At 37.2% G+C, this 72,089-nt stretch overlaps 1 protein-coding gene, 1 long non-coding RNA gene and 2 pseudogenes across 5 annotated transcripts; 1 reads left to right on the top strand and 3 right to left on the bottom strand.

The window, feature by feature from the left end:
* Positions 1–30,503: 30,503 nt before the first annotated feature.
* Positions 30,504–34,495, bottom strand: LOC103411836 (uncharacterized; annotated as a pseudogene).
* An 8,232-nt stretch (positions 34,496–42,727) lies between these two features.
* On the bottom strand, positions 42,728–48,253 carry LOC103410971 (pentatricopeptide repeat-containing protein At5g18950-like). 4 transcript variants are annotated; one of them, XR_011573920.1, is made up of 5 exons: positions 47,954–48,253; positions 47,759–47,851; positions 43,656–45,690; positions 43,483–43,586; positions 42,728–43,394 (listed from the first exon to the last, which is right to left on the bottom strand). XR_011573920.1 is itself a non-coding variant. In XM_070809539.1 (4 exons), the coding sequence occupies exon 3, from the start codon at positions 45,448–45,450 to the stop codon at positions 43,693–43,695; it is 1,758 nt and encodes a 585-aa protein (XP_070665640.1). In that variant the 5' UTR covers positions 45,451–45,690; positions 47,759–47,851; positions 47,954–48,253; the 3' UTR covers positions 42,728–43,394; positions 43,656–43,692. The 4 variants fall into 4 exon arrangements, 1 of the variants encoding a protein (XP_070665640.1); XR_011573919.1 differs by having other exon boundaries at positions 43,483–43,559; XR_011573921.1 differs by having other exon boundaries at positions 43,483–43,554.
* Positions 48,254–52,292: 4,039 nt separating this feature from the next.
* On the top strand, positions 52,293–54,710 carry LOC103413663 (guanylate kinase 3, chloroplastic-like; annotated as a pseudogene).
* Positions 54,711–64,934: 10,224 nt separating this feature from the next.
* LOC139190242 (uncharacterized) lies at positions 64,935–67,395 on the bottom strand. Its single transcript, XR_011574335.1, has 5 exons — positions 67,223–67,395; positions 66,981–67,140; positions 66,807–66,875; positions 66,049–66,107; positions 64,935–65,106 (listed from the first exon to the last, which is right to left on the bottom strand). It is a non-coding gene; the product is annotated as an uncharacterized lncRNA (long non-coding RNA).
* Positions 67,396–72,089: the final 4,694 nt, after the last annotated feature.

Below are 72,089 nucleotides of genomic sequence, written 5' to 3'. Positions count from 1 at the left end.
ATGGTACTTTGAAGGATAGCATAGGGGTTTTTCACACCTGGAAAACTGACAGAGGATTTAATAGTTGCATTTCCAGTACCATGCGTGAAAAATGCCCAATGTGAGGACTTGAGAAATGAAAAATAAGTGAACGACCATCAGTGGTCTGCTAAAAACCAACGACCTTTGATTTGGTGGTAACTATTCACCAGTCAAAGTGGCATAGCCTGCTGCAGCAGCTTCTGATATGTTATGGCTAGAAAGGTTAGGAAAGAAAGAACCTCCAATTACAACTACGGGTGATAACCTATAAAGGTGTTATAATTCACCTATAAATCAAGCAATGAGTGGAAACATATAATACGTTAAGAATAATGCTTTTACGGAAGCCATTGAAGGGGTAAACAATGAAAGTTTGATGTCTATACTATACAGGATTTGTCTAAGAATCATGCCTGGAGAAGATTTCAACATATGCTAACCTAATGTGTCCACCACCTAAGTTTATCACGTTGAGACCTCAAAGCTACACCATACCCTTCTTTCCACAATTTCTGCACTGTGTAAGGCAATGTCATAAAATGAAACCAATAAATGTAAAGTTCAATAATTGAGGTAGTAAATCTCAATGTAGGTATGCCTTGGAAATATCGATCATCATGAAGTGAAATTTTTGTAGATACCATTTGTAATGTTAAATGTCAATCAAATTTAATGCATGCCATACTTGAACAATCTATTTTCCATGCTGTGGATGTTGATTTAACAAGTCAGGGTACTTTTGTCGCAGCACTTTGTGGATGCTAAGTTTTACTGCAGATAGTATTTGGGAGCTTTTCAACAGACGGACTTCGTAGTATACCTGACAAATTGAGAGGTGTAGCCGCAATAGCACCTATTTTTATATGTTTGTTGGCTTTACTTTTTTTTAAGAAATAAGTAACAAAAGCATATCGCTACTTATAGAAAAAAAAAATAATGGGTAAAAGAAATGGAAGGTGAAATGGACGAAGCAAATAAAACAGGAACTGATTTCTAGTCGACATATTGCATGCCAAAGAGATGCCAAACTAGAACGAAGCACCAGTCTAGCTTGTTAGTGTGTAAATTGTGATCTGATATGGCAGTGGTAGTTCTAGCTTATATTGCTAGAATATTTAGCTGAAATGTTAATTTGGTGTAGCTTTCTTATTTAAGTCTCATAGGTCTTAAGTAAGTAAGTTGCCTAGTGTCTACATCTCATAGGGTGTAAGATGGAGGTTGAGATTGACTTTGATGTATTTTGAACACTACCAGAAGTGTGTAACCTTTGGAATTGAAGGTATATTCTTGCTCTCTCTCTCTCTCTAGCGGATGTAATGAGGAGAAAGTGTGAATGAATGAATTTACAGAGTCATATTCTCTATTGCTTCTCTCTCTTCTCTCTTCTCTCACACATCATTACCTTCCATCTTTGTTCTAAAATTACTCTAAATTCCTTATGGATCTATGAAGTCATAGCTCACAGTGTACTGATTTCTTCCATACTCTAACATGGCCTCAAAGCCAAGTTCAGTTTGAAAATTCTTGGCGTCGTTTCTGTGAGTGTTCATTCTCACAACATCTTGTTGCAGAGAAATCAATGAGAGAGAAAGTGTGATCTTAGTCTAATATGGCTGGGCTGCTAGAGGGAAGCTTCGAGCTCTAATATTCAACAGAGAAAATTTTGATTTCTGGAAAATTCAAATGAAAACAATCTTCCGATCTCATGAGCTATGCAGTATTGTTAAGACGAGTTTTTCCTCTCCAGCGAAAAGGGGGAAGAGACATCAGAGGCAGAGATGAAGTTGTATCGTGAAAATTTGGTCAAGGATGCAAGAGCTCTTGGAATCATTCAAGGAGCTGTATTGAATCAATTATTTCCACACATTGCAACTCTGGAAACTGCAAAAGCGACATGGGATATCCTGAAGCAAGAGTTCGTAAGAGACAAAGAGGTACGATTTGTGAAATTACAAGGTCTTTGTCGTGATTTTGAGTATACTCGTATGATTGAAGGTGAATCTCTAGCTGCATATTTATCTAGGTTGTTTGATTTGATAAATCAGATGAAATGTTATGGAGAAGATCTTAGTAATCAAATAATTATGCAAAAGTTGTTGATCAGTTTACCTAAAATATGATAGTATTGCTTATGTTATACAAAATACTAAAGATATTGATGTGATTGATGCACAAGATGTGGTTGCCATATTGAAAGGGTATGAACTGAAGTTAACTAGACATGGAAAAAGTAGCACTGAGCGTGCATTTGCTAGTTTGGATATTTCATCTAAGAATAGTAAATTTGGTTATCAAAATACCAATACTAGTGGAACAAAATTTCAGAAGAATTTCAAGTTCAAAGGGAAGTAGTGGAATAACAAGTCCACTCTATGTGGAATGAAACTAGCAACACTGATGGTGCTTGCAAATATTGTGATAGGCTACGCTATGGAAAATGTTGGCTGAAAAGGAAGATTAAATGTCACAAGTGTGCTAAACTTGGTCATACTACTAGAGTTTGCAATCTCAATAAGAATGTTCAGCAAGGGAACTTTGCAAACAAAGTGGGAGAACCTGGAAATCTTTTCCTAGTTAAGCAAACAACTGAAGTGAAAGCTGTGAATGATATCTGGTATATAGATAGTGGGTGTAGTAATCATATGACCTCCAGAGAGGATCTACTTGTGGACATTGACATAAGTATTAAAGTAAAAGTACAAGTTGGCACAGGGGTTCTAGTTGATGTGAAAGGCAAAGGAACTCTTGTTATTGATATTGAGAAGGGAAAAAGGTATATAAGAGAAGTCATGTTAGTACCTAGACTCGCAGATAATTTACTCAATGTTGGACAGATGACAGAACATGGGTATTTTCTGTGTTTGGTGATTATAAGGTGGATATTTTTTATGATAGAACATTGACAAACTTGGTGGTTAGTGTGAAGCAAAAGGGGAATAGATGTTTTCCACTTGTGTTCAAATCCAATGATCAATTGGTATTAAAGGCTAATGTGCATCAGTGTGCTACAATGTGGCATAAAAGGTTTGGACACCTAAATTATAGAAGTCTGAAGCAATTGCATGAGCATGATATGGTTCTTGGATTAGCTGTGATGCATGACAGTGAAGGTGTGTGTTAAGGATATGCATTGGGAAAGAATCACAAGGAGTAATTTCCAAAAGAATCAACTTGGAGAGCAAGTATGCCACTATAGCTAATACATTCAGATGTGTGTGGCCCTAAGCAAACACCAACAATGAGTGGAAATAGATACTTTGTTACATTCATTGATGACTATTTAAAGATGTGCTGGATCTATTTCTTGAGACACAAGTTAGAGGTCTTCCATGTATTCAAGAAATTTAAGGCTAAGGTGAAACTTCAAAGTGGCTACTTTGTGAAGAAATTGAGAATAGATAGGGGAGGATAGTTCATTTCAAGTGAGTTTGAGAAGTTCTATGAATCCTTGGGGTTGGAGAGGCAACTCATTATTGCATATTCTTCACAATAGAATGGAGTTGCAGAGAGGAAAAACAGAACTGTAGTGGAAATGGCTAAATGTATGCTGCATGAGAAAGGTTTTCCCTATAATTTTTGGGGTGAAGCAGTGAACACATCTATGTACTTACTAAATAGATGCCCTAAAAAAGCATTGGAAAATGTGACACCCCTTGAGAAGTTCAATGGAAGAAAACCTAGAATTAAGCACCTAAGTGTTTGGCTCAGTGTGTGACTCCTTTATTCTAGGAAATCTGAGACATAAATTGGAAGAACCTAGTGTCATTGGTATTTTCATTGGATATGGCACTTGTCACATCCTGGCCCGGGCCCCTACCACATTCCTAGCTCGACTCCGCCGTAGCACGATATTGTTCGCTTTGGGCCCCGACCATGCCCTCACGGTTTTGTTTATGGGAACTCACACGAGAACTTCCCAGTGGGTCACCCATCATGGGATTGCTCTCGCATGAACTTGCTTACCTTCGGAGTTCCGATGGAACCCGAAGCCAGTGAGCTCCCAAAAAGCCTCGTGCTAGGTAGAGATGGGAATATACATATAAGGCATACATGATCTACTCCCCTTAACGATGTGGGATGTTACAATCCACCCACTTAAAAACTAGACGTCCTCGTCAGCACACTTCTGGCTAGGGATTGGCTCTGATACCAAATTGTCACATCCCGGCCCGGGCCCCCACCACATCCTGAGCTCGACTCCACCGTAGCACTATATTGTCCGCTTTGGGCCCTAACCATGCCTTCACAGTTTTGTTTCTGGGAACTCACCCAAGAACTTCCCAGTGGGTCACCCATCATGGGATTGCTTTCGTGCGAACTCGCTTAACTTCAGAGTTTCGATGGAACCCGAAGGCAGTGAGCTCCCAAAAGGCCTCGTGCTAGGTAAAGATGGGAATATACATATAAGGCTTACAAGATCCACTCTCCTAGTTGATGTGGGATGTTACAACACTTGTGAGAAAGGGTATACAATGCTTAATCCTGAAACACATAAGGTGATACTACCAAAGGATGTGATTTTTCATGAGAATGGCAAATAGAACTGGGAGAAACATAAAGTCAAGGAAGTGTGCATTCCATTTTCTGCAAGTGAATCTCTGGAAATGAAAGAAGTTGATGAAGGTTTAGATTCCATGGAACAAGTTATATATGGAGGTTCTTAGATTCAAGTTGAAGACTCTCCAACTCTGTCTCTGGTGAATCAAGCAGTTTAATTTCTACATTTCAAATTGATGATAGTCCACTGAGATATAGAAACTTGAGTGAGATTTATGAGAGATATCATGTGTGTATTATTGAACCAGAGTGTTATAATGAAGCTACACAAGATGAAGCATGGAAAAAGGCAATGGAAGATGCAATCGGCAAGATTGAGAAGAATCAGACTTAGGAACTGGTAAGAAGACCATCTGATAAGCCTGTGATTAGGGTGAAATGGGTTTACAAAACGAAGTTAAACTTAGATGGCTTAGGTCAAAAGAACAAAGCCAAGCTTGTTGCAAAAGGCTATGCACAAAAGCCTGGTGTAGACTACAATGAAACCTTTGTACCTGTTGCAAGGTTAGACACAATTAGGACCCTGATTGCACTGGCTGCAAAGAACAAATGGAAGTTGTTTCAACTGGATGTGAAATCAGCATTCTTGAATGGTGTGTTAGAGGAGGAGGTGTACGTAGATTAGCCAAATGGGTTCATTGTGAAAAAAGATGAGGATAAAGTTTACAAATTGCACAAAGCCTTGTATGGTTTGAAGAAGACACCTAGGGCCTGGTATGGAGAGATAGACTCATACTTTACACTTTGTGGTTTCAAAAAGAGCACCAGTGAGGCAACTTTGTATACCAAGTGTAGGGGAGACTTAGGGATTATTATAGTATCCATTTATGTTGATGATATAATATACACTGGAAGTTGTCAAGAGTTAATGGATGAATTCAAAGCAGATATGATGAGATGATTGATTTAGTACTTCTACATCATTTCCTTGGTATGGGATTAATGCAAACTGAAGAATGCATTTTCTTACATCAGAGAAAGTATGCCTCATCTTTGTTAAAGAAATTTAGTCTCTAAGATTGTAAACCTATGAGCAATCATTTGGTATCAAATGATAAATTAAGGAAAGAAGATGAAAGTAAAGCTACAGATGAAGCTCAGTATAGAAAAATTGTAGGTAGTTTGTTGTATCTCACAGCAACTAGACCTGATATAATGTATGTTGCATGTTTGTTGGCAAGGTTCACGCATTGTCCTACTAATAAGCATTATGGGACAACAAAGAGAGTTCTAAGATATGTTCAAGGGACTCTTGATTTTGGCTTGGTGTACAAGAAAGGTGAAAAAGTAATTTTGATAGGATTCTGTGATAGTGATTAGAGTGGTTCAAAAGAGGATATGAAAAGCACATCTGGGTATACCTTTACCTTTGGTAGTGGAGTTTTCTCCTGGGCTTCAATCAAGCAACAATGTGTTGCTTTATCCACAGTCGAAGCAAAGTATATTAGTGCATCTAAGGCAACAACACAAGCTACTTGGCTAAGGTTTGTTTTGGAAGACTTTGGTAAAGTGCAAACTGTTGCAACACCAATGAACTGTGATAATACCTCAACCATAGCTATTACTAAGAATCCTATCTTTCATCAGAAAACCAAGCATATAAACAGAAGGTACCATTTCATAAAGGAAGCATTGCAGCAATGAGTAGAGGTGGGCACGGTTTGGTTCGGTGCGGTTTTGAGTGAAACCAAAACCGAAACTGAAATTTGTTGAGGTTCGGTTCGGTGCGGTTTTGAAGCCAAAACCGAAATGAAGCCAAACCGTTTAGTTCGGTTCGGTGCGGTTTCAAACGGTTTTAGTTTGGTTTTTAAGAAAAAAATGTACAATTTGCAATTTAACATATTAATAAGCATTTCCCAGTAGCAATAGGAAAAAGACATTTGTTATATAAACAATTAGCATGTTGCATGCAGTTGTGATGTTAAAACATGTTTGTGAAATAAAAGGGTGTCCCGTACAAGGTATAACATAATACAAGTTGAATAACTTTGAATTCATTAAACGTGAGCGAAACATTCATACTAGAATATGTGATATCATGCTTCAAATGAGTGGACTTCATTAGATCATTGTTCGACTCTTGATAACAAGATCAGTCCACCCTTGTAAATATGTGTGTGTGTGTGTGTGTGTGTGTGTGTGTGTGTGTGTGTGTGATGGTATAAAATGACAAAGGTCCTTCAAGTTAATGAACGAAAGAAAGTGATGAATGATAATATTCTAGTGTGGTTGAGTCCATACTAAGTGCATGGATTCTAACAAACAACCAATTTAAACATGAAATTTAATATGGACATTTAATTAAATGTTTATTAATATTTTCGGTGTGGTTCGGTTTCAGTACGGTTTTCAAAAGACAAAACCGAAACCAAACCGTTTTCTATGTTGCGGTTCGGTTTCAAAACCGAAACAGTTCCAAAACCGCAAAACCAAACCGTTCGGTGTGGTTCAATTTGGTTCGTGTTTCAGTTTTGGTTTTCGGTTCTAAGTGCCCACCCCTAGCAATGAGTGATTTATTTGATTCACTGTCCTACAAAGGAGTAAGTTGCCGATATCTTCACAAAGACATTAGCAAGGAAGCAATTCACCTAGCTTAGAGAACTTCTTGGAGTAAAGTCAGTTCACAATTTAAAGGGGGCTATTAATGTGCAGATTGTGATCTGATATAGCAGTGGTAGTTCTAGCTCATATTGCTAGAATATTTAGCTAAAATGTTAAATCGGTGTAACTTTCTTATTTGAGTCTCATAGGTCTTAAGTAAGTAAGTTGCCAAGTATCTACATCTCATAAGATGGATGATTGAGATTATCTTTGATGTATTTTGAATACTACCAAAAGTGTGTAACCGTTGGAATTGAGGGTATATTCATGCTCTCTCTTTCTCTCTCTAGCGAATGTAATGAGGAGAATGTGTGAATGAATGAATTTATAGAGTTATATTTTCTGTTTCTTCTCTTTTTTTCTCTTCTCTCACACATCATTACCTTCCATCTTTGTACTGGAATTGCTCTAAATTCCTTGTGGATCTATGAAGTCATAGCTCACAGTGTACTGATTTCTTCCATACTATAACATAGCTAGCATTTGCATAATAAAATCATCAAGCACTCACATGAAACCTTCTGAAACCAACAACTGTCTCTAATGAGCAACATGACATTGTAAGATTTAAGTCAGGTCTTTAATAAAACTCTGTTTGCATATGACACCATGTATGCAGTCCATGACTTAAGGATAAGTAAGTAGCAGGTACTGACCTTCTTCTTCCTCCCTTATGTATGGAAAAAGCCATCTAAACCTTCCTATGGGTAAAGTGCACTTTTAAATCTTCTATGTTTTTTATGTCTCCCTCAGAAATGTCAAATTCTTCAACCACTGAACATTAAACTAAAATAAATAAATAAATTTTAGGATTACGATAGATTATCACCTTCTTCAAGAGTTTCTATAAACATAGTTATGAAACGACCAGATTCAAAACATAACATTTAGACTCTCCGATTGACTTCAAAAAGGATATAAACAAGTTTTCATTGTGAGACATACCATACTTCAAGTCACCAAAAAGTTGATCACAAATGGTGGGGCATGTAGCAGCTGAAAGTGTGTCCCATTGCGAATATGTAATAATAAAAAATAATAAAGTACCATGACATCAGTGAAAATCACGTATACTGAAAAATAGGTATATCACAAATCATCAATAAAATCAAATATGGTATGTTGCGCTCATCAGACAATGTAGGCACAAAAGCTCATGTAAAGATATTATGACATGAAACACACTGGGTGTATAAAGTTTACGTTATAGTGCTACATACATGTATAGCTGGCAACATCCCATTTTTTCTTCCTTGTAACATGACGCAGTAACATGACATGTGCCTGATCATTTGATCAGTATTTTGAAATAATTTCTCAAATTAATTAAAAATAAACTTTTGTGCCACTCTAGCTGATACTTGTGACAGATTGGTACATGATGTGGCTCACAAGTTTTATGGTGCGTTTGTACCCAAGTAGTTCAAAGTCATCTTGTCTGGTTCTATTTGTTAACTAGAAACTTAACAGAGTTAAACATCTTGATTATGTATGGTGGTGCAGGATGGACAAGCGATAATGGCTCTTCATCTTCAGATATGATTAGCTTTGAATTCGCGAATGGCAGTCTTTGTGGGCCCCATGTTCCAACCACAATGGACAACGATCGATAAGTAGAATACCAGCTTGATGAACTGGAAGGTTTTGCAAGTGATGTTGATGAGGAAGAAAATGTGAGTCATATAGTTGACCTAGATGAGTTCTAGATTCAAGGCCTTTTTGAATGATTGCTGAATTTAAATTAACATTTAACTTGTCCAAATTACCAGATGTTCATGGAAGCAATGATGTTATGACTAAAAGACTTAGAAATGAGAGGCCCTCAGGCAGAGGAACAACCGCCCTGGGATACCCCTGGTTCTTTAAATTTGTAGCAAAAAGATGACTAGCCAGATGATGCATCTACTGTAGAGAAGCGAGAGCTGTTGGAGACACAATCTAATTCCACTTCAGTTGGGCACTTGGGATCCTTGAAAACCGAGTCTATTTCTACTTTAGTAAGTAAATCCCATGATTCGAGACCTAAAGATCAAACTCGTACAAGGGTTCCATCGACAGAACCTGCATCACAAACGCCTCTATCCATAATGGATGGGAGCGCCGGGCGATCTAGCCAAAATGATACTTCAGAAAGCACCCAAGGAACATCAGATAATGACTTGTCAGCCAAGACGACAGCCATAGTAACAATGGTAAAAAACCTGCAAGCAATGTCATGGATGGTTTGATACATCATTGGGATTTTAACTTCTCTAGAAGCAACCACAGTTGATAAGTGACTCTTTTCCTTCCTTAATTTTTTTCGTTTTCTCCGTAGACAATATGATTGTATTTGTTTGTAACTAAGTGCTAGGGTTCATGATTTGTGAAATGCTCATTGGAAAAGGAAAAACAATAGAAAGATTGCTATGAAAAATTGTATTGATTTTAGTTGTAACATAAAAAAAATGGTTTCTTCTGGTTCCAAGTTCTTATTCAGTGTCTACAACACAAATGAATATATTATTTTGTTTTTCTTGGTGTTCTGATGTGGAAATTATCTTTCAATATCTTCATGTCACATGTACCACGTATAATTTTAAACAACCTATGGCTGGTGAACGGAACTGGGACTTCAGGTGTAAGGGTGAATGCTCTTGATAATATCGTGACGGAAGCCAACAACTTCCTTAATTAAGTAGAAATTTGAATGTTGATAATTCGTGCAAATATAATCACATTTACAGTTTAATTTACAGTACAAGAACTTTCTCCAAAAAATTTAACATAAATTTAATTGTGTTTAAGTGAATTTGATGAACTTAAAAGGCAAACTTGTTTACAAGATTATTTTGATTTCCATGTCTGTAATTTGATGAATACTGCATTATGCTGCTTCATTCCATCCTTCAGCTGTCAACCCCAAAGCAGTCTTTACCAGCGAATGGATTTTCGTGCTGTGCCAACTCATTCCTACGGTACCAAAGAAAATGTTGAAGATTTCAAGTTCTACGGTTGTCTTTATCACAAAATCCAGCTCCTTTTCCATCCCCAAATCCCTAAAAACTCGGACATTTTCCAATTTGTCTCTCATCATACAGATTGCCAGCTCTATGGAAAACCTCTTTATTTTTGAAACTTTGATCGGTGGATGCTTGTACTTCTTTAGAATCTGGACTAGTTCATTTGTCACTTCTCCCTCGGTGATTCCGGCTTTCTTAAACATGAGGCATGATTCTTCGGGAGACAAGAATGCTAAAACCGATGCTGCTAGTCTTACCAATGCTTCCTGCTGTTTGTGTTCTTCTGAAGTGATTACCCGAAGCACCTGCACCTGAAGCCAAATGCATAAGAAATGAGTCTCTAGTGCAGAAAAAAAAAACCTATAGCGCCTTTAGTCACAAGTTATACTCGATTTGTCAAACTTATATATATATATATATATATATATATATATATATCTGATTCTTCGACAAGAAAACATTACTCGTACTTAACATATGTTAGTATCGAATAAAAGTAGAGGTAGGTAATGTAGCAAGGAAGAACTTATTTAGGTGCTACATTCATAATTCCCTTCAGCTGATGGAAACAGTTTGAGCTGGTTTAGGTAAACAGATTCCTAAGAATCCTAGCAGCATTCACATGAAGCAATTAAACCTCAAGAGCTTCAACGAGGTTTTCAAGTACTCCCAATTTTAATATCCGCAGACAATTATTCTTGCTCTCTAACACCAGTATAGCCAACGCTTCTCCAGCTTTTGTCCTCACATGTTTATTATTCCTCAACATTCCCTTATTGAAGAAAATGTTAAACAACTCCTTAAGAGCTCCACCTATTCCATCTACTCTCTCAGTTGCATCAGCTTCCAACGCCAAACTCGTTAAGATTTCAATTCCCAATTGTTGCAGCATTGGATGTTTCTATCCATATCTCAAAATATATCTGATATTGTTGATCGTGAAAACTATCTTCGAAAGATTTCACCTTAGGTTCTTTCCTGTGTTTCCGGTCGTGCTTGCAAGCCTCTTCACCAATTGGAGTGATCGTTTCAGCGTCAGTATTTGATCGTTTGGCATATCAGTCACTTCTTTAGAAGCCTTTCGTCAACATTTGTAAAGTCTATGATCTTGGGCATAAGGCCTCTAATGTTTCCAATCATCCTACAGTTGTCGTGAACACGCGCAAGTTTCTTCAAAATAAGTAATCCCAAGTGGTTGAATGTCAAGAATTTGTAGTTTGGGTGTCAGAAATGATCATTTTTTCACTGATCTCATCAGTTGCACCACTTGAGCTGCTGCAGGTTTGAAGCAGAGATAAGATTGCTTCTATTGCATCGGGAACTCCCCCTACTTGAATGGAGTTCTAATTTTTGCTAGCCAATTTTGACAAAATTTGTGCTGCCGACTGTCTGATCTCATCCTTCTCTTGATCTGTCCAATTCAAAATCTCAACCAATCTTCTGCAATGTATCATCTAAGTAACATGAGTTCATTGAAAACTGCTGAAGAATTCTCGCTCCAACGAGTTTCTCATCAGGGGACTTTGAACCCAACAAGTTTATTCCAAAAGTAACCATATCCATCTTCAAGCCATCAAAAATGCTTCCATCAACACACCTCGAATACGCATCATAAAAAAACCTCCTAACCAAAACCAACCTCGAATGCCCCAAATCACACTCCTTGTTCACCTCATCCAACAATTTAAAATAGCTTATCATAAACTCACTGTAAGATTTCTCTATAAGAAACAACAGAGCTTATGCTAATGGTAACGAATAAAAAATACTAAGAGGAGATTGCTTGTTCCTCTTGTTAGTGTCCCAATTTGCGACCTCTTTATAGTTGTGCTTCACAAGCTTCAGTAGTGAAAGAATCATGCATGATGAGGCGGACAGGAGCTAGAGCCAATAGAGTAGCTTACTTATATGCTTGGCGTGAAAAATCCATTGTGCATAAGGCATGAGAGGGACTTCCAAGCTAGTCCAAGTCTGGACTATCTTCCTTTGACAATCAGAGTTTTGCGATAACTCCAAATTTCCATTAGTCCTCGTAATGTCTCTGTTGCATTGACTTTGTTTCCTGACTGCAAGTTTATGCATATTCCTGAAAAATGCTCTGATGATGTGGATCACGCACTTGAGCTGATTCGCAGCTTGTGAAAGCTGTTGATACCAGCGTCGGTTATGGACCATGTGGCCCAGTGCTACCACTCCAGCTCATGGCTCCCGCTGAAAATTCTTTGTCCCTTCTATCAGCAAAATGATTGTGATGAACCGAAAGTCGGTCTGGTCTAATACAATGGTGAAACCGCCTAGCAAAACCACTATTGCCCAAATGAAACTGAGGGTTCCTGGGCCGGTTACTGTCTTTTCGAGCACTGCTAGTCGTAGCGCAAAAAGGGTCAACTTTTTCTTTGGTGTTGGAACCGATTATGTAATTGGATGACCAACGGAAGTTGATGTGCTACTGTCTATCTTCTCAATGTCGTTCTAAGGCACAAACACTATGTTGGTCGTGGCGCTGCTTATTTCATTGAGGCGGCGATGAAGAGGCTTCTCAATTTGCAAATGAATGCTTCATTTGCCTTCTCCTGAGTTATTGTGCTCCACCATGTTGCTTTTTCTCCCTCTTTGGTTTTTCAAAAGTAAACAAAGGATTAAGCAAGATTAGCTCGTCTGGACAACGCGGAACACTCTTGACCCTCAATTTCGATTCTCTTTATCTCATTGTCTTAATTTTCAATCAAATGTGATTGTGTTGCAGAAGTAGATGATGGAATTTTGATCTGGTCAAAGGATGAGGGAATGGATTTATGAATAGAGAGGGAGGAAAATGAGCTTGGGGATCACATTTATTCTATGGAAAGGGAGAGGAAAACGTGAACGTCATATTCTGCTTTTGTATTTTTCCTCCTTATTTAACTCCTAAGTTTATAGGACGGCAATAAGGTCAGTAATGTTTTATGGCACGGAATGTTAGGCAGTGAAGCATCAACACATACATAAAATGGGTGTAGCAGAGATGAGAATGCTTCATTGGATGTGTAGGCACACGAGAAAGAATAAGATTAGGAATAAGGATATCAAGGTAAAGTAGGAGTAGCCGAAATTGAAGGAAAGATGAGAGAAAATAGATTACGGTGGTTTGAACATGTGAAACGAAAGCCTACTAACACTCCGGTTAGAAGATGGGATTACGAGACAGAAGTTTAGGACCAAAGGGGTAGAGGAAGACCTAGGTAGACTTTGGAAGAGACTCTAAGAAAAGACTTAGAGTACTTGGATCTAACAGAGGACGTGACAAAGAACCGAGCGGAATAGTGTTCTAAGATTCATATAGCCAACCCCACCTAGTGGGAAAAGGCTTTGTTGTTGTTGTTCATGTTGTTGAATTTAACTCCTAAGTTTATTATGTTTTGTTGGAAAATCAATTTTTGCTCTTCTTGCCTTGGATTCAACGTCTCTTTCTTGTTTCCACTAATTAGTTTATTGATTACCGGGGTAGTGAAATTAGTTAGAGCAGTATTTTCCTTCAAATGAGATTCATTCTCAACACATCCTTTTATATTTCAGAAATTTTCAAATTTAGCTCATGGATAACATAAATGGGTGACGTGGAGCACATGTTGTCGTTGATACTATATTAACTACATTGAAATATTTGAGAATTAAAGAGAAAACAAAGAATAAAAGATGAACAGTGAGAGATAAATCTGAATATCCAAAGTTAGAGAATGACTTTCATATCATGACGATGTTGTTGCTTTGGCGTCTTGTACCAATCACGTAATATTTCTACATAAATTTTGTATACATGATGTTATTATTAGAATAAAATTGATAAAAAGCAACAGAAAAACACAAAAGCATACCTATTTCAATAAGCAAAAGTGTCTTTTACATATAACTTTTCACTTTATCTGAAACAAAACCAATAAGAAAGAAAGGGTGGTGCCTGCTCAAGAAATTGCTTGGTGTTTTTCTCTCAACTTTCCACTTTACCATGTCTCGTAGCTTGAAGATTGACTTCTACTTTTTCCTTGATTTCCAAAAACATTATGTTCTAAAAAAGTCGTTTCGGCAAATCACAGTATAATCCATGTACAAAAATAATTTAGTAACCACAAAAGAAATTTTATGCACATTAAACGTCTGTAAATAATGAGCTAAGCATTTTCCCTTTGTTATGACGATTCTTAGAGATATTCGCATCTGTCTTTTTTATATAATATTAGCTCCTAATCAATCATTTCCTCCTAGTCTTCCTCTTACAAAATAAACTTTCCAATTAAATGCTATATTAATTTACTGAAAATATGAGTACACCCCCTTGAAATTCAATTTTCTTTAATTAAAACCCATCATGATAAATTTCTCTAACAAAAACCCAATGACTAGGCTCCAACTAAGCAATATCCATAATTAAGTTTGACTTGGCAAAATTTTTATTTTTGGATGTCTAAATTACCCCTAATAACACTTACTTTGGGCCTCTCACTTATTATCTCCATTTATTTTACATTATTTTATTCAATTAAATGTTCAAATATTTACATGATACCAATGTTCCTTATATAGTTGTTTTCACATGATGCTAACAGGTAAATTAGTATATCCTACAAATATAAAAGAAGTTAATTTATTCAAAATTATCAATATTTTAAATGTAACATAGGTAAATTATTTTGCACAACATATATAACAATATAAGTTCCTAGTAAATTATGTAATGATATATGTAAAATAATTTACCTACAAAATAAATAAATATTTTTTATTCAAAATTAATTAAATACCAATATTTTGCAAAAAAAAAATATATAAAACAATTTGCCTACATGCAAAATAATTTACCTACAAAATAAAAGAATGTCAATTGATTGCACACTCTATATAATAATAACAAAATGTGGCTAGTACATATGTAATATCACATGAAAAATAATTTACCTACAAAATAAATAAATGTTTTTTGCCAATTGATCCAAATTAATTAATTACATATTATTTTACATAAAAATATAGATAAATTATTTGTATGCATATATATAATTTTAACAAAATGTGTCTAATACATACATACAAAATAATTTACCTACAATGATTGTCAAACAAATAAAAGAAACGAAATATATGATGGTAAGAGAAGTATAAAGTAGATAATTTTATAATAATAAGGCACTTATTTCTCACAATTATGGTGGATAATTAAATTCATTAACATAATTAGAGTGTTGTGGCACAATTGTAAATAGTTTGAAAATAATAAGTATTTATTTGTTTATATGGCAGTCTACTTTAAATTTGGATTTTATTTGGATGTTTAAAATAAAATGGGTTTTTGTCAAAAAAATAAATGTTGCATGGACTTATATCTAAAGAACCCCGGAACAACACTTAAAGCAAAACAAATCAACATGAACATCAGAATCAAAGACAAGAGTGATGTATTTATAAGAAATATCACATAAATATAATATATAACAATTAAAAGGTCGTACCCAGTGCACAAGGCTCCCGCTTTACGCAGGGTCTGGGAGATAATATATAACAATTATAAATTTAAAATATCCTCCACTTCTTCCTTAATTTACCCAAATGTTTATAGTTTTTTCTTGCACATGATTGTTTCAATTATAATCTTTTTTATCTATCCACTCTCTGTGTCACATTCAGCTTATTTGTAACTCATTGTTCTAAATGTATTTCTCTTCTTTTCCCTATAGTAAGGAAGAAGTCAGAATCACATAATGGGTTGATGTTGCAAGAAATTTTGTCTCCATGTTAGTGGAGAATTTAACACTATCAGTCATTGTTTCTATCACAAGCTTGAAAGTAAAGCAATTCTAGGTATTCAATTAAAATTTACCTAAACATTACTAACAGTTGCTATTGAACAATCATAATCTTATTTTGTCATTCTAGAATACCCATGAAGTATTGTACTAAACAGTGGATCATTGTTATTCTTCATAAATTCGAACATTCCAGAATTAAGTGCATATACAATACAACGTATGTACATTTGCTTAAAAAAAATTATATTACATTTAAAAAAACAAATTTATATTTATTCTTGTTAACTTTAATAGTTTAATGCACTATCATTTTATAAACAACATTACACAACTTTTCCAATTCGACACAAGGTGTGAAAATATTGCCTCATTCCTCAAAACAATTCCAGGATTCTGAATAACTAGAAACAGTTAACAAAGTGAGCATTGAAGAGTTGGCCTCTAGATCCATATTTATACAAGGTAAAACTCCAATTTCATTCCTTAAATTTTAGTTAATTGATTTTCATTCTTCATTTGAGCATGAAAATCTCAAATTATTTTCAAAATATACGGGAGGGACCCTTTCGCATTGTTTTAGAAGTAAATGAATGTAATATTTTCAAATTTGGCATCTAATAGCCAGGATCAATGGATCGTAATATCTATGTTTATAAATTTTGTTATTGAGCATGAAAATTCCAAATTATTTTCTAAATAGAGGGGATCCCCTTTTGCATTGTTTTAGAGGTAAATGAATGTGATATTTTCAAATTTGGTATCTAGTAGCCAGGATCAATGAATCCCTTTAAATTTCGTTATTAATTTGAGCATGAAAAGAACAAATTATTTTCTAAATATAGGGGGAGCATTTTTGCTCACCACCATTTAGTGTGGTGTATGCTTACTGATAAGATTTTTAACGTCTATGCAAATAGGATCAAAAATCACATGAAATACTTGCAAGAATACAAGGATATTGTAGTATAGATGCTCATGCAAGGTCGTTTTCCTCAAGGACTATTTGGATAATTTATGTAGAAACAATTCCTATTCAAAATACTTAGAATTAAAACTTGAGAAAATAGAGTTTGAGATTGGGTAAATTAAAAACGAATTGTAATTAAAAACTAATATAATCGAAGAAAAGATTTTTAAATACCAATTTATAAAGGCACTAGGGTTCCACCATCACCTAGCAATCCTATGAATTTCTACCAATTACTTACGATTTACACATGCTACTTCGAAGGTTAGGTTTTCCTAATATATATTCTCCTCGTGATATTCAAGCAAGAACATATATCTAACATGCAATCCGTCTGTGATATTTAGATCAAATATGAACATGCAAGACTCATTAAGTTTTATGAAAACCTTTTGAAGAACCATGCAACCCCTAAGAACGTGATATTCGCCTTAGATGGAATTACAATTATCAATAATAAGAAGCAATACTCAATCCTCCGGTGATATTCCGACCGAATTGCATCCAATTACTTGTCTAAACATCCTAATGGTGGCCAATCATCAAGATAATTAGATAGTTTAAAACAGTGATCAATAATTCAAAGTGTGCATGCAATCAATCATAAGCAATTAAATAAAAATTACATATTCATGCTAATGCCCAAGGTTTCGCCCTAGCAAACGGAATTAGTTATGCATATTCATATTTGGAATCATAGAAAATATTATTACGAAGAAAAGGGATGAAAACACCTTAAAGTATAAAATCTCCAAGAACCCTAGCCAAGTTCTTTGTCTCTGACGTTGAATAATAATAAACGCACCGAAAAATTGTAGACGGCCAAAGCAATATATTTGCTCAGCCCTCACAAACCCTAAGACATAGGTTTCTTATACCAACTAGGAAACTAAGAAAAATAATAAAATATCTTAGAAAATAAAACCCTAATTAAACTAGGAGAATCTGCCAAGTACTTGTCCAGTCACGTTTTAGCCTCAGATCTCCTCCAAAACCGGCCCAAGATAGCTTGTTTTAAAGATAAGGACCTTGCGAACACATCTCCAGAAGGCCACGAAACCATCCAAGGTCATCTTGGGCTCCAAAAACGCAATTTAAGTCCAGAAACGTCATTTTCCAGCACCGCGCATCGCTCCTTTATTTTATCGCCAGAAAATAACCGCTTAATGGAAAATTCCCAAATTTTGATACGACCAAGATAAGTGACTCACGAACGTCCTCCAACTAGAATTACTCCAAAATTCGTCCATTTGTCTATGTTTTGCTCCAGAGGAAGTTGAAAGTCCTATATTGAAAATACAATTCAAATATCAAAATTCTTCCAAAATATTAACCAAAATATACTAAGAATAGGGTTAAATATATAATATAAAATTCACTTATCACTTACCATCCTATTTATCACCGTTAGATGAGTTTCAATTTCGAGATTCGTGTAGTGGATAGGAACAAATCTCAAAATTAAAACTCATCTAACGGTGATAAATAAAGTGGTGAACATACATCACACTAAATGGTGGTGAGCAAAAATGTACTCAAATATAGGCAAGGGACCTTTTGCATTGTTTTAAAGGTAAATGAATGTGTTATTTTCCAATATTGCATCTGATAGCCAGGGTCAATGGATCCCTTTAATTTCGTTATTGATTCGAGCACCAAAATTCCAAATTATTGTCTAAATATAGACGAGGGACCCTTTTTCATTGTGTGTTTTAAATTTTAATATATTGATCTAGAAAGAAGAGTTATAAAGAAAAATGGCCGCTGCTGTATCTTTAAAGAAATTTCAAGTTGGTTTGCAAATGCATTCTTTACAAGTTTTAGAAAATCAAGTGCTACATTTGCCCAAAATCATGGGTTTGAATGAGCTAAAAGAGAAAAGGAAAATATTCTTACTAAAATATCGTCAGATATCATATAGTCTAACTGAAAGATTATATCTATATTTCAACAAGGCGCATAGGGAAAACAACAATGCTACCCATCCTTCCAACTTCTTTAGAAGATTATTAGGTTTCATGTATAAGTGAATTTTGTACTCTAATGGATTTTATCTCCATACTAATCTTTTTCTACACATCTTGCAGAGCGATACTTTTTTTCGGCAGAGCATTTACAAGCAGTTTCGATATAAGTTATAGATGGTGGTATAGTGCTTGCCCAATTTGTGTTAAACAAATGCGCAAGGACAAAACAAACGGTCAATTAATTCGCCAAACCCATCCTAATCAGTTTCCAATTCCTTGGTGGTTCTATTGAATTTATCACCTTTTCATAATAGTCATGGAATTAGGGTTTGTGAGTGAAAGAATTGCAGGAAGCAGAGAGTTGTATAGGTAAAAGAATAGCAGTTGAAGGTTTCTATTTCCCATTAAAATTGTAATGAAAATAGTACATTTTACTATTTATTGTAGTTACAATATCATCCTTATCTGATAACTACCAAGCTTACAAAGTAAGCAACCTCTTATACTAATGACGCTTGGCACTATCTCAATCGTACACATGGCAATTCTGTTACAAGCCTCTGTTACTACCACCCTTCAAGCTTAACCTTGATCAACAAGGTTAAGATACAAAGCTTAACCTTGATCAACAAGGTTAAGGTACAATATTGTATGAAAACTGGGCTATGAAGACCCTTGGTGAGAACATCAGCAACCTGAGCCTTAGTAGACACATAGTGAACCAAAGGATCTCCTTGTTGAACTTTCTCTCGAACGAAATGGAAATCAGTATCAAGATGTTTGATACGAAAATAAAAAACAGGATTAGTACTAAGAGCCAATGAAGAAACATTATCATAATTCAAACTGGGAGGTGAAGGAACAAAGACATGAAGATCTCTAAGAACATTGTGAATCCAACAAACATCAGCTGCACAATGAGCAGGAGATTTGTACTCAGCTTCAGTAGAGCTGCGAGATACCGAAGATTGTTTCTTTGATTGCCAAGAGATAGGATTGTACCCTATATAAACTACATAACCAGTTATATATCGCCTTGTATTGATATTGACGGCTCAATCAGCATCAGAATATGCAGAAATGTTGGTATCAGATGAAGTAAGAATCCATAGTTGACAGTAACGTGAAGATATCGCAAAATTCTTTTAACCAAGAAAAGATGAGTTTCAGTAGGATTTTGCATACATTGACACACAATACTAACATAATAAGCTATATCAAGATATGTAAATGTCAAGTATTGTATAGCACCCACAATGCTTGTGTAAAATATAGGATCTTCAAGTGGAGTACCTTCTGCAACAAGTAGTTAAGTGTGGGGTTTGGATGGAGTGGGGGCAGCTTTACAATGTTCCATCCTAGCCTTTTTATTTAGGTCTTTAATGTACTTGGACTGATGAACAAATAGATCACCATTATCTTTATACTGAATTTGAAGACCAAGGAAGTAAGTTAGTTGTCCAATATCCTTTAATTCAAACAATTTTGCAAGTTTATCAACAACTTGTTGCACTTGAGCAATGTCAGAACCTATAAGAATTATGTCATCGATAAAGAAGGAGAATCACCACATTGGTGCCATCAGACTTGACAAGCAAACTAGTGTCTGATTGAGAAGAAACAAATCCCAGAATTGGTAAAACTCCTGTGAATTTGGAGTGCCAAGCTCGAGGAGCTTGCTTTAAACCATATAAAGATTTAACCAACTTGCAAACATAAGTAGGATTCTGAGAATCAACAAAGCCCTGAGGTTGATGCATGTACACTTCTTCTTGTAAATCACCATGCAAAAATGCGTTTTTAATGTCTAATTGTCGAAGTTGCCAACAATTACTAGTAGCTAAAGCAATAACAAGTCTCACAGTAGAGTGTCGAACAACCGGCCTAAAAGTCTCAGAATAGTCAATGCCATGCTCTTAAGTAAAGCCTTGAGCTAGAAGTCTAGCTTTATATCGAGCTACGCTGCCATCTGGATTCTTTTTAAGTTTATAAACCCATTTGCAACCCATAACAGACCTATGAGAAGGAGAAGGAACCAAATATCAAGTGCCTTGAGACTTCAAAGCATCAAACTCTTCCTGCATGGCCTTTTGCCAATGAATATTGGAAGAAGCACTTCTAAAGTTCTTAGGTTCATCTAAATCAAAGACTTGTGCTAATAAAGAATACCCAGAAAAGCAATAAGATTCAGGTTGAATGTGCAAAGATTGCAACTCGGGCAAAGAAGCAAGATAAGCATAGTCTTTCTTTGTAATTCTGCCAGTTTGTAACCTTGTTTGAATAACAGGTCTACATATAGTAGAATTAGAAACCTCATATCAAAAGATGATGAAGATGAGGAAAAATGAAGGACTACATGAATTGGTGCAGAACTATGGATAGGTAACATGAATTAGAAACCTCATATCAAACCTTTGTATCCAACTGCATAACCAAGAAATACACACAGTGTGGACCTGGATTGCAGCTTATTCTTGTTATTGTCTGATATAAGGATATATAGCAGTACCAAAAATTCTCAAATGATGCAACTCATGTGGTTTCTTGTATAATGCAGAAAATGGAGAATTCATATGCAAAGATTTGCAAGACATTCTATTTATAAGATAGACTCCATGCGCACAAGCATGAAACCAAAACTCTTGAGAAAGACCTGCCGTAGAAAGTTGGGTGATGGCTGTCTCAATAATATGCCTGTTTCTTCTTTCCATAAAACCATTATGTTGAGGTGTATAGGGACAAGTGACTCTGTGGAACATCTCTTTTGAATCCAAAAAAGCCTTAAATTTCTTATTAATGAATTCACCACCCTCATCAGATTGAAAGCATTTGATACGAATACCAAACTGTATTAAAATAAAATTGTAAAACTTCACAAACACTGAAAACACATCTGATTTATTGCGAAGAGGAAAAATCCATCTTGTATTGTCATCCACGAAAGTTACATAATATCGATATCCTTCAATGGACTTAGTTGGAGAAGGACCCCAAATATCAGAATGAATTTTCTCAAAAGGAAACAAACTCCTATTAGATTTAGTAGGAAATGGCAACCTAGACATTTTACCACAATTACAATCTGAACACAGATGATATACGTCATCTACTACATGTGAAATCTTAGACCTATCCAACATAGAAGACAAGACTTCATTGGTAGGAGGACCCTACTTCTGATGCCAAAGTGAAGACTTGATATGTTGTCCTAGATAAGCTGAAGTTACAGAAGATTGTGAAGGAAAATGTATTGACTTGACAATAAGAATTTGAAACAACTCATGTGGCCGACTCTTGCCTTTGTAAAGGATCTCCCTAGTTACCTTGTCCTGCACATAAAACCAAACATCATCACAAATAAACCAACATTTATTATCCATGCACAACTGCTTAACAGAGAGCAAATCTTCAGTTATTTGTGGAACATGAAGAACATTAGACAATTTAAGTATACTAGAAGGAGTTTTAAGTGTTGCAAAACCAAAATGTTGAATAGGCAAACCTTGACCATTGCCTATCTTAATCTTGTTAGATCCTTCAAATGGAATAGCTTGTGTAAGATTATTGATATTAGAGGTCATATTGTGGAGCCTAAAATAATCCCAAAAATTCTAGAGGCGACACGTGGGTTTTTATTCAAGAAAGACAAGATTGCCCTCAATAAATGGGTAGACTTCTCAGATACTCCCACACGCAGCTCACATCCCTGAAAGTTCAAGTAGCTGAATACGACTGCCCACAGCTCACCTACCCTTGGCAAGGAAAAGTCAAAGTATTAAAGATAAGGATTAATTACCCAAATCCTATCTTTAATAGATAGACTCCAATCAAGTAAGAAATCCCAATTTAAATAAATAAAGGATAATTACACCATTATCTCAAGATATTATTTCCTAATTAATATCTTGAGAATATTTTGAGAATATTTCTCCATATACACCTTGGCCAATAGGATGCCGCCACTTGTGGGGTAAAACCCTAACATTGTGGCCGGCCCTATCCCTATAAATACCCCATATTCTACCAAATTTTAAGAGCTTTTGCTACCTTTAAAAAGCACAAAACACTTTACTCTCTCAGAGAAACTGACTTAGGCATCAGAAATCCATTGGCCTAACCCCCCCACCCCACCTCATGGGCGCGTAAGGCTTAGATCTTTGATCAAAGGTGTTGATTGTTTTGCAGGTGCATTTTCATCAAGATTGAAGACGGCGGAAATTTGCATCGACAAATTGGTGCTTTCATTGAGAGCTGATTCAAATACTTGAAGAAGCTTCTTGCATTTGTTTCTTGAATTTTTTGTACGTTGAATTTCTCACGCATCGTATCAATTAATTTTTCTTAGAAAAGTTTCTTGATCAATCCCTAGAGAAATGATACAATGGTAGGAAATTTAAAAACTACGACGAACAGAACTCGTACGTATAAGGATTTGGACCAGAGAGTGGAGATGAGGACGTAGCCCCACAACAATGGTCCTCAAGGTTAAATGCAACGGCAGGAGGAACCATACCGCCATAAAGCTACACCATCACTGATGTGTCAAGGCCACTAGGCCACAACACCACTTCCACCATTGCTGCCCTTACAGTGTCGGCCACACCCAACCAAACCCTGGGCAGGAGGCCCAGGTCCATTTCCAAGCCCATGGGCAGGAGGCCTAAAACCTGGCGGCTACCATAGCAAGCCTGGGGTAGGAGACCCAGCCTACTACAGCAGTATGCCTTGCCTTAGCCCAGAACGTCGCAGTTGCTGCTAGCCAGGCAGCTCAATGAGCCCAAGCTACCTAGCCAGCAGGCCACGATATGACAACCTAACTGCCAAGATGGCCCACAGCCATATGGGCTTAAGGCTAATAGGTGCCGGTTCAATACGCCTCATGACTCGTTCCGACAATCTGGCCCGCAGCCACATCCAGCAATCCAGATTTTGACCATTGGTCCCGCGATTGACTCTGGGTTATTTCCATCCCACTTATGCAGGAATGCCCGTTTTAGGCTTAGGTTTTGTACCTGCAGTCCACACATGGAGATGCCCATTTCCCAGACTCTTCCAATCCAAATGGCGAGCACCATCTGCCCTAGCAGGTCATTAATTTAATGAGCGCCCTTGCGTAGTAGACTACCTTGGTGAACCATCTCCTGGAGTGCATCAAGGTGCAGCACGCCCCAGACGAGGTGTCTCAAAGCAGGACAAGGGTGGAAAAACGTGACTCATTCTAGCGACGTTTAGGCAAAGAGCCGCTCAGCTCACCATGAACCATGCGTTCGAGTAGTGTGCACTTTCGTTTGGGCCATCGGGGAAATGTTTTCTCCCATCTAGATGTGCATAGGAGCATTATTTCCCGACTCGGCTTACGAATCAATGCGTATTTACGGTTGGGTCTACATTCCGACGAACACTTAGAACATTCCAGGGGGAGCATCCACACGAGGGTAGGCCCACAAGGAGATCATTCTCTGAAGCACCAGAGTAGGCAACCGCATGACAAACATAGAAGAACACGAGAGCAATCTAGCTCAAGTTCCACTAGCAGCCCTCACCAAGCGCAACAGTGAGCAGCACAGAACGAACCATGTGTGCTGCAGCTATGGCACATACAAGCATGACATGCCAAAAAGCAATGTGGATCAGCAAGTCAACATCAGGGCCAGCTGAAAGCTCTGCTGCCTTACCAGGCACAAATCTAAGAAGAAGTACAAAGGCTCGTAGCAAAGTAGTTGTGCGGATTCCAGCGTATTGACACTATCGATGATACCTTTCGTAGAGACATAGCCAACCTGAGCAGGTCATCTTTTAAAGACGAGATCGAGTAGATGGAGCCACCGCGGAAATTCAGCCTTCCATATTTCACTTTGTTCAAAGGAGATGAAGACCCGGACAAGCACCTAATGCACTACTGAAGCACCATGACCCTCTACGCCAATAACGATGCTCTCATGTGCAAAATCTTTACCGCGATGCTCTAAGGCGAGGCACAAGAGTGGTTCCACACCCTGCCCCCGCACTCAATCTGGAACATCAATGAACTTTCCTTGGTTTCATCAAGGAATATTCGTCCTACCGCTCGATTAAAAAGAAGTCTGCCCACATCTTCAACATGAAAAAGGAACTGAATGAATCACTTCGCACATCGTCAGATGCGATGACAGCATCGCATGTTCAACTTTCTGAAAAGGGTTCCCAGCAGATCACCATTTTTTTTCGAACAATTGATCATGGGCAGGGAGCTGATCCTGGTAACTTCATATGCTTTGGCAGATAAGCACGCACTGTGGGATGAGGCGAAGCAGTCCGACGGGAACAAGCAAAAAAATAAGCACATGGACTGTTCCCCAAACAGGGATGATGCAATACATAAGGCGTTCACCAAGTTCACAGTTCTAATTGGCCAGATTCTTCGTAAGCTTAAGAATGAACCATGGTTCGAATTGCCACCAACCATGAAGGGTGATCTTACCAAGCTGTATTAGACAGGGTTGGGTCACACTACCAACGGCTGCCTAAATTGGAAACAGTACCTCGAGGAGTTGACGAAGGAAAACTGGTGCGATGAGTACCTCGATAAGCCAACTGCACGGCCTATGCAAGCAACAAAAGTTGACACTGAACCCCTATTGAAGATGATGCAGATTAATGGCATATTTGCCAAGTCAAAACACTTTTAGTCCACATTTAGCAATGTGAAGGAATGCTTGGGGAAATCTCCCATCATCTCTTGAACTCTGTTTAGGCCTATCCAAATAAGTTCGAAGTTTCAAGCAGTTCGGCGAACAAGACCTCAAATGCCGTGGATTATCCCAGTTGTTATGCAGTTTCTACCTTTTAGCATAGTTAATGCGTTTCTTTATTCTTAATAAAGATTCAAGAAGTTATTCACAAACCTGGCTTAACTGCTACTTACAACAACTGCTCAAAGCCCCATTTAAGTAAGCTTTCCCGAGCGAGAAAGTAAACTAATTCCTTGAAACCCATATGGGTAAACTCTCCAACACAAAAGGGTAAACTAATCACTCGACACCCATCTGGGTAAGCTTTCAAGAGCGAGAAGGTAAACTAATCCCCCAACACCCAACTGGGTAAGCTCTCCAGCGTAAAAGGGTAACTAATTGCCTGACACCCATCAGGGTTAGCTCTCCAGTGCGAGAGGGTAAACTAATCCCCCGACACCTATCTGGGTAAACTCTTCAGCCCGACACCCATCAAGTTTAGCTCTTCAGCGCGAGAGGGTAAACTAATCCCCCGACACGCATCTAGGTAAGCTCTCCAGCATGAGAGGGTAAAATAATTCCTCGACCACCCATGTGACAAACAGAAGATGCCCTCTGCCCTATAGACATGGAGTGTGCTCCCCAATAAGGAGAAGGTAAACTAATCCGGAATATCCAAACATGGATGGAGTGGTACGACTGCTTAGTTTCCCCTAAATGCAGCGATTACCTGAGTCGAACGACCCTCGAAATTGGCCAAGATATTCTTTCCCTTGGAATAGACTTAGCCAACTAAAGGATTCAATTTCACGGGATCATGGGTCACTAACCAGAAGAGACGCTAAGTGTAGGACACATGCCCATGAAAGAATTCATGTGTCTAAATGGTCTGTCCTTGACATGCAAGTCTTTATGAAAGTAGCTTGGTTTTAAAGTGTTGCAATACTAGTTAAACAACCTGCGGAATCAAGTTACAACTCAGAAGGATGTGGCCTCTGAGGCATGATTCCGCCTATACATCACGCCTAAAATGCATCTGAGAGCTAGAGACGACACCTGAAGTGGTCACACAAGTCGTCTACTTCTGTAAGTATGACGCTCGGTAGACGACCCGACTGCTGGCAACCCAAGGCAATCCGTAAGCTGAGACTTACACCTACTTACTTAAAGGCAACACTTCTGGTGAACGGTTTACGGTTTAAGTTTTGATGGGACAAAGATGAGGTACGACTATAACAACCATGCAGACCTCCTCTACTTTCTATGAGAAGCATGAGTCCGGCCGACGACTCTATAAGTTAAAAATCTTGCGACATGCCCCAAGAGGGCCAAGGCTCAAGAAGCCATTCGAAAGCCAAATACAACCATAGTGGCTACGCGGACTCCTCCGCCTTCTACTAGGAAGCACGTGTCTGGCCACCGGCTTTATAGGTTAAAAAATTTCACAATGCGCCCCGGGATGGCTAAAGCTCGTGAAGTCATCCAAAGCCCAGATTCATAACTATAGAAGCTATGTGGATTCACCTACTTTCTACGGAGGTAATGAGTTCAGCAGCCAGCTCTATAAGTTAGAAATCTCGCACTTTTTCCTCTTGCAGGTAAAGATCTAAAAGCCCCGAAGATAAAACTAAAACCTAAGTGGCGACATGGGATCAGCTACTTCATTGAGGTAGCTAACCCAACAAACCGTCCTAGGATAAAGTTTTGCAAACAAACATGGCAAAATAGAAAGGTGAAGCAAAACAAAGAAAGTTATTTATTAAATTTCTAGCAAATTGATGAACTGGCTCGAAGGCCAACTAAGTTCAAATAAAGCAGAACAAAAAGGAAAAGAAGAAAATTCCTAAGTCTAAGAAAAAATACTACTCCTTGGCAGCTTATGCAACCATTTGTTCCTCGACTACCACACCTTCAACAACCGTACCGCTTTTAACAGCCAAAGCTTCCATCACCTAGTCCTCAGCTACTCCACCAAAGGCAGCCTCAAACGATAAATCAAGTAGGTCAACTGGAGAAATGGAAAAAGTCTCGAAGTCTTTCTTGGAAAATTCATAATCCGACGACCTGCCATAAAGATGGTCTACATAGCCAAGCTTGTAGAAATCATCCTAACAAGAAGCAAGCGCCACTTCGTGACCAGCTTTCTCATTCTTCAGTTGCACATTCTCCTCAACAAGTCTAGTGTGAGCACCATGCAGCTCATCCAGTTCTTTTCTTAGGTTCTCGCTAATAGACAGCACACCTTGCAGATCTACTTCCTTGGACTCAAGTTTACTAGCAACCTCTTTGAGATGAGATACTTCAACATGTATGAAGATAAGCTCTTCGTTCTTGGCAAAACAAGTAGATCGTAGCTCCGAATTGACACGCTTAAGGTCCTCGACCACTAGAGAAACACGACTGACTTCCTTCTCTGCAACTTCCACCATTGCCTGAGTAGCACTAAACTTAGCATTCAAATGGGCGACCTCCTGATGAGCGATCTCCAACTGTAAAGAAGTGGGGGCAAAGGCATCAGACCCCTTCAAAATTGTAAGTTCATATTCGAGCTTCTCGATCTTGTTAGCAGCTGAGCAAAGCTGAGCTACCACTGCCACTTCGATCTCCTTAGCACACTTAACAACATTCTGATTAACGTGCATAGACTCAGCTACTAGGATCAAGGTCTTATGCGTTGTAGCAATCAGAGAATACCTCATCGAGTAGGGAGGACGCTTCGTAAAAGAGTCTGAGCGGATGATAACTTTCCCGACACTGTCAACAAACTTGGCGTATGCATTAATGTCCTCAAGCAAGTCAGCCTTCAGCAACGCACAAACCTCAGGAAACTCACCAGCCCCAAACTCGATGAATCTCTCACAACTACCCTTGCGAGCAGATTTCTCATTCTCAGCAGACGAGTCAGTCATGACAAAATAAGGAACAGGCCCAGGTGCCACTTTAGCAGCAAAATCCACCTTCCCACTCTTCATAGCGACGAGCCTTTCAAAAGCCAAACCAGGCTTAGCTCCCCACGAACGCTTTGATATAAACCCAGACTTCGGGGGCATCACCGAACCCTTATGTTGGACAAGCCTCTTAGCAATAGATGTGGTCACTTTCAAGTAATAGGTTTTACAGGCTTAAACTCAACGGTCTTCTTTGCCCCCTTGAGGGAAGTTAGATCAATGACAAGCTTCTCGATAGTAGACGAGCTCCCACGAGCAACAAAAGAAGTCATTGGCTTCTTCTTGACAGAAGAATCACAAGCAGGTGAAGAAGATTTCTTCTTTCCACCCTTATTGGTAGCAGGCTCTACAGCAGTGATCGGACGAGCCAACGCCTCGTCATTTTTCCACTTTATCTCTTCCTTTGAAGGTAGGCCACCTTTCTCCCAACGAAGAGGGCTGAGCAGCTAGCGCTATTCACGGTACTCAGTAGGAATGCCCAAGGCAATGTGCACTTTCTTCATATCTGCCAAAGTCCTTAGAGTCGATCAAAACTCCGAATCTACACAAGGTGAGAATGACAATCAATAAATTGAAGTCATGAAGCAGCTCAACAAAAATTAAAGTAGGACAAGAATAAAGTAGTTCACTTACAATTGATAAAGTTAATCAGGACACACAGATCAGGAGAAGAGTCAGACTCCCACTTCTCGCTTACCTCCAAGGTGTCTTTTGCCCAACATCTTCCTTATGGCCAATCTTGAAGAAGTACCAGGATTCATTTATGGTCAAGCCAACATCAAAGAACCTACTCAAGTTCGAGAATCCCACCATTGCACGAACTGCATTTGGGGAGCACTGAGCAGACACACATTTCATGGAGCAGATCACTTCCTGGAAAACATGCGGCAGGGGAAAAGTAAATCCCAACACAAAGTAATACGGATGGAATTTGATGGCCCTCTTCCTAGCAGTAGTGCCATCACCGCATGGTTCATGGCCGCTGTCATCTTTCGCCCCTTTCACGCGAACCCCTGATGGAATTGCATGCTTGTATGCCTCAAGAAAAATCTGAAATAGCTCTTCGGAATTGATCTTGACATGCACAGCCTTCAAATAGCCCACCCTCCCGAAAGAACCACCTTGACGTTACAAAAGTAAAGGATATTCATCACCTTTATGATCAGAGGAAGACCTGAAGATCAAACTCGTACAAGGGTTCCATCAACGAACCTGCATCACAAACGCCTCTATCCATAATGGATGGGAGCGCTGGGCCATCTAGCCAAAATGATACATCAGAAAGCACCCAAGGAACATCAGATAGTGACTTTTTAGCCAAGACGACAGCCACAATAACGGTGGTAAAAAACCCTGCAAGCAATGTCATGGATGGTTTGATACGTCGTTGGGATTTTAACTTCTCTAGAACAACCACAGTCGATAAGTGACTTTTTTCCTTCCTTAATTTTTTTCGTTTTCTCCGTAGACAATATGATTGTATTTGTTTGTAACAAAAGTGTCAGGGTTCATGATTTGTGAAATGCTCGTTGGAAAAGGAAAACCCGAACCATAAAATGGAAAAGAATAGAAAGATTGCTGTGAAAAATTGTATTGATTTTAGTTGTAACAAAAAAAATTAAAAAATAAAGGTTTTTTCTGGTTCCAGGTTCTTATTCAGTGTCTACAACAGAAATAATATATTATTTTGTTTTTCTTGGTGTTCTGATGTGGAAATTATATTTCAATATCTTCCTGTCACATGTACCACGTATAATTTTTGTTGATGCAAAAAACCTATGGCTGGTGAGCGGTATCGGGACTTCAGGTGTAAGGGTGAATGCTCTTGATAATGTCTTGACAGAAGGCAACAACTTCCTTGATTAAGTAGAAATTTGAATGTTGATCATTCATGTAAATATAATCGCATTTACAATTTAATTTACAGTACAAGAACTTTCTCCAAAAAAATTAACGTAAATTTAATTGTGTTTAAGTGAATTTGATGAACTTAAAAGGCACACATGTTTACAAGATTATTTTGATTTCCACGTATGTAATGAATTTGATGAATACTGCATTATGCTGCTTCATTCCATCCTGCAACCCCAAAGCAGTCTTTACCAGTGAATGGATCGTCGTGCTGTGATGGCTCATTCCTACGGTACCAGAGAAAATGTTGAAGATGTTGAGTTCTGCGGTTGTCTCTAGCACAAACTCCAGCTCATTTTCCATCCCCAAATCCCTGAAAACTCGGACATTTTTTGGTTTGTCTCTCATTATACAGATTGCCAGCTCTATGGCAAACCTCTTTATTCTTGAAACTTTGATCGGTGGATGCCTGTACTTCTTCAGAATCTGGACTAGTTCATTTGCCACTTCTCCCTTGGTGATTCCGGCTTTCTTAAACATGAGGCGTGATTCTTCAGGAAACAAGAATACTAAAACCGACACTGCTAGTCATACCATTACTTCCTGCAGTTTGTGTTCTTCTGAAGTGATTACCCGAAGCACCTGCAATTGAAGCCAAATGCATAAGAAATGAGTCTCTAGTGCAGAAAAAAAACCCATAGCGCCTTTAATCACATGTTATACTCGATTTGTCAAACTTATATATATATATATATATATATATATATCTGATTCTTCGGCAAGAAAACATTACTCGTACTTAACATATGTTAGTACCGAATAAAAGTAGAGGTAGGTAATGTAGCAAGGAAGAACTTACTTAGGTGATGCATTCATAATTCCCTTCAGCTAGTGGTAACAGTTTGAGTTGTTGTAAGTGCACAGATTCTTAAAAATCCTAGCAGCATTCACGCGAAGCAATTGAACCTCAAGAGCTTCAACGAGGTTTTCAAGTGCTCCCAATTTTAATAACCGTAGACAATTATTCTTGCTCTCTAACACCATCATAGTCAGCGTTTCTCCAGCTTTTGTCCTCACCTATTTATTATTCCCCAGCATTCCCTTGTTGAAGAAAATGTTGAACAACTCCTTAAGAACTCCACCTATTCCACCTACACTCTCAGTTGCATCTGCTTCCAGCGCCAAAAACATTAAGATTTCAATTCCTGATTGTTGCAGCGGATGTTTCTCTCCATATCTCAAAATATCTTTAATATTGCTGATTGTGAAAACTATCTCCGAAAGATTTCACCTTAGGTTCTTTCCTGTGTTTCAGGTCATGCTTGCAAGCTTCTTCATCAACTAGAGTGATCGTTTCAGCGTCAATATCTGATCGTTTGGCATACCAATCACTTCTTTTAGAAGCCTCTTATCAACATGTGTAAAGTTTATGATCTTGGGCAGAAGGCCTTTTATGTTTCCAATCTTCCAACAGATGTCGTGAACACGCATAAGTTTCTTCAAAATAAGTAATCCCAAGTGGTTGAATGTCAACTATCTGTAGTTTGGGTGGTCAGAAATGATCCCTTTTTCACTGATCTCATCAGCTGCACCACTTGAGCTCTTGCAGGTTTGGAGCAGAAATGAGATTGATTTCATTGCGCTGGGAACTCTAGCTACCCGAATGGAGTTTTGAATTTTGCCAGCCAGTTTTGACAAAATATGTGCTGTTGACCGTCTGATTTCCTCCTTTTCTTGATCTGTCCAATTCAAAATCTCAACCAATCAATCAATCACTGTAATATTTATAGCAATCTTCTGCAATGTATCATCCGAATACTATGAATTCATTGAAAATTGCAGAAGAATTTTCGCTCCAATAAGCTTCTCATCGAGGGAATTTGAACCCAACAAGTCTATTCCAAAAGTAATCATATCCATCATCTAGCCATAAAAAATGCTTCCATCAACACACCTCGAATACGCATCATAAAAAAATCTCTTAACCGAAACCAACCCTGAAGGCCCCAAATCACACTCTTTGCTCACCTCCTCCAACAATTTACAATAGCTTATCATAAACTCGTTGTAAGATTTCTCCATAAGAAACAACAGAGCTTATGCCAATTCTAACAAATAAAAAATACTAAGAGGAGATTGCTTGTTCCTCTTGTCAATGTCCCCCTTTGCAACCTTTCCATAGTTGTGTTTCACGAGCTTCATCAGCGAAAGAGCCACGCATGATGAGGCGGACAAGAGCTGGAGCTAGTAGAGTAGCTTACTTATATGCTTGGTGTGAAAAATCCATTGTGCATAAGGCAGGAGAGGGACTTCCGAGCTAGTCTAAGTCTGGACTATCTTTCTTTGACGATTAGAGTTTTGCGATAACTCCGAATTTCCATTAGTCCTCGTAATGTCTCTGCTGCGTTGACTTTGTTTCCTGGCTCCAAGTTTCTGCACAGGCCTAAAAATGCTCTGATGTTGTAGATCACAGCACTTGAGCTGATTCGCAACTCACGAAAGTTGTTCATACCAACGTCGGTTATGGACTATATGGTATGGGGCTGCCACTCCAGCTCATGGCTCATGGCTCATGCTGAAAATTCTTGTCCCTTCTATCAGCAAAATGATTGTGATGAACCAGAAGTCAGTCTGGTCTAATACAATGGCGAAACCACCTAGCACAACCACTGTTGCCTAGATGAAACTAAAGGTTCTTAGGCCGGTTGCTGTCTTTTCAAGCACTGCTAGTCGTAGCGTGAAAAAGGTCAACTTTTCTCTAGTGTTGGAATTGGTTGTGCAATTGGAGGACCAACAGAAGCTGTTGTGCTGCTGTTTGTCTTCTCAATGCTGTTCTGATGCCCAAACACTATGTTGGTCATGGCGATGCTTATTCTATTAAGGCGGCGATGAAATTGAAATCATCAACAACCTGTTAGTAGAAAACGAAATTGAAATCCAATAAGGTGGCTTACCTGTGTGCTCTGACAAGAACTCAAGGACAAACACCACTTCTTTGAAAGTTTCAGGAACTTTGCACTCGGCCATATTTGGTACGAGGGTTGTGACTTGTCCTGTGTCATAAAATCCAACTTCTTTAGGGTTGGTTGTCTCACATCCTCTTTGATGAATTCTTGATATTCCTCAGCCACTTCTTTCTCTTGAATCATTCTTCTTGTTGTACAAAGTTCATTGAACAATTCAACACATTCTGGAACTTGATTTGTTGTACCAAGAATCGGGATATTACTTTGCACCTTTGGAAGGGCTTCCAAGATGTCTTTTTCACGCTCTTCTTCCTTAGAAATCGTGAACCTACAAGGGATAGGGACATTAAGTGGAATGGGGTTAGAAAGAATTGAATTTGGAATAACCTTACCTGAATTAGATAGTGTAGGAGCCTTAGAAGGCTACGGCAAGAGGTGTTCTTCCTTTGCCATGGCTTTATCCACCTTTTCTTCTTCTTGCAGCAGCTGTTCATCCACATTCTGGCTGTGTTTGGACATTTTTGGGTCAGCTCCAACCTCTATACTACTTCCCAAGGTGATAACTTCAGCGATTTCAAAATCCCCCGTTGAATTTACAATAGTTGAGTTGGAGAGTTCACTTCGTTCTTGAATTTGCCTCATGAATTCTGCGATCTCTCCAAGTTGATTTTTCAATTCTCTTATCTCCTTAGCTTGTTTTTGTAAGCCTTGCGTCAAAGAAGTTAGTACATCAAGAATTTTATCATTATTCATGGATATACTTGAATTCGATTGGAATTGTTGTGGGGGAGGCTGTGATGGCTGTTTAGGTCTTGAATAGAACTCCTCAAATTGCTGCCAATATCCGTCTTGTTCAAATTGTTGAGGTTCCCTCCACATAAAATTTGAGTAATCTCTCCAATCTGAATTGTAAGTGTTGGAAAACAAGTTGTTCCTTGATTGATTATGGCCTTGATAACCCCAGGTACCTCCATTCTTAGTTAATTGAGGACGTTGATGAGTTTGATATTCTTGCCTATAGAACACACCAAATGTAGGCACACTTTTCATTGTGGTCATTTCGATATACTGCGACAATTGAGAAGTAAGATTCACCATTTGAGCTTGAAGATTAGCAATTGCCATGTCTTGCTTCTCTAGTACCTAAAATCAAAGAAAAAAAACTAAATCAAATATCAAAAGTAAAATATAAAAAAACAGGGTGATTAGTAATTTTACTAATCCCCGGCAACGGCGCCAAAATTTTGTTGTGATATAAACTAGCACTCAAACTTAACCCTCTTTTTTATAATTGTAGTATGGATAAGTATGGATCGTTCTAGGCCGGGGATTAGGAGGGACTGCTAATCGACTCAAATTAGACTCAATTACACTTAACTAGACTCTTATAACTCAAGACTGACTCAAACTACTCAAAACTACACAAAACAAACAAATTGACTCAAAACTAACACTAAGGATGACTTTGGACGAAAATTGAACTAAAAAGACTCAAAACAATGTGTATGGACGAATTCTAACTTATGTTGACTCAAAATACTAAAAAGAAACCAGCTTGGACAGATTCTAACTAAAAGACACTAAATATAAAGGGGGGAGTGGTTTTTGACGAATTTAAAGTAAAAGCAAACAGATTTAAAGACTCTAAACAACTTTGGACGAAATTAGGTGTTTTAATGGGTGAATGGCTAGCTAGAAGGTCATTCTCCACACAAGACACATATGCATACGACTCGATTTCCAGTTATTATTCCTATCGACCATAAATGACAACACCCCAGATTAACCGTGGACAGCACTAATTAACCCTCAAATTTTCCTAAGTTCATTGAATTGGACTCAGCGTCACAACCAAATTATTCTTATCAAGTTCCCTACACGAACAGTATGATAGAGATACATATCAAAGATCATTAAGTTCTGTGAAAATCATAAGCATTGACAAGGCATTCGTAACTATGAACAGCATGATACTCCTGCCAAGAATTTTACTTAACGAGATCATGACCAGTGACCTCCACTACTTATAAATACAAGTTCATAACTTTTAGGTGAAACTCCCTTATATTTTAGCATCAAATTCATGCATGCAAACTAAGTAGGCCTCCTTAATCAACATACAAGAATAAGTTCTAAATAAAACAGTTAAGCAAATTGCATTCACGATTTATGAAATAATAACTGAACGTAATCAATTCATATGCAATATATGTTCATGGCTTTGAATTCGCCTCTAGCTAAAACGAGTTTAGTTTCTCATGTTCGCACTTAAAAAAGATAACTTAAATTAAACATTGAAAACAAAAGATAGAATACACCTAAGAACGTTCCAGCAATCCAAGCTTGAATGACAGGGCACGGTTCCAAGGGTCTCCTCTCCTTTCTTCTTGCAAGGCTACGACACTAGAGAGATTTTTATGTATAATGGATGTGTGGTGCGAATTGTGGTGAGAGATGGATGATATATGATTGCTGCGGCACAATGTATTTATAGGGAGAAAGGAAGGCACGACAAAGGTTGTAGAGGAGAAGGATTTGCATGGCAAATTCCTACGGGGAAAGCGATAGGGTAGTTCGGCACAAATCTTCTAGAACCAGGTTTTTAGGTTTCCTAATCTGAAAATAACTCCCCCTTGCAGCTGGAATTTAGGTAGATTAGGATAAGGATAAGGTTAGGATAAGATAAGATAAGGTTAGTTTAGATAATGTTGAGATAAAACAGGACTGGATAATGTTTTAGATAATGTTCCTTCTTTTTAGCTGATTCCTTATCTTCTTTGTCTTGAATTCATTTCTTCCAAATCTTTAGCACATTCCTAGCCTCTTTAAACTTCAAAAACGTCCATCCACCTTACTCCATGCATGGGTTATCCATTCTTGGCCCAAAACTGCTCCAAAATGCTCCAAATTGCCTTTTCTTGCCAACTTTGTCATTTGAACCTGAAAACACACTAAAATAGTTTAAAACACTCTAATAAGTACAAATTAGCTATGTAAATGCAAGAAAACAAGCTAAGTCGCATAAATATGCTCCTATCAATAAGGTCAGCAATGCTTTATGATTCGGAATGTTGGGCAATGAAGCATCAACACGTACATAAAATGGGTGTAGTAGAAATGAGAATGTTTCAGTTAGAAGATGCGATTACGGGATAGAGATTCAGGACCAAAGGGGTAGAGGAAGACCTAGGAAGACTTTGGAGGAGATTCTTAGAAAAGACTTAGAGTACTTGAATCTAACGGAAGACGTGGCACATAACCCAACGGAATATAATTCTAGGATTCATATAGCCGACCCCACTTAGTGGGAAAATGCTTTGTTGTTGTTGTTCATGTTGTTGTATTTAACTCCTAAGTTTGTTATGTTTTGTTGGAAAATCAATTTTTGCTCTTCTTGCCTTGGATTCAAGTCTCTTTCTTGTTTCAACTAATTAGTTTATTGATTACCGGTGTAGTGAAATTAGTTAGAGTAGTATTTTCCTTTAAATGAGATTCATTCTCAACACACCTTTTATATGTCAGAAATTTTCAAACTTAGCTCGTGGATAACATAAATGGGTAACATGGAGCACGTGTTGTCGTTGATACTATATTAACTACATTGAAACATTTAAGAATTAAAGAGAAAACAAAGAATAAAAGATGAACAGTGAGAGATAAGTCTGAATATCCAAAGTTAGAGAATGACTTTCATATCATGACGATGTTGTTGCTCTGGCGTCTTGTACCAATCATGTAATATTTCTGATAAATTTTGTATACATGACATTATTATTAGAATAAAATTGATAAAAAAAGCAACAGAAAAACACAAAAGCATACCTATTTTCAATAAGCAAAAGTGTCTTTTAGATATAACTTTTCACTTTATCTGAAAGAAAACCAATAAAAAAAAGAGCAGTTCCATAGTAGGAAAGGCCCCCCAAGGCTATTCACTATTTAATCCACCCAGTGAACAGTAACTGCCCTTAATGAACGGTAACTGTCTTTTGCATGTTCATCACTACACTTGAATAGCCCTGGCAATAAGCAATAAAATAATAGTGTTTTATTTATTTATAAAATAATACAAAATAATTTAATTTGTAATTTCGGATAAGATTTTTATCTAATGTTGTCGTGCCACGTGTCGTTATCTTTTCAAAATCGTTGAGGACTATTCACTATTTAATCCACCCAGTGAACAGTAATTGCCCTTAATGAACGGTAACTGTCTTTTGCATGTTCATCACTACACTTGAATAGCCCTGGCAATAAGCAATAAAATAATAGTGTTTTATTTATTTATAAAATAATACAAAATAATTTAATTTGTAATTTCGGATAAGATTTTTATCTAATGTTGTCGTGCCACGTGTCGTTATCTTTTCAAAATCGTTGAGGATAGATTTCCGATAAAAAATTTAACCAATCACGTCGCGGCACGTGTCACAATCTGTTTACAATCATTGAGGATAGATTTCGGTCAGATTTTTAATGAATGGCGACATGCCACGTGACATTATCTACAACCTAATCCTTTCTGAATCCTTCATATAATCCACTCCACCTAATCATATACATGCATAAGCCAACATAATTATTTCTCAAACATCAATTTATTAAAAAGATTGTGGATTTATTAAAAAGAATATTCCTCTTGTGTGTAAGATTCACAAATCAGTTGGTCGTTGATTGCAGAAAAAGGTTTTCATTAGTGCTACTGTTCTATTTACACACTTACGTCTAACACATTTCTCTTAATATTCAATCATCAGATCCAATGAATTAAAGAAATATAGCGCTTCTTTTGGGATCACATTTGCAGAAAAGGGTTATGATTTGTGAGTTCATTTGTGTCAAGTTAAAGGTTCAAATGGGTCCCACTCCTTGCTCACCTAAAATCCCTTTGAGTTTGAGTGCACGGATCCAATCTCTATCAAAGAGTGTTTTGGGCAGCAACTAAGCCTAAAAAGTCGTGGCTTTTAGTTTTAGTTAAGTAAGGTTGCATTTGATCGTAACTGGCTCTAAATTTGGTTCCTTTTAGTTAATTACACATACATAGAAAAATTTCTCCAGCTGAGCGATTTTTGGTTTTTTTTGGAACACTGCTATGTGATGTTACTAATTCACCAAATCATGTTACGTGTATTTATTCTCTATTAATCTACTAAATCATGTTACGTGATTTTCAGTTTATTTGAAACACCTCTAAGACCAACTCCAATGGTTGGGCTAAAAGCCAAATTTTTAACCCAGAAAATTTAGCTTTTAGCCCAGAAACAGGCTTTTTTACTCCAACCCTTCTGGCCTAAAATTTTAGTCTGAGATTATTAAATAATGAACTTAGGCTTTTTTTTTTCTTAAATTAAATTTAAAAAAAAAATGTAAACTATCGTAAATTAATTTTATGAAAAATTTAATATAAAAATATTTAAATTCCGATAAATATTGAAAAATCATTAAATTTTGCACAAAGCAAGTCTTCAATTTTCATCAATCTTTCAACCCTGGACTAACTTTCAATTCACCAACTGTTCAACACCAAATTTTCAATTCACCAACCGTTCAACACCAAACTTTCAAGTTTCACCAACCGTTCATAGGTATTTATAGAGTTTTGGGGTGAATTTTGAGTTAAATAATTTTTTTATAATATTTTAGCCATTGAATTTAAATTTGGGTCATTAGATCTTTTTTTTTACTGTTAGATTTGATTATATTCAATCTTAGCCTTTGGATTCAATGTATTTTAAAATAACATATTCTAAAAAAAAATTAAATTTGAATCTGGAAAGTTGGATCAACCAACGATCCTTAAAGCCCAGCCCTTGGATTAAAATTTTAGCCGTTGGGATGATGATGTTGGCCGACACACAGCTGACAGCAGGGCCCACCCCTTGCAAGCCAACCGCGTGGGGCGCATTGGAGCGTTGGCGGGCCAAGACTGGCCCAAGTGCCAACAAATCCACTCACATTTGGGGGGGGGGGAATTTGGAGGGTATTTGGCCCAGCTTTGGCACTTGGCTTTTAGCCCAATGTTTTAGCATGGGTTAGGTGGTGTTTGGGGGTGGGGGGAGAATAAATGGGGAAATTTGGCTTTCAGCCGACCATTAGAGTTGGTCTAAGTGATGATACTAGGCCATTGTAGTCTATAGCTGTATTCCAAACCAATCAAGTAATTGCAATGCTTGATTGTTTCGGGATACTGCCACAGCTGCATTAAGTCAGGTAATCTCTCCATAATAGTGGAGTGAAGTGGAAGCAACATTTTAGAATAGGGTATTGAATGAGTCTGCTGTTTTTGGGTAGATTTCAAGTTCAAAGTCCTGGGTGTTGAATGAGTCCTATGGGTTAGGTTAGATGCTAGAGAAAGATAATTTGGCTGTGGGAGGAAGACATATTTTAGACAACTTGATCAAATTCTCCTACCTAAGACAGGTCATGACCAATCTTCCCGAGGGGCAGCATCGAAAGTCGGAAACTATCAACCAAATCAACTCAACACATAAATTGAATCTTCAATTTCAAACTGCCTATGCTATATAGAATAGTAGCAATAGTCGCTAACATACGGAAAAAAAAGAGCGGCATACACCAACGTTCTCAGGCATTTTCAGAACAAACAGAATACAGCAAATAGAATGGCTAGAGGAAGTCAATTATGTAGCCCAAAAGTAGAAACTATTTGAAAATAGGAACCTTATGCGTGTTTCACAAGCCTAGCTACAACACAACAGATCCATGTCCAATGGCTACTAGATTAACTAACAGCCTTCACATAACGACGCAGTAAATATTTGCATCCTTCAAATGACAAACAAAACCAGATAATTCTGTGAACCAGTTGAAAAGAAGATGGTGAATAGGCAGGTTGAGCAGACATGGTTTGACCTTTAACGGCCATAAATGATATCTGATAGCAAGGAGGCTGAAAACAGATTTCCTTCTAAACATGCAAAGCTAACACAGGTTGATTTCTCTAATTCACCTGTTTAGATGTCCGGCTAATATACCAAGACAGGACCTCCGTAAACGTTGGCTAACAGACAAGTCAGTTGTTACAAACGTATCTTAAACCAGCAAAAGAGCAAAGTCAGTGTGAAGTGAAGCATTTTGGTTCAGTATGGAGCAGATTGGTTATCAAAGGGTTGTACAGCAAGAAAAGGAATGTCAGTTCTTATAGCTTATCTCGTAACCAACTCATTTTACTAAAAGTTCGTGCCACAAACATCTCCAATGAAACTGAATATTTCCTACCTTCCATTAATTAGTGCATCAAATTCGACCATATCTAACACTGTATGCTCAGGGATCATTAGTGTGGATACATGCTTAATAAGGATAACTCCGATAAAGTGATAGAAGCATATTTATGCGACTCAGTTAGCTTGTTTTCTTGCACTTTCATAGTTAGTTTCTGTTTATTATAGTAATTTAAGCTATTTTCGTGTGTTTGTAGGTCTAAATGACAAAATTGGCAAGAAAGTGCATTTTAGAGCATTTTAAAGCAGTTTTGGGCTGGAATGGATAGCTTACATATGGAGCACAAGGAATTGACAAATTTGAAGTTCAAGAGAGGCTAGGAATGTGTTAAAGAGTTGAGGAAATTAATTCAAGACATTGAAGATAAGGAATCAGCTCAAAAGAAGGAGATATTATCCAAACTGCCTTATCTTATCCAAAACCTTATCTCATCCAAACTAACCTTATCTTATCTTTGTTAAGGGTAGTAATGTAAATGATGCTAAGTGAGTGTTGTTAGAGTTGTTGTGAGAAGTTTGTTATACCTTACTTAGTTAATAAGTTAGGTAGTTATCCTATATGAAAATGATGGTTTATATACCAAAGTGTAACATTATTATATACACAGAAATTACAATTTTCATTTCTCTCTTTTCTCTATCGTTCTTATTGGATATCTCTCTGAAGTCTAACAATCTTATCCTATTCTAATCCTATCCTACCTTAATTCCAGCTGCAAGGGGGACTCCTTATCACATTAGAATTCCTAATATCTTATTCTAGAAGCCCTGAAACAATGCAAATAACCTGATCCTCTTTCCCCCTGGAAATCTGACAAATTTAATCCCTTTCTAGAAGCTTTGTGCTGAATTTCCTAGTCTTATTCCTCTAGGATTGTGTAATCCTTCTCCTCCACTACTTTGCACAAAACCCTAACTTATAAATACATATTTTCTGCCACAATTCAAACCACCACCCCCATATTCATTCTACACCACAATTCACGCCAATTTCCCAAAGATTCATCAAGTAACGCAGCAAGGAAGGAAGAAGGAGCTTTGTGTCGTGGCTTGCAATCCAAGGAGGGTTCGAATCTGCCATTGGAGTTGCTGGGACGCTCCTGGTTCTTTCTATCCTTAGTTTTAGTTCAATGTTTGTTTTAATTTGGTTTTATGTTTTCAAAGACATGAGGAACTAATTTCTTTTTAGTTAGAGGTAAATTCGAAGCCATGACTATATGTTTTATATGAATTGATTACATCCAGTTATTGTTTCTTGAGTCTTGAATGTGATTTGCTTATCTGAATTATTAAAACTTGTTTATGTATGTTGATTGAGGATGCATACTTAGTTTGCATGCATAAACTTGATGCTAGATTATAAGGGAGTTTCACCTAATTGTTATGAACTTATATTCACAAGTAGTGGAAGTCACTAGTCATGATTGTGTTAAGTAAATCCTTAACAGGAGTATCATGCTTTTCATAGTTACGAATGCCTCGTCTATGTTTATGGTTTTCAAAGAACTTAATGACCTTAAATATGTTTTCTATCATGCTTTTCATAGTTAGGGGACTTGAGAAGGGTAATTTGGTTATGATGCGTATCCCGTCCAATTCAATGAAATAAGGAAAATCTGATGGTTAATTTGTGCTATCACGGTTAACTTGGGGTGTTGTCATTCATGGTTTAAAGGAATAATAACTGGAAATTGGTTTGTTTGCATATGTCATGTGTGGAGAAAGATCCTCTAACTAGCCTATTTCACCATTCAATTCACCTGATTTCGTACCTAGTTTGCTTTAGTTTTGCAATCTGTTTAGTTTAGTTAAATTTCATCCAAATCAATCCCCCTTTTAATTAAGTGTCTTATATCCAATTTAGTGTTTTGAGTCTTACTAGTCTTAAATTCGTCCAAATAGCTCCCTAGAGTCTATTTTGAGGCTTTTTTAACTTAGTTTTGTTGTTTTGAGTGTTTTGAGTCAGTTTTGAGTTTATAGAGTCTAGTTTAGTGTTTTTTAGTCTTATTTGTGTTGATTAGCAGCCCTAGTTAATCCCCGGTCTAGAACGATCCCTACTTGCTTAATACTACAATTACACATTTAATAGGGTGTAATTTGTGTGTTAAGTTAATTTTCACATCATAAAGATAATAGATTGCTTCCAATTTCTTGAATAACACACATTGTGATTATGTTAACTGCAACTACTTAAAGCAGTTGATTTTCCTAGATCCTAAATTTCACATTCAAATTGTTACAAAATAAACAACTTCCTATAAAACCAATAGAACTTGGATCATTGCGTGCATTCTTCCACACGCGAAACTAGTCCATTCAAATTCAACAGTTTATAACTAAAATTAAACTCGTAAAACACAAATTCGACCTGCTACCACATTTACCTCCACAGCTATATCACATAACTCTTCTGGTGCACCTAAGCTTTCTCTGCGTCAATAATGGACTCCACCAACTTAACCACATTGTCCAACCTCCCCTCCGCATTCACCACCACATAATCGAAATTCTTAACATGCTTCACCTCCTCCCTAGCCATCACAACCCTCACAATAAGTCTTCACCTCAGTTTTCCGGTTAATCAGCCTCCCCATAAGCTTGGCCTCACTCTCTGCCATCAAAAATATGAAAACAGCCGAATTCCCAAAAATCTTCCTTAGAGTCTGAGCACTCTGAATGTCAACTCTCAAAACAATGTTGTACCCTTTCCCCAATTCATCCCTAATCTGCTGTTTGGGAATCCCCAGTATCCATTAACTCAAACTTTCATTCGAGCTTTTCTGTCATAAACAAACATACAAAACAAGCTGTAAAACAATTGAAAGAAAGCCACAAATCAAAATGTCAACTCTCAAAACAATGTCATACCCTTTCCCCAATTCATTCCTAATCTGCTGTTTGGGAATCCCCAGTATCCATTAACTCAAACTTTCATTCGAGCTTTTCTGTCATAAACAAACATACAAAACAAGCTGTAAAACAATTGAAAGAAAGCCACAAATCAACTTACAGAAGTTTCTAGTAAAAAAGAAGTAACTTACAGAAGTCGCAAGGAACATATCAAAATGACTTGGAACATCACTTTCCTTCTAAGATCTCCCCTAGACATGTTTCAACGAAATGGTTGTTCTCCCCGCCAAGCTTATTGACCAGAGAATAACATATGTGTTCTTCCAGTGTATAACCTGCCCTAAACATAAAGTCTAAAACAAGTAAAGAATCATCCAACCTGTCTCTTTGTGAAAGACATTCAACTAGTTTCCCAAAAGTTTTCCGCTTTGGTTTAAGCTTACTCTTTAACATGTCTAAGAACCATTCCATTCCCTCTGCAGCATCTCCTTGATCACACAATCCAATGATAACATAATCTTGAGTGCCGAAAGTTGGTTCCAAACCTCTATTCTTCATATCATTCCACAAACTTTTTGCTTCTTGTACAGCTCCAACCTGACAAAGCTTTTCAATAAGTGGGGTGTAAGAGTAAGTTGATGGTTGTAAGCCTTGAGTCAGGAGCTCTCGGAATAAGTTTGTACTTTCTACTATCTTGCCTTCCTTACAGAAACCTTGGATTAGAGTGTTGTATGTAATCAAATCACGAACAATACCCTTATGGGGCATTTCAATGAATAATCCATATGCCTCATCGGTCCTTCCATGTAAACATAGTCCTCTCATCATTGCATTGTAACTGACTGTGGTTTCTTTATAACCTCTATCACACATCTCCTTGTATAAGATCTTGGCCTCTTCAAAACTACCAATCTTACAGAACCCCAGAATCATTGTATTGTATGTGTACTCATTTGGACGATATCCCTTCTCAATCATCTCAAACCACAGCTTCCTAGCTTCCCCAATATAATCCATTGTGCACAGACCACAAATCATGGTAGTATACATGACAATATCTGGGGCATAGCCTCTATCCTTAAGATCATTGAAAACCCGTAAACCCTCATGCCCCTTTCCTTTCTTACACAGCCAATTGATTACCTCCTGATACGTATAATTATCCGGGTCACGATTCTTTAAAATCATGATGTGGAGGAGTTCAGACACTCGAGTATAATTCTTCTCCTTACAAAACCCAGAAATCAATTTATTGAAAGCAGCATTTCCGGGGACTAGTCCATCTACCAAAACCTGCCGAAGAAGCTCATATCCTTTCGAAACATTGTTATCAACACATAATGCTTGAATGAGATACCCAACAGTCTCAACATCAGCTACAACACCACATTCTATCATTTCTTGATACAATATCCAAATAATATCAGTCCTACCCACTTTAAGGCAACCTGACAAAGCCGCATTCCAAGTCATTATAGACAGGCACAATCCAGCCCCTTTCAACCTATAAAACACATCAACCGCCTCCTGAACATATCCACCCTCGCAAAGACACCCAATATAACTTTCTAATGAAGCAGGATCAGGGCTAAAACCAGTATGTCCAAGAAGCAATTTTGCAGCATTGCAGGCCTTAGCCTCCACGAGCGCAGTGAAAAGCGCATTACATGAAACGGGGTTGGGCGAAAACCCATTCTGAGAGCTCAACCAGAAGAAAAACCGAAGCGAGAAAAACACATTCCTTTGGTGCTTCAAAAGCTCAGTGAAAAATTGGGGGTCAGTGAAATTAAAAGAAGGGTAATGGGATGGCAGAGTCTGCTCCCATCTTGGTTTTGTTCTAATAATCTTACAAATCTGTTGAGAAATTTCTGTAAAGTCAGAATCTTTGGTTTCGGTAGTGAGGTATCTGATTTGGGTATTTGGGTTTGGCCATGCACAGTGGTTGTGGCGGAGGAAGATTAGGATTGACAACGGAGCTCTGGCCATGAACTATTAGCTCTCTCTCTCTCTCTCTCTCTCTCTCTCTCTCTCTCTCTCTCTCTCTCTCTCTAGCTAAGAATTGAATCAAAAGCTCTCTGTTATTGCACAAAATTATTGCATAAATGGAAGTTCGAGTGTGAAGTTTCACTTACTGGTAAATGGGTTTTGAAACAGAAATGTGCAGACTGCAGAAAAAATCAATTACAAATCAATTGCATCCTCTACAGAGTCTACACAGTCCGAAGCCTGCATCCAATCAATACAAAAATATAAATTACGATTACAATTACAAGTCAATCTAGCATACACAATAACATTCACAGATGCACTGAATCTGTTCCAAAAGACAGAACAATGAATGATTAAACCAAATTATAAAGAACCTGCACAGTAGCAGAGGTGAATAGAGGAACACAGCAGCCATATGAGAATACCAGAAAATTGACCCCAACGGAAGCTGGGAGGCTAATAAAAAACCCCGACAAGTATAGAGAAAAATACTTCAAGGCCGCTGTATGCAGCAAACCGAGAGAACTGAGACACCAAGCAAGCACACACAAGTAACAAAAAACTGTAAACACAAAGAAACAATCAACCAGAAACAATGCTGCACTACAGAAAAACTGCAAGATGTGACAAGGGAGGGTTTTTATTGCTGTCCTAAAAATTATTTGTTCTTCTACATTACAGTACACATCTATCGGAAAAGAGAACTTATCCGAGCCCATACAAAGAGATCAAAATCGGTATCAACTAATGTATATACGAGCTTTGAAGCTTAAATAAAAGCCTTTTGTCCAAACCACATGTTAAGATGGTGAATTACTACATTTTGTCAGATGGAAATGAAGTTGGCTACTTGCAGAAGTTTATGCTATTGATAATCTGGACATCCACAAGGTAAAAGTAGAAAGGTGAGAGCGACTGTAAATTTTCGTTCTTTTGGGATGAAAAAGCAACGTAAGATGGTACAAACTAATCATCTGCAAGAAGTTTTCCTTCTTTCAATATTCTACTTAAAAACTACTCATCTCATCAAACTACCATTTCAGCTTCTTTAATAGTGTTTTGTTGTGCTGATCACATTTCGAATGCAGAGACAATCATTCAATTTGACCTATTACATATATATATATATATATATATATATATAGCCGACATTCACCTCTCCCAGACCCTGCGTAAAGCGGGAGCCTTGTGCACTGGGTACGACCTTTATATATATATATATATATATGTATGTATGTATATATATATATATATGTATGTATATATATATATATGTATGTATATATATATATATGTATGTATGTATATATATATATATATATGTATGTATGTACATAGCTATAAACTACTACTAGATAGATTGGTTCGGTTGGCTTCAAAACTATATATATGCATATGTATATAGCTATAAACTACTACTAGATATATATGTATATATATATATATATATATGTATATAGCTATACCTATTACATATACATATGAAAAATTGAAAACCCAATTTCTAAACAACCCAAAGGGGGGAAAAGAGAGTAAAAGTAATAGTGTTTGTAACAAATCTTCAAGAGTAAAAGAACTCATCCAAAACCAACCAAGAAAATGCAAGTGTACTACACAGTTCACCACTTCCAACCAACACAGTTCACCAATTGAATCTGTGAAAAGTGTAGTCATAAAAAATGCAACTAATAGAGATTAACTAGATCAAAACTAAAAAATCCAACGACAAACTCAAAAGCCTCAGCATAATCTTACAATTTCAGAGAAGCCCCCAATTCCAATCCCAATTTGAATCTAAAAATTAAAACCCTAGTTTTATAAAATGCAAACAAATTCAAGAGATTGACTTAGTAAGGCAGAAGCAATGATAAATATAGACACACACGCTCACCTTATATTCCATTGGACCAAAGCGTAAATGTGAGATTATACACATTCATATAAACATATATAACAAAAATGAATTAAACCCAAGATTTCAAATCGGACTCTTTGCAATTTTAATAACCACAGTTCCATTTACGAAGAGCATTCAGTATAGAATCCCATAACTATGCTTGTCATACTCAAAATAATAATAAGGTCCCCAACTTCTCAAATTCCAAATCCAAACCAGAGCGAAAACTAAAGCAACACCGCCGATGAAAATGTTTCTCAGCAATGAAACAAACAAAACACAAGCGCATAATTACATCACTACATCACCAAAATCAAACAAATCAAAACGAAAATGAAACAAACTATTAAAGTCGGCTAGCCACCGCAAACTAACCCAACAAAAACCGAAAAGTCCCGAAGCAATTACCTTGTTAGTACAATCTTCAGAGTCTGAGTGGCCTTATCAAGAAGGCCAAGCGCATAATTGCAGTACCGGTCACTCGTGGCCGCACCAGTATTGCTAGTCCCGACAAAATCAACATTGGTCCCATTAAACTCCAAACCCTAAATTAAATTTCAAAAGGAAGACAGAAATTAGATTTCAAAACACTAAATTAATTACCTAATTTGGGGTGAGAGTGAGACTCGGTGCTGGATCGAGAGTTCTAAGTGTCTGTGAGAGAAAATCGCGCGAGAGAGAGCGGTGGCTGTGTGGTGGGGGAAGGCTGGAGAGTCGGAGACGATAGTATGGTCTGGTGGTGGGCCACTGGCTGGCCGGAATTCGACACAGAGAGAGGAGGGCTCGGTGCTATCTGGCTGAGCGAGGCTGCACTTCAAGCCTTCAAGTTCAACGATGGAATGGAACTGAAATGAGGTGTGATGCGATCTGGACTGGAGAACCCTAAAAACAAATAAACGGCACAGATCAAATTTCAAACAACGTACGGTTGAAATAATTCTCTTATAATCAAAATATAATATATATATATATATATATATATAATATTTGTTTTCGGTTCGGTATGGGATTACCGAAAAATTGGGAAGACAATACCGAATCTTGTATCGAAATTTCGGGATCAGTTCGGTATATCATCTCGAAAATTTCAGGAATTTTGATTTGGGAACGGAATTTTTTCGGTTTGATTTGGAATTTTTGGGAATTTTTTCCAGTCCTATGACTTACCATGAGAGAAGACAATGTCACAATAGTTGTGGTGAAGGTGAGACCGTGAAAGAGATTGGAGAGGAGGAGAAGTGGTGGATGGCCGACAACTGAGAGAGAGACCGAGTGACAAAGTAGAAAAGTGAGAGAGACTGAGAGAGAGAGATCGCAGTCGCAAGTCTTTGTTACCACAGGGATCCACTCTAGTGTGACCAAGTCCTTGTGAACTCGGATAAGCACCAATAGAAACAAGCCACGTGGACGACGATTTTAATTGAAAAACTGATTTGGTACGGTTCGGTACCGAACCAAGAAACGAAACCAAACCGACTAAACACAAAACCAAACCGATCTTGTACCCATACTGAATGAACCGAAAAAAAAAACCCGAACCGACCAAGTTCGGTTCGGTTCTCGATATTTTTTGCCCAGGCCTACCATTAGGTACTACACCCTAATGCTCAATCATGAAAAATGATCCCGACCAAAGATTTGATGATGGCCTTTATGGGAAAATCATTTTCCCAGTTGCTATGAAGATGTCAGTTTTATGTTTCATTGTACATATTCGTTTGGGTCAACAATCCAAGGGCAATTGGCCTTCTCATCACGTATGATTACCATATTCACTAGTTACCGCACATAAATTGATAACATCATAAACAATTTTTACTACCTTTGTTTTTTCTTTTTATCTTCATTCTCTTGTTTATGTCACTTAATTTTTATTACTTTATTGAATGCAAACGCAAATGCAAATGCTAGAAAAATAAAAAATAAAGGATTGAAAGGTAGAAAATGACATGTGAATATTTTTTCCTATAAATAATTTGAAGACTGGGAGGTGTGAAAGCTACAAATTAGTGTTATAAGCTTCTTAAATTGGTTTTAGTGTTATTGGTTACAACCAATTCAGTGGAGAGAGCGTTTTCGCCCCTAGCCCGACAATTCATGGCTTCACCACTGGGCATAAGATGAGCTAGTTGGGAGTGGAGACAGCTAGACAAAAAAAAATTTAAAAAAAAAAACCAAAACTCAAGTGCATTTAATGCACCCATCGTAGTTCTATTATTGCTGTTAGGTGTAAAATTTTATCACAAAAGGTTTAAGTATTAGTTGAAGTGGGGTTGAGATATTTAGTCTCTCTTTTTTCTCTATCTCTACCTGATGTGGGATATTTCAACAAAGACTAGTTACAATTATTATTATTATTTTAGTAGAGCGATAGTATTAGTCTGTTAAATAGTTATTTGGTAAAGAAAAGAATTGATGGGGATTGAACCCGGATTAGAGGTTAGTTATTATTTATAAATGAGGCAATTAACTAGGGTATTTTCATGCTATATATCTAATTTATAGGTTTTTTTTTCCCATGAACTATGAATCATATTAGTATAGTTTGATTTATATGAGTATTTTTTGTTTAAAATTCTTGTGGGAGCTTTAGACCATCTCCAAAGGAAATGTCAAATTTTAAACATAAAATTTAAATTTGAAGGCTTATGTGGCAATTTGACATCTTTTAAAATTTTAGTCTCTACCTGATATGCCAAATTGAACTATTATTTTATTACATTATTTTCTTTTTATAATTTTTATTTTATGTTTATATTTTACAAATCCCACCCCACCTTTTCGAAGGTAAGAATTTTCCCAAAAAAAACCCAGATAAGAATTTTCCCAGAAGAACAAGGAAACAACCCAAATAAGAATTTTCGATTTTCCTCTTCAAAGGTTCAATTTTTCATTTGCTGCAGAAGCACTAACCACTAACCAATATGGTATTCAGAAACCCAGTATTTAAAAATAAAAACCCAAAAAGCTGAGCAAAAGATTAATATAAAATTAAAATACAAAATCAAATCCCCAATATGATGAACAGATATGAAACCCCAGAAAAACCAGAGGAGGATTGGGGTGGGGAATTGGTAAAATAAAAGATGGGATTTTGGTAAGCCTAGAGGAATTGAGGAAACCAACTATTGGGTAGTATCGGCGAATCAGAAAATGGGGGAAGAAGTAGGAGCTCGTGAAAAAGAATATTTGTATCGGTGAATCAGAAAATGGGGGAAGAAGTAGGAGCTCGGCTAAGAAGAATATATGTACCGGCGAATCAGAAAATGGGGGAAGAAGTAGGAGCTCGGCGAAGAAATATTTGACGTTGCTGTCAAGGTGCGCTGTCATTTCATGTCATGCCACATCAGATTTGACTTCTTTGTTGGAAAATTTTGTTGCTGCCTTTTATGACTATTAAAGCTGATTTGGGCATTTTGATAGCTCATTTGGAGATGCTCTTAGCACGTCGCCCATTCGTAGGAAAATTCTTGGACTCACCGGCATTATTTGGTAGCTCTTCCGAACACCTTCAAGCAATCATTGGTTGTTGCTGAGTAAGTATAAGCACTGTTCTAAAAATCCCCACCTAGTGCCGCTTAGGCCTCGCCCTAGGCGCTAAATGGCTGGCCACCGTCCTGAGTAATGCCTAAGTGTTTGAAAATTAAGAAATGGCGCGTAGACTTGCTGAGGTGCCAGCCTAGCCACCCAGACCCACCTAGGTCATGATTCACTTAGACAGAAAATATATAACTTTTCATTTTGCATTTTTATTTTTTTTCAATAAATTGTAAGAGACTTGTTGCATACTTAATGGACACACTTATATCATGGTTCCCCATGTTTTCATTATGTTCTAATAGTTCATAATATGTATGTTATTCTATTTTTGTAGTTTATGATGAAATTATATATATATATTAAGTATAAATAGACATTTATTTACACGAAATATAATAGATTTACTTAAATCTCTCTAGGTGCCCACCTAGTACTCCTAGGCGCTAGGCGCTAAGCCCCAGCCTGTCGCTCGACTAGCGCCTAGCATCTTTTAGAACTTTGTTTACAAGCTACAACAAACCTTTCTTTCTAGGGAGGTTCATGGAGGCATTGCATAACTATTATTCCATTAATCCATTAATGACACATGGCTCGATGATAGTGGTTGAAAATATATTTTTGCAAATAGTAACCATTTTTATCCTTCCAAAATGAGTGGACTTGCACAAAGATAATTACAGTTCAAAGTGAATAGTAAGGACAATTTCCATGCCTTGCCCTTTACTCTTGCATTTCTAAAATGGGTGGACTTGTTCTTATGGGAAAGGAGATTCGAAAATGGGATTTTAGGTGCATGGACGAATATTCTTAACCAATTGAGTTACAAGCCACTTACCACTATAATAGTCCATTAAATTTCACATAACGAGAGTAACTTATATAAACAAATTTACAATATTGTAACGTATCGTTTCAATAAATTTCATTATTTTACTAAATAAAACGCCACGTAATAGTGAATATGTTATGTATATTTCGTTTTCTATAAACACACCCCCTTAAATTGCATTGTGCCACCGCCTGCCATCCTTTCCAAAGGCCCCAAGCCTTGTTGCTGTTGGTTAGGCTCAGCCTAAAAAATGAGCTTATCTACTTTAACCGATAATTGTAAAGCTTCGATTCCATTCTCTGCTTCCCAACCTCGTATAGTGCACCCCCACCTTTCTTCCTCCCTACTATCTCTCCCTTTCGAGGTTTGGCATATTCCTCACCTCCTCTATCTCTCGCTCTTCTCCTCCTCCTTCCCCTCCTCCTCCGCCCCAAAATCCTCCCATCCCCCAATTCCCTCCACCACCCCTGTGGAGCCAAAAATAATCACAAGGCGACACGTGGATTTTTAGTAAAAAATGACCAAACTACCATTGAGACACACTAGGATTCCTACATGCGAGCAGCATAAAAAATGCTCCAAAAAGGTAACAATTCAAGATTCATCTCATCAAATCCCCTTTCGCAAGGTAACCTCCAAAGTATTCACTCCAAAATTATGTTAATTGGTTAATTAATGGATTAATCCATTAAATATCAATTAAATCATCCAATTAACCACAAAATACATCCACTTTAACCCCAAAGCTAGTCAAAGGCCGGCCATCCCCTTTGCTCTTTACCTTTTTTGTCTTTTCCCACTTTATTACCCAAATTAAGTTAGTCAATTAATTCTATAACCCCCCATTTATTTCTTTCATGTTTAATTAGCCAATAAATTGGCTAATTACACCAAAAATTCAACCAAAAACCCATCAATTGGCCGGCCACTTTCTCTCCAAAGTGAACTAGCCTAGCCTTATAAATAGGCACCAATTTTCACCCAACACTCATTCGAACACTTTTACAAAAATCCCAAAATTCTCTAAACACTATTTCTCTCTAAATTCTAACTTTGGCATCAGAGGTTCTTCGGCCAAAGCCCCTCATTCATCGTGGGCGCGTGAGGCTCTTGGCCTTGACCAAATGTGTTAATTGTTTTGTAGGTGCAATTTTGTCCAAGATCGAGGAGGAAGAAATTTGCATCCACAGCCCCTACCTAAAACCCACCCTCTCATTTCCCTCCAGCACCCGACCCTTATCCTCTCAAATAGGCGACGCCTGCTGACCCGATTTAGTTCCCATTCCCCACATCGAAAAAGCTCATCGCTCCAAGCTCCTCTGCACTCTGGAGGCCTCCTTGGGATCGTCTTTCAACTCCGAGCAGCTCTGGCCTAGCCCAGCCCCATAATTATCGTCATTAGTGGCCCCAGCGGCGTCGGGAAAGACACGGTCATAAAAAAAGCTCAAGGATTCCAACGAGAACTTGCATTTCGTGGTAACGGTGACGACCCGCGTAATGCGGCCTGACGAAGTTCACGGCAAAGATAATTACTTTGTGAGCAAAGATGGGTTTTTGACAATGGTGGAGAGAAACGAGTTTCTAGAGTACGCGCTGGTGTACGAAAACTATAAAGGGATTCCCAAACAGCAGATTAGGGATGAATTGGGGAAAGGGTACGACATTGTTTTGAGAGTTGACATCCAAGGTGCTCAGACTCTGAGGAAGATTTTTAGGAATTCGGCTGTTTTCATATTTTTTATGGCGGAAAGTAGGGCAAAGGTTGTGGAGAGGCTGATTGACCGGAAAATCGAGACGAAGGACTTATTGTGAGGGTTGCGACGGCTAGGGAGGAGGTGATGTCACATCCCGGCCTGGGCCCCCACCGCATCCCGGGCTCGACTCCGTCGTAGCGTGATATTGTCCGCTTTGGGCCCCGATCACGCCCTCATGGTTTTGTTTCTGGGAACTCACGAGCAACTTCCCAATGGGTCACCCATCATGGGAGTGCTCTCGTGTGCTACTCGCTTAACTTCGGAGTTTTAACGGAATCCGAAGCCAGTAAGCTCCCAAAAAGCCTCGTGCTAAGTAGGGATGGGAATATACATTTAAGGATCACTCCCCTAGGCGATGTGGGATGTTACAATCCACCCCCCTTAGGGGCCCGACGTCCTCGTCGGCACACTTCAGCCAATGATTGGCTCTGATACCATTTATCACATCCCGGCCAGGGGCGGACCACTTCCAGGGCCTGCTCCACCACCGTAGCACGATATTGTCCGTTTTGGGCCCCGATCACGCCCTCACGGTTTTGTTTCTGGAAACTCATAAGTAACTTCCCAGTGGGTCACCCATCATGGGAGTGCTCTCGCACGCTACTCACTTAACTTCAGAGTTCCAACGGAACTCGAAGCCAGTGAGCTGCCAAAAGGCCTCGTGCTAGGTAGGGATGAGAATATACAGTTAAGGATCACTCCCCTGGGCGATGTGGGATGTTACAGGTGAAGCATGTTAAGAATTTCGATTATGTGGTGGTGAATGTGGAGGGGAGGTTGGATAATACAGTTAAGTTGGTGGAGTCCATTATCGACGCGGAGAGAACTAAGGTGCAGCAGAAGAGTTATGTGATATAGCTGTGGAGGTAAATGTGGTAGCAGATCGAATTTATGTTTTACAAGTTTAATTTTAGTTATAAACCGTTGAATTTGAATGGACTAGTTTTGCGTGTGGAAGAATGCACACAATGATCCAAGTTCTACTGGTTTTATAGGAAGTTGTTTATTTTGTAACAATTCTAATGTGAAATTTAGGACCTAGGAAAATCTGCTTTAAGTAGTTGCAGTTCACAGAATCACAATGTGTGTTGTTCAAGAAATTGGAAGCAAGCTATTATCTTTATCGGAGTTATCTTTATTAAGCATGTATCCACACTAATAATACTTGAGCATACAGTGTTAGATATGGTCGAATTTGATGCACTAATTAATGGAAGGTAGGAAATATTCAATTTCATTGGAGATGTTTGTGGCACGAACTTTTAGCAGATGCTTAGTTGGCATAATAAATTAATGGGTTCTTTAGATATAAGTCCATGCAACATTTATTTTCTTGACAAAAACCCATTTCATTTTAAACATCCAAATAAAACCCAAATTTAAAGTAGACTGCCATGTAAACAAATAAATACGTATTATTTTCAAACTATTTACAATTGTGCCACAACTGACACACCCCGTCCCGAAGGAGGGCATGTTGGCCGTCACGTGAGAATGTTGTAACCATTTACACAGTTCGGAAGCTTTGAAAAATACAATTACAAAGATGAAACACCTGAGGGTGAGTCCTATTTTTGTGAATTCTGTCAGAACACCGTTGGATTCCTCGTGGCCACCAAAGCTCTGCTATCTAGAACCTGGAGGGGCGCAAAACAAAATTGAGTGGGTCAGTAAAACAAAGTTTTTCGAAAACTTTTCATTTAAAACATTTCTAACCCCTCGCTGTAAAACCTGTATACTTTCCCAGAAAATAGCATAATAGCATAATACTTTTCATAAATCTCAAATCATCAATTTTTCTCAAAAACCAGAAAGTATGCCATGTTATAATTTCAAAAACAGAATGAATGATGCATCAATGTAACAGGTGAAATGATGAATTAACCGGAGACCCTGCAGTTGGTCCTATACGGTTAATTCTATAGCTCAACATCCAATCCAACCGGAGTCACCTCGGTGACCTGTACGGCACTACACTGCATATAAGTCGGAACTACCTGAAGTAGTATGTACGACATGAATGGTGTAATAATACGCTCTAGTGCTTCTCTCATCAATAATCTGTGCACATAATCTAAGGTCACCTATCAGTCGGAACCCTCTCATGGTCTGTACGACATGCACCTACTTGGATCCAAGGTGAACGTGCGGTGCGAGGTGAATAATATAAGCACTAACACCATGATTGCAGGTTATGAGCTATCAACATAATATACATCATCAATGATTCACATGAATAATGTAAAACTCACCTGATACTTACCTGTGCGTCCACAGTACCAATTCACATATATATATGCATCAATTATCAATTCATATAACTCATATCATTCATATCATTCATATTATGCATGCATGGTATTTTAAAACATACTTTCATTAAAACTTAATTTCTGGGAATTTAGATAGCATATAGGTATAAACAGAAAATACTGCCCACTCACCTGGAGTTCGCCCAACAACTTCCTAGCACAACACATCAAGGCGTCATAACGATCGGCGCCTAGAACAATAATCAAATCCAACCTCAGAAATCATATCGATAGAATATATAACTTATATAAAACACGTCACTACGTAGTTCGATCCGGAAGATCTGCAACTCAGATTTCAAATCCATAACTTCCAGAGGTCCACAATATACCTCTAGGACAACATCCTAAAATTTCATTACCATCCAACGGTCGGATCTCCGTCAATTTCCAAAACCAAGTGACGGTTAACATTTTATTTTATGAACTTACAACTCCAATTTCGGAAGATCCGTATATTGGATTCCCAATCCATAAGTTCCTATAATCCTCAAATATTACGTATTACAACATATCAAAGTTTGGTGACGATCCAACGGTCGGATCGTCAATTCACATTTTCACCTAACCACGAATCGTAACGAACTTAGGTTCAATTATTCAATTTACATCCATCAATTATCAAAAATGAACCTAGAACCTTAAACACATACTAAGAATGACATTGGTGGGCCATTGGCCACGCGCCGCCGCGGGTGGCGGTTGGCCGCCCCGGCTCGCCGGAAAATCCAACTATTTCCAAAAATTCTAAAACAAATACAGAATTGAAGATCTTAACGAGTAGAGTAAACTTTATACCTGAGGCCAAGGCCAATTTGGCTTGAAAGAGCTCTAATTTCACCAAAATCCGTGCAGAACCCTAGAATTGGGTGAGTTCCAATTCGTCTTCAAATCAACTCCGATGCTCCAACTAATGATTGGGCTTTGTTCTAGGCCTCAATAGAAGTGTATGGGTGGTGGCAATTGAAAGAAATTGCTTCGGAATTGGGTGATTCGAAGCCAAAGCCGTCGCACCCCTTCTTACAGTTTTCTCCATTTTCAAAGCCAAATCTCTCCAAATTTGAGATGGAATGGATAGAGGAAGGCTCCTAGAGTGTTTCACATGAAGTTTCTTGAAGCAATTCGCCGGAAAAACAGGTGAAAATCACCGAAAATCAGCATGGGTGTCGACCGGGTCAAAAATGGGCCAAGGGGATCCGGCCGATCCCCCGCGTCTCTCTCCCTCCTTTCCTCCTTTCCTCTTTCCTGGTTGGCCAGATTCTCCTTCTTTCTTCTCCTGATTCGTCCCCTTCTTCTTCTTTCAGATTGGGCAGTTTTGCCCAATCCCATTTTTCCTTTCTTCTTCCCCGATGCCCAATCCTCATTCTTCTTCTTCTTCTTATGCACACACACGCACAAACCTTCTTTCTCTCATCCCAACCATCCATTTCAAATTCCTTTAATCTGGGCCATCCAAATTTTAATAATAAAATTTATAAAATGCCCAAACTTCAAACTTTAAAATCTTTTTCGTTATAACTCCCAATAACGAACCGTCAGCGCCCACACGTCCGTAGCGACGAGTACTACGAGAATATGTCAAGAGAACAAATCTTAGATGGCACGACACAACGATTAACCTCGAATAATGCGCGTGCCTCAAAGGGCATTTTTGTAAAATCCTTTATTAAAACTTTAACTCTTAAAATCAGCGACGGGCTGTCACAACAACACTATAATTATGTTAATGAATTTAATTATCCACCATAATTGTGAGAAATAAGTGCCTTATTATTATAAAATTATCTACTTTATACTTCTCTTACCATCATATATTTCGTTTCTTTTATTTGTTTGACAATCATTGTAGGTAAATTATTTTGCATGTATGTATTAGACACATTTTGTTAAAATTATATATATGCATACAAATAATTTATCTATATTTTTATGTAAAATAATATGTAATTAATTAATTTGGATCAATTGGCAAAAAACATTTATTTATTTTGTAGGTAAATTATTTTTCATGTGATATTACATATGTACTAGCCACATTTTGTTATTATTATATAGAGTGTGCAATCAATCGACATTCTTTTATTTTGTAGGTAAATTATTTTGCATGTAGGCAAATTGTTTTATATATATATTTTTTACAAAATATTGGTATTTAATTAATTTTGAATAAAAAATATTTATTTATTTTGTAGGTAAATTATTTTACATATATCATTACATAATTTACTAGGAACTTATATTGTTATATATGTTGTGCAAAATAATTTACCTATGTTACATTTAAAATATTGATAATTTTGAATAAATTAACTTTTTTTATATTTGTAGGATATACTAATTTACCTGTTAGCATCATGTGAAAACAACTATATAAGGAACATTGGTATCATGTAAATATTTGAACATTTAATTGAATAAAATAATGTAAAATAAATGGAGATAATAAGTGAGAGGCCCAAAGTAAGTGTTATTAGGGGTAATTTAGACATCCAAAAATACAAATTTTGCCAAGTCATACTTAATTATGGATATTGCTTAGTTGGAGCCTAGTCATTGGGTTTTTGTTAGAGAAATTTATCATGATGGGTTTTAATTAAAGAAAATTGAATTTCAAGGGGTGTACTCATATTTTCAGTAATGTAAATACAAATTTAATACGTACAAATGCAATTTTTTATGTATGCAAATCGTTACCTATGAGGATCGTGGTTGTCTTTACGGAGATGCAATGCTAAAAAAATAGGTCTTCAAGATCACACATGGTTAGTATAGTATAGATTAACACAAGTTCATAAAACGACAATGATGTATCAAGGTATGAGAATGAGATTGGTGATAGCTATCTTTAAGTCAAAACTCTATGTCACTATGCTCAAGATTAATTGAAGGCTGATAGGAGTATATTTATGCGACTTAGTTGGCTTGTTCTTAAGCATTTATGTTGTTTTTCTTTAGTTATTTTAGTGTTTAAAGTCATTTTCGTGCAATTTCAGGTTTAGAGACGAAGTATGCAAAGAAGTGCGAAATGGAGCATTTTAGAGCAAAATTGAGCTAGAATGGAGTGTATGCTAATGGAGCATAAGGAATGGACGAGTTTGAAGGTCAAAGGAGCTTAAGAAATGAAGAAATGAAGGTGAAGAACAAAGAATTCAGATTTGGAAACCAAAGTTTCTAAAGTTGGAAGTTTCTATTCTTGGAGGTTTCCATTTTCGAGAGTTTCTATTCTTGGTTTTGGGCTTTTAGATTACCTAAACCCTAATTCCTTGTGGACCCTAACCCTAGCCGCACCTAGGCCTCTAGAATATCTGATTTCCTTGCCTTGCAAGGCATTCTAGAAGGCCCATCTCTAAACCCTAACCCTAGCCGCACCTTAGGCCTTATTCCCACTAAAAATCTGATTGTTTTAACCTAATTTCTGGTGGATTTGGGCTTCTAGAAACCCTAATCTGATTACCCTAGGGTTTTGGATGCCTATATATACTCATTATAACCCCTAGATCAGATACCACCTCTCATACACAATCATTCACGCCAGAAATCTGCCCTTGCATTCTGCCGCACCTTCCCATCACCAAAATCCCAAAATTCTGTCCAAAGATCATCCCTAGCCGTACCCCCATCAACCCTAAACCTTTCCCTACCATTCCCCATCCATTCTACACCCTAAATACTACCCAAAACCTGTTCTAAACTTCTCTGCCGCAGCAAGGAGGAAAGGGAAATCATTGATGATCTTGCTGCCAAGTTGGAGCCTTCTAGGTGTTTTCTTTCTTTGGGTTTTAATTTCTAAATTTATGTATCTTTGCTTTGCGAGTATGAGGAACTAAACCCCCCTTGGCTAGGGGGGGATTCGAAACCATGATTATGCTTGCTATATGATTTGATTACTTTTAATTGCATTTCATAAGTTGTGATTTCAATTTGCTTATCTATGTGAATTAAAACTTATTCTTGTATGTTGATTGAGGGTCGACACTTAGTTTGCATGCATGAATTTGATGCTAGGATATAAGGGAATTTCACCTAATCGTTATGAACTTATATTCACAAGTAGTAAAGGTTGTTGATCACAATCGTGTTAAGTAAATTCTTGGCATAAGTTTCATGCAATCATAGTAACAAGTGCTTCGTCAATGCTTATGGTTTTCATAGAACTTAATGATTCTTGCTTGTATCTCTATTATGCAATCATGTAGGGGACTTGTGGGGAATGCTTTGGGTTGTCGTATGCAATCATCCAATTCAATAACATTAGGAAAATCTGAAGGTTAATTTAAGCGAACCTAATTAACTTGGGGCGTTGGGAATTCATGGTTTATTGAAAAGCAATTAGAGATCGTTTTATATGCAAGTGTGACATGTGTGGAGATGAACCCCTTAGCTAGCCTTCCATCCATCCATTTAAACCAAATTCGTTTTAGAGTCTTTTCAATTTACAAAGTTTTGTTTTGTTTTCAAAATTCGTCCAAAATCAATCCCCCTTTAGTTTTAAGTGTCATATTAGTTAGAAACCCATTTAGTTTGTGTTTTTAGGTGTCTTGAGTCAAGTTTAAACCAATTTTCGTCCAAATTCTTTCCTAGTGTCCAAAACTGCCCATAAAGTGGTTTTAAGGCAGTTTTGAGTGTTTACTTGCTGTTTTGAGTCTTTTGGTTTGTTTTAGTGTTTTAAAGTTTAGTTTTACATTCTTTGAGTCTAGTTAGTGTTTTAAACTTGTTTTTACGTTTTTGAGTCAAGTCCAAGTGATTTTGCAATCCCTCCTAATCCCCGGCCTAGAACGATCCCTACTTACATACTTGCTACAATTGATAAAAAGAGGGTTAATTTGAGTGTCAACATAATTTTCACATCAAAGGCTAACCAAACTTTTAGTAATCCATTAAATTTACGAAACAACACTTGCAATATAAAACGAACAAGGAGAAAAACACAAAACTACTCACATTGGAAAGCCAAAGTCAAATGAAACTTTAAGATGGCACAAGGAATAAGATACACAAGTCATTTGATATGGTTGGTGCACGATGTATTTGAAGTGCCCCAAGACATTTTTGAACTTTTTATGACAAGTGGGAGTAATTTGATTACCCATGACATTGCATGGGATAACACAATTGAAAGGATGAAAGATTGAGATTCGCTTTTGGGAATTTATCAAAGAGTTGCTCACAATTGAGAATTTTGATGGCCCACAATAATAATTTTTATTTTGACGAGCCCTGAGCAAGAAAGCAAATGATAGACAGGCGGTGTTTTGCACTAAAATTGATACTAAGCTCAATTTATAGAGTAAGTATTGTCACTACAACTCAATCAAGACCAAAGTTAGCGTAACCCCTAAAGCAACATAAGCTTTTTGTTAAATGAAACAATGATTTTTAAATGTTATCAGCCATACTAGGGAGAACCTTTGATATCACAGTGGAAAGATTATTCAACGTTAATCCACAAACTATGACTATTAAGAGATGCTTATAGAAAAAGATACCATTGTCTAATAAGTTTACAGACGCAACAGAAATAGAGGTAGAGACAGAACATACAGCAAAAAGGAACCTTGGAAGCAAAGCTATTCAACTTGTTCAAATAATGGTACAAAGACCAATAGACCATCAAAGGTTTATATGCCCTTGATTGTCCAAAGTACATGTGAGACAATTAGTTAGCTGTTTTTCAATAGGCACAAAGAATAAAACATAGATTTTTCTTTCCATAACCCTCCAATGAAGTGAAATTGAGTTTCAAAAATTATTGATTGCTAAATGTTGGACAAAGTTCTTCCAAATGTCAATTTCACACAATTGGTCACATTGAAAATAAATGGCCAATAGTTTCAACCCATGTTATTGAACAAATACAACATCCATAACTAACAACATAACTACTCATGACAAGATCAGAATTTGCATTCACATGAGGGAGAGAAACATACCTTTGTTTTTCACTGCATTCAACAATCAAGACTGACATCATCTTCCCACGAAGTAGCAATAGAGTTTGATCATTGAGAATCATTTCAACCATATGGGAAGCTTTGGAAATTTCAGTATAAAAGAATTTCATGCGAGACATTACAGTATGCTTTCCTAAGTTGTAAAACTCACATAAAAAACATTCAGAAAATGAGAGATGTGGTTACCTCCTTAGAGTCATTAGTGTATCAGCTTATTTGTTCCACCATGAGCACTCACCACATTTAGGAACAACATGTTATTCCTATTTTTATCTACAATCCTGCAACTCCTTTTTGAGAAGCAAATTTCACACACCACATCATCACACAATTGGTTAATGTTGATGAGGCTTGTCTTCAAACCTTCCACATAACTGACATTTTCAAGTTGAGTAAGACTAAGAATCTTGACAGCTCCCTTTTAGTAATTTGAGACTTGTATTCTCCACCAAACACAATATTATTTCCACTAGAAAGTATAAGTGATGAGAAGACATCTTTGACCCCAGACATATAATAGGAGCATCCACTATCAAATTTCCATACATATGGTTTTGGGACTAAAGGAGCCCAATGAGCTACCAGACATTTGTTAGAACCTCTTTGAAATCATCTTGAACAAGACGTGATATTGTCCGAGGTAGAGGAATCCACAACTTGAGCCATTCTATTGACTTTCACAGCTACCTGATCATTCAAGTCATTCTTTGTTTCCGAGGAATGTTTTCTGCATATTGGTCGAATATGACCAAGTTCACCATAGTGATAACATGTAGGAATGAATCTTTTCTTTAAGGAAGATTTGGCCAGAGAAGCCACATGTAATGATTTCTCCATAACTTTAGTATTGGTGCACATAAAACTTAAGCCTGTTTCACAAGAACCAAGGTCACACTTGTTATGAGATGGTTTTTCGATACCCAACATATTTTTTATTGTTTCACCCCTAATGGTTAGGCAATTTAAGCAATTGTTTGCCTCATTCAGGTTAGACCTTAATTTCATATTAGCATCATAATTTGTTGGCTCTCAACAAATCAACCTAATGCAACAACGTTTCTTAATAAATCATCAATTCCTAAACTTAAGAAGTGGAGCAATAAGATCATCTCTTTCATCATCATTGATAGGAACATATTTATGCGACTTTGTTATCTTATTTCTTTGCATTTACTTAGTTAATTTCCATTTATTGTAGTAATTTAAGTTATTTTCGTATTATTGTAGGTCCAGTTGGTAAAAATGACAATAAATAACCAAATGGAGCAATTTGGAGCAGTTTTGGACTTGGATTAGATAGCATGCATGGATAGCATATGGGCTGGATGTTTTTGGTGTTTAAATGGTGCTAGATATGTGCTAAAATCTGGAGAAATTAAAGTTAAGGCTTGGAAGACAAGGAATTACACAAGCAAGAGGAATCCTAGTTGGAGAGGAACATTATCTTATCTCATCCTATCTTATTTTATCTTATCTTATCCTATCTTATACAACATTATATTATCTTATCTCCAGCTGCAAGAAGGAATCCTAATCACATTCCAACACTCTCTACCTGATTTTTAGAGTCCTAAAATAATTCAAAATGCCAAAACCTTTTCCTCCTTGGATTCAGTCATTTCCCTCTATATATATGAAATTCCTGCAACGATTTAGGGCGTGCCATGCCTACCATTCATCCATTGAAGTTGTTGGAATTTTCAGAGTTCTTTCTATCTTTGTTTTAAGTTTCAATGTTTATTTTAGATTGTTTTTCAGTTATGATGAACATTTGTAACTAAGTTTCTTTTTAGCTAGAGGTGAATTCGAAGCCATGATCATATGTTTTATATAAATTGATTTCATCTAGTTATTATTTCATAAAACATGAATGCGATTTACTTATATGCTTTATAGAGAACTAATTCTTGTATGTTTATTAAGGGTGCACACTTAGTTTGCATACAGGGATTTGATGCTAGAATATAAGGGAATTTCACTTAATCATTATGAACTTATATTTGCAAGTAGTAAAAGTCACTAGTCATGATTGAGTTAAGTAAATTCTTGACAGGAGTATCATGCTTTTCATAGTTACGAATGCTTCAATGCTTATGATTTTCACAGAACTTAATGATCTTTGAGATGTATCTCTATCATGCTTTTTATAGTTAGGGAACTTAAGAAGAATAATTTGGTTGCGTCGCTGAGACCAATTCAATGAACTTAGGAAAATCTAAGAGTCAGTTCACATTTAATTTGGGGCATTGTCATTCATGATTTATAGGAAGAATAACTGGAAATCAATTTGTATGCATATGTTTCATGTGTGGAGTAGAATATTTTAGCTATCCTTTCATCCATATTTCATTCACAACTTAATTTACTTGCTGCCATTTACTTTTGTTTTAATTAAATTCGTCCAAAATCCCCCTAGTCACTGTTTTGTTGTTAATTTAACTTAGTTTTTAGTTTTATGAATTTAATTTGTGTTGATTAGCATCATTTCTAATCCTCGGAATAGAACGATCCCTACTCATTCGTACTATGATTGCATAATTTATAGGGTTTAATTTGTGTGTTAGTTGCTACCACACCAAATTTTGGCATCGTTGCCGGGGATTAGAAAAATTGCTAATCACTTTGTTTTTTTAATATATATTTTATTTTACTGTTGATATTTGATTTAGTTTTATTTCTTTGATTTTAGGTACTAGAGAAGCAAGACATGGCAATTGCTAATCTTCAAGCTCAAATGGCAAATCTTACTTCTCTTATGTCGCAGTATATCAAAAGGTCCCCAATGCAAAGTGTCCCTAAATTTGGTGTGTCCTATAGGCAAGGATATCAAACTAATCAACATCCTCAATGAATTGAGAATGGAGGTTGGAAGATTGTCAATGCTTGGGGTAATCAAGGCCATAATCAATCAAGGAACGACTTGTTTTTTAACACTTATAATCCAAGTCCAGGTGGGAGAGATTATTCAAATTTTATGTGGATGGAACCTCAACAGGTTCAATAAGAAGGGTATTGGCAGCAATCTGAGGAGTTCTATTCAAGACCTATACATCCACCGGTCCTAGTGAGGATTAATTGGAGGTGTCGTCTGGCTAGAAGATGTTAAAGCAAGCGCTTCTTGGGAGGCAATCCACATATTCAAACAAAGAGACATTGGAATTTCTGGCTCCTACAACCAGATTTTGACACACCCCGTCCCGAAGGAGGGCATGCTGGCCGTCACGTGAGAGTGACGTAACCATTTGCACAGTACGGAAGCTTTAAGATACAATTTATAAGTTGATACACCCGAAGGTGAGTCCTAATTTTGTCCAATCTGTCAGAACACCGTCGAATTCCTCGTAGTCACCACACCTTTGTGATTCCTGAACTTGGAGGGGCGCAAAACCAAAATTGAGTGGGTCAGTAAAACAATTCTTTTTCCAAATCCAAACATTTCTCAAAACGTTGTAACCCCTCTCCGTAAAACCTGTATACTTTCCCAGAAATGTAAAATATAAATATACATATATATTCTCAAAACTTCATTTTTACTATCTCAACATTATCTCTTTATCAATCATGCCATGCCATGTCATCTCAACATTTCTCATATTAATTATGCCATGCCACATCATCTCAACAGTAATAAGGTATGAATGTATCAACATAATCATATCAGGTGCAAGAAAGTAATCAACCGTAGGCCCTCTAATAGCCCTATACGGTTGAACCTAGAGCTCAAAATCTATCATTATCACTCTACCGGAGTCACCTCTGTGACCCGTCCGGCCTTCTGCACACAAGTTACGCTCTAGTGCTTCTCATAAATCATCTGTGCACATAATCTAAGGTCACCCACCAGTCGGAATCTCACTAACACTCTCGCGACTGGTCTGTCGTACCCACTCCGCGTGGACTGTACGACTAGCATCTACTTGGATCCAAGGCGAGCGTGCGATGCGGTGAATACTATAAGCACTAAACCATGGTGCAGGATTTGAGCTCAATATATATCATCATCATCATAACAGTAATTAAATACTCATCTGTGCGTCCACCGCACCATTTCATACATATGCATCATAAATCAATTCTTACCTGTGCGTCCACCGCACCAATTCATACATATGCATCATATATTAATTCATGCATGGCATTTCAACTCACATTTCTATATACTTTTCATATCAATTCTATGCATGGTATTTCACTTCCCGTTTTTCCACATAACTCATATGCATTTCATTTTAAACATAATTTCATGCATTTTCAATTTCTGGGAAAACGTTAAGTATATATATATATACGGAAAACAAAACTGCCCACTCACCTGGAGTTCGTCCAACAACTCCCTAGCACCACACATCAAGGCGTCACGACGATCGCCGCCTAGAATAGTAATCAAATCCAACCTCAGAATTCATATCGATAGAATATATAACTTATATAAAATACGTCACTACGTTGATCGATCCGGAAGATCTGCCACTCAGATTTTAAATCCATAACTTCCAGAGGTCCACAATATATCTCTAGGATAACATCCTAAAATTTCATTACCATCCAACGGTCGGATCTCCGTCAATTTCCAAAACTAAGTGACGGTTAACATTTTATATTATGGACTTACAATTCCAATTCCGGAAGATCCGTAACTCGGATTCCCAATCCGTAAGTTCCAATAATCCTCAAATATTACGTATTACAACGTATCAAATTTTGGTGACGATCCAACGGTCGGATCATCAATTCACATTTTCACCTAAATGTGAAAACTATAAAACGTTATTTGAACACCTAACCAACAATCTTCAATAACTTTCTCATACGGTATTCAATTTAGGTATATGAATATACCACAGTGATCTACTCGACGTCACGGACGTCGACATATTTTTAAAATAATTTTATTTTTTATTTTTTATTTTTACTGTAGCACCTTCTTCTTCCTTGGGTCGCCGGACTGGTTTTTCCGGCGGCCGTTTTCCGGGCAGTTTTTCAAATTGCCATAACTTTGTCATTTCTCAACGAAATCAAGTGATTCAAAAACGAAAGTTGTAGCCCTTGAAGAGAAAAAGATAATGGTACCTTGCACAACACCTAGTTCGCCGTGGTTTGGCCGGAAACTGTCTCGAAAGCCTCGGAGGTCGCCGGAAACTGGGTATTTTTCAAATGAGTATAACTTCTTCAATACTCAACGAAATTGAGTGAAACAAAAAGGAAAGTTGTAGTACTTGACGAGACAAAGAGATTGATATCTACCTCGACTCCTAACTCGCCGGGGATTCGCCGGAAAACACCTCGAAAGCTCCGGCCAAACTTTGAACTTGTCGATCTCCGTGTTCTTACGTCCAAAAACTTCCAACGAAGCACTCCGAGCTTCCTTGGGACCTTACTAAACTCGCTGTGATCTTGTTTTAGCCTAAAACGTAACCAATTCAAAGCTCATGAACAGTGTCATCTCACGGCAACTTTAGAACTAGGGTTTTCGAAGTGAAACTCACCTGAAATTGGTATCCCCGTGCTCGTGAAGTCCCCAGGATCACGATGGTGGTCTTAAATGGAACGTTGGTACAAGATTGTGGTGGTTCTTGGTGGTTGCCGTGAGTTCGAGAGTAAGAGAGAGAATGAGAGAGTTTTCAGAAAAGAATAAGAGAGAGAGAGAGTCTGGAATGAAAGAAGAAGAGAGAAGAAAGGTTACGGGTTTTAGGGAGGGAATTCAGGGTAGGAGGCCCTACCTAAGTCCAAGCACAAATTAACACATACAAATATAAATCTAACCCTAGTTTAGGATCTTAAAGTAAAACAAATGTCATACATTTACACACCTTAATCCCGTTTAAGGTCACATTGGTCATCTCACGTCCTCGGAATTAATAATTCCGGGACGGGCTGTGACAGATTTGCTTTCTTTTACCCTTCTCTTTATTGTTTTTACTTTGCCATAATTGTCTTGTTTGCTAATTATCTTTTGTTGCTTTCTTGTTTAAGTTTATTTTTGAAACATTGAGGACAGTGTTTGGTTTAAGTGTGAGGAACTAAACAGACTGTTTTTCTTGATTTATTTTCGAATTTCACCACCTATCACTACTAATGTTGTTAATCACTGTTTTAAAGTGTTTTATTATGTGTCATAAAAAAAATTGAAAAACAAATAAAAAAGGTTTGAGAAATACCAAAAAAGAGTTGTTTTGTTGCTTGTTTGTGTCTTAGGGTACTCTCCTACACAATGATGAGGATTTGGTTTTTAGTTGCATGACTGTTAAAGAAAGTTACAAACATGGGTGGAAGTTTCATATGCTCTTTGGTTAATACTTAGTTGTAGTTGTCATTTATGAATTCACATGTAATCACAAAGGAAAAAAAATCAGTTTTTGTAGCATGCTTGAAGAAAGAAACTCAAACTAACGCTACAACCCTGTGAGACTTGAACCTATTCTTTGTTTGGAGAGTTATTAATCTGCGATTTTTTTGTTTTCTAAAGTTGTTATTTCTTTGCTTGGTTGCTGCTTGGAATGCTTTTTCATCATTTTAGTTCCAAATACTAGAACTCATGCCCGTTTCATTCAAAGCATAAAATTGATTGCATGACAAATAACAAGATGAAGTTGTTTAGTTACCACCAGACCCAAAAAGCCTTATCCCTTGCATATGTATTGTAGGTTTAACCCTTTTGAGTCTTATTGAGCCTATTTTCTTTGTTAGCCTGCATTATCCCTAACTGGCCTAGCATAGGAATATCCATACCCTTGTTCTTAATGTAAAAATCTGGATTCAATTACCAGCTAGTTTCTACAGTCAAACAGTTGAAAGAAGAAATTGACGAGAATCCAAATAGTGGTTTATTTAAAGATTTGAAAACTAATATCAAGACCATGAACTTAATGTAAAACAAAGAAAAACAATCCAACCTGGATTCTCAATGATTGGATGATTAATGCATGAAGAAGGTTTTAAGGTTGGGGTTTCTAATGAGGAACATGAGAGGCAACTCAAGACTCCAAGAACACTCTTGAAAAAAAAATTAACTTAAACTTCCTAGCCAACCACCACTAAATCCCAGCTAGGGTTTTTTAAACAAAATGATTGTTTGTTTTCAGCAAATCAAGGACAAGGGGCACTTGTCAACCTAGCAAACAATTTGAGCATATCAAAGGCTAAAGCTAGCCCTTAGCAAAAAGGTGTCAGTCAGCCCACGCTGATTGTCTTAAAGTGTGTGCCAAGTTCGTTAGAAAACAACGAACAATTCTAACTGGATAAAACCACTAGACAAAATGAACTAGAAATTTACGCATGAAATGCATATGTATGAACAAACCTTTGAGGTGAGAAGTCCAACCTTTCAGAGATTATTTCCAGCAATATCATCCTATAGTGACATTGTATCTTAAATCTAACTAGAGTATGTGTGGAACCATTTATAATTTTTGACAAGGAAAGGCAAACAATAAATCTTGACTTCATAACTACATAAGGGATCACTTTTGATGATAAGCCTATGGTGAGGCGTTAGGAGATGTTTTCTCCATGGACTTGTCTTCGTGTAGACGACAAGGTTATGATTGAGTCCAGAATGGACATTCTACATATATCAGAAAGGGAATTAAACCATGTTAGTTTGGATATGGTTCTTTTATAAGTAGTATCGCTTGAGCTTAGCGATTTCATTTTTTGGCTATCGAGGTTCCATTCATGCGCTCCAGATAATAGATTCATTTACATCCTAATTTGGCAATCATGTATGGTCATTTCCTCTTTTCCCCGAGTTTGCCTTCTCCTGGGATTTTGGTATTTTCAAAGACTTCTCTTAGGACCAGATCTCCAGCTTGCAGGCTTCTGAACTTAACGCCTCTGTTGTAATATGATTGAATTTGCTGTTGATAGGCGGCTAGCCAAACTTAAGCACATTCTCACGGTTCCTCTATGAAATCGAGATCTGTCTTAAGGATCCCTACATTTTCTAAAGCGGTTTGTTCTTCAATATGCAAGTTTGGCATAGTTGTGACTTGGACTGGGATGATGGCTTTTGTTTCGTAAGCCATGGAGAATGGTGTTCCCCCCTTAGCTTTTAGTATTGTTGTGAGATATGCCCATAATACACTAGGCAGTTCTTCTAGCCACTCGCTTTTCTTTTCTAGCATTTTCTTCAAACATTGTAGGATGGTCTTATTTGAAGCTTCTACTTGTCTGTTGCCTTATGGATACCTCGAGTGGAAGTGATATGATGGATCCCAAGTTCTTTGTACTAGTCTGTGACTTTAGAGCTAGTAAACTGTAGTCTGTTGTATGTAAAAAAAAAACCAAATTTATTTAAAATAAAGCAAGATAGAAACATAACGGAAATTATTACCCGAAGGACAATCAACAAAAGAAGCCAATGGTAAAGTCATATTTTCTCATTTATATTGTTGTTAGCTATCAATACTTTATTATTGGTAGTCTAATATTATTTTACTAAACCTTTTGATTAGTGTTGCAAATTGTTTGATTATTATAGAGCATGTGATTATTGATATCCATGTTACTCTGCATATACATAAGCATTCATGCAAAACAAGACAAAGAGCTGTGTCAAGTGCTTAAGTGTTGAGTTGTGTATATGTTCAAGGGCTGAAGAATGCCTTAAATATAAAATAATGAACCTTGAATATGTCATGCGTCGGGGGAAGGGCTTGAGTATACAAATAGATGATTATAAAATAATGAAATCTTGTGTATGTCAGGCGTCGGGGGAAGGGCTTGAATATACAGTTGGAAGTCGGGGAAAGTGCCTATATAATAAAGTGAAAATTAAGAATTTAATTCTAAAATTTGGACTTAAAGGATGAATGGGAGTTAACTCATGTTCTAAGGCATTCAATGCCAAGTGGTATAAGCATGTTATGGGACGTGCAGGTTTGGGTGCCTTAGGTATGCGTTAGCGGGATTAGAAGGGATGAGTATATTCATGCATCTCACTTGCATACATTTTATGTAATTTTCAAGAACTACTACATTTTAATTATTGTTTGGTATATGCTTTTATCATTTTGAGAACTAATCCCTGAACCAGTGATCATTGCAAATTTTTATTCCGCTACATAGTCAATAAATGTACGTAGTAAACTCGAGGGTTTATTACGTAAAATTTGTTATACCTTGTATTGTGTAAAAAATATTACTCAATATTGTATGATGCATTGTGTATTAGTTACAAATAAATAAAATTTTACTTTCATTTTTCTCAACATGTCTTGGTTATAGAATTTCTAAGATATGGCTCACACCCTAAACTCATGAATGTTTTTATTCACGGGCCGGGGTGTGATAGAGCACAAGAAGACTTCTGAAGCTAGCGAGTGGACATGGCAGTGAGGCTTTTTACTTGCAAAGTACGGTGGTTCCTTTTATGCTATTTTATCTAGTTGTAATAATGAATGATCACACTTTCAATTATACTAAGCAGTATACTTAATTTGTGTTAACTGTTGTATTAACTACTAGTACCTTTAGATTGATGTGATAAATAATGGGATTGTAGCCCTTGACTGTGTTCCCAAGTGGGGAGGTTGTTTAGGATTAGCAGGGTAGTTGAATTTCTAATTTAATAAAGAACATTTCGTTCAAATTCATTTGTATCGTTTTCTCCTTACTATGGCTTTCGTCGTTGAGTTAGTGACGTGACGTCATCATTAGATGAGGTTGCTTCGCTAAACACATTACCACCTTGTAGCTTGTTAATTATGGGGATGGGGTGTGTCACCATTAATTGAGAAACATATTTAAAAATATCTATGTAAAAATAATCAGTATTTAAAATTTAATTGAAGAATAGTCACTATTTTAAAATATTAATTGAGAGATAGCCGTTATTCCTAAAATATTAATTATTTTAGAAACAATCGGTAATGAAGAAATAAATGTAGTACTAAGGGTTTAGTTTGTGTATATATATATTTTAAAAGAGAGGGGTGGAAAGTGAGTACATCTTCAAACTATGAAAGTATTAAGCAATATATATATATAAATTAAAAAAGAGAGAGATGTAGGTGGTGAAGGGTGAAAGAGAAGAGAGAAGAGAGAGAAGCGTGAGAAAGAAACAAAAAGGTGGTTGGGGTTGATGGAAGCATATTTATGCGACTTTGTTATTTTATTTCTTTGCATTTACTTAGTTAATTTCTATTTATTTTGGTAATTTAAGTTATTTTCATATTATTGTAGGTCCACTTGGTAAAGATGACAATAAATAGCCAAATGGAGCAATTTGGAGTAGTTTTAGACTTGGATTGGATAGCATATGGGCTGGATGTTTTTGGTGTTTAAATGGTGTTAGACATGTGCTAAAATTTGGAGAAATTAAAGTTGAGGCTTGGAAGGCAAGGAATTACACAA

This window comes from Malus domestica, chromosome 12 (assembly GCF_042453785.1).
Source record: "Malus domestica chromosome 12, GDT2T_hap1".
NCBI lineage: Eukaryota > Viridiplantae > Streptophyta > Magnoliopsida > Rosales > Rosaceae > Malus > Malus domestica.
Note: the sequence above shows the minus strand (reverse complement) of the source record. Positions and strands in the feature narration are given on the sequence as shown.

What these genes read in the sequence shown, in the direction of transcription:
- LOC103410971 (XM_070809539.1), bottom strand. Translation starts at nt 45,450, where the DNA reads ATGGCCAGAGCTCCGTTGTCAATCCTAATCTTCCTCCGCCACAACCAC.